This window comes from Periplaneta americana, chromosome 11, assembly GCF_040183065.1.
Source record: "Periplaneta americana isolate PAMFEO1 chromosome 11, P.americana_PAMFEO1_priV1, whole genome shotgun sequence".
In the NCBI taxonomy this organism is placed as follows: Eukaryota; Metazoa; Arthropoda; class Insecta; order Blattodea; family Blattidae; genus Periplaneta; species Periplaneta americana.
In genome coordinates this window covers 172,532,844-172,604,932 of record NC_091127.1, presented here as the reverse complement: position 1 = coordinate 172,604,932, position 72,089 = coordinate 172,532,844, and positions in this window count along the sequence as shown.

The following is a 72,089-nucleotide window of genomic DNA, read 5'->3' as shown; positions in this document are numbered from 1 at the left end:
GACATATGAGCTGAACGTAGATAATAGTATAAAAATGTAATATGATTCCAACAAGCCACTGATGTATAGGATTAGCGAGTGGGATTCGTACTCCTATGTGACAAGACATATGAGCTGAACGTAGATAATAGTATATAAATGTAATATGATTCCAACAAGCCACTGATGTATAGGATTAGCGAGTGGGATTCGTACTCCTATGTGACAAGACATATGAGCTGAACGTAGATAATAGTATATAAATGTAATATGATTCCAACAAGCCACTCATGTATAGGATTAGAGAGTGGGATTCGTACTCCTATGTGACAAGACATATGAGCTGAACGTAGATAATAGTATAAAAATGTAATATGATTCCAACAAGCCACTGATGTATAGGATTAGCGAGTGGGATTCGTACTCCTATGTGACAAGACATATGAGCTGAACGTAGATAATAGTATATAAATGTAATATGATTCCAACAAGCCACTGATGTATAGGATTAGCGAGTGGGATTCGTACTCCTATGTGACAAGACATATGAGCTGACCGTAGATAATAGTATATAAATGTAATATGATTCCAACAAACCACTGATGTGTAGGATTAGCGAGTGGGATTCGTGCTCCTATGTGACAAGACATATGAGCTGAACGTAGATAATAGTATATAAATGTAATATGATTCCAACAAGCCACTGATGTATAGGATTAGCGAGTGGGATTCGTGCTCGTATGACATATAATGAGTCAGAGATGCCAGATATTACGAATTAATCGTAATACGAATTAACAATTACAATTTTTCGTTTATCTTAAAGTATTTGATTTTTTACAGACCAAGAACAATATAACTAAGTTTTTTAATTCACATATTCGTTGAGGTATGGATTGAATTGATTTCTCTTTGGGCTGATTAATACCGACAACCAATCAATATTTGTGCATGCAGTTCTCGACGAATCACAGGCTTCGGAAGTGATAGGTAATGTAACTTTGTGCGAGATCGTGCGTATTTGCTTGTTTTCCGCACAGAACCAATACGCGGTAAGTGTGAAATACCACATTCAGTATTCCCAACGTAACACACATAACAATTTCCCTCTTCTTACCGCTTAAGCGCGACATTCATTTTACTGCTTTAGGCTTTTAACATATTATTTTTAGAGACGTTTAACATAGTAATAATTATAAATTGGAAACTTACCACTGCAATTTCACCTAAATTGCAGTGTTAATTATTGTTTTTAAATATTTGCAAAAATTAAGTAAAGTCTACTACTCCACGAAACTTACTTCATTCCTGATACAAGTAACATTAAGGAAGCCGTGAAAAAATCAACAAGATTCCAGATGCGGATGTTATTACTGCAATATGTTATATAAATAATATTGTTAAAATATTAAAATGAAAAATAAATCATTACATAACCTTACCGTTTGTTTTAAGTTCGCATTTGTAGACTGGGGGAAAAAAAAAGACAGACGTATATCACGGCCTGCTGGAGTATAGTAAACACAGAAAACATTTTATAGCAACAATGTTGAAGAAAGATATTTTGGTTTTCCGAAGTTGCCGTCATTAAACAGAAACCAACATGGAGATTTCATTGCAACTAATTAGAAATTCGTCTTTCAGGTATGTAATAAACGATCTTCGCACAAAATAATGTACGATACACGAGCGGTATGTTTGTTTTCATGTTCTCGGAAATTAAAAAAGCTCAACTACGTTTCGCTTTTTCAATCTTTTCCTCGAACGTGAAAACGTCAACATACCGCTCTTGTAACGTATATTACTATTTCGTCCTGAAAGGGGATCATAAAATATTACATTTGTTCGGATCAAATTTGTGCATATTTAAAGAACAAAACTGAAATGCTTTGAGTCATTTATTATCATCTCTTAAATTGACTGAGCATATTGGGAATTAAATCAATCGTTTTCCCAAAACACGATATGAAATGTTTGATATAAAACAATTTTTATCTTGAAAAGGAAGTAAAAATGAGGGAAGTTGTTTTAAACTTTTTTGATTGAAATACCTCAAAGAATAACCCTTTTGATATTAATTACGGTTCACTCTGTAGGCATATAGATCGTGTTCTGTGTGCACCCCCTTCCTCCTCCTCTTTCTTCCCATTACTGTTTACCGTTCTCCAAAGTTGGTATTTCTGACAGCATGTATGTATGTGAGCTGAATGTACAGTGCACGGGAAATAAGGTTGTAATTAACGTTACCTGCCGCTTGTCACTCTTCTTCTTTCTCACTGTCGGTCTCCAATTGTGCAATATCTAAATCATCTTCATCACTATCGCAGTTCTCACGCCTTCGGATAACCACCGGATAACACATAAAACTTCACTGGCGTATTACGTTGCTGAACTGAGAACAAAACAAAGCGCTATGCATTGCACAAGGAACTGGACTTGGTCTCAGGCATAGATCTACGATCCGATAAGAACTGTGACAACTCTGGTTCCTATGAGCGTATTCCGAATCTCACCGGTGAGCAATCCGATGGCATCACGGTGTTCCGAATTCCACCGATGACGTCATTGATGCTCCACCGGTGTCGCACCGGTGCCATCAACTTGCAGAGGCGGTGGCAGTCTCTATCAGCCGCCATCAGTGAATCTGATTGGTTCTTGTATAGGGCGGGAATTAGCAGACGAATGACATCGTGCACTGTTGTATCATGGCGGTGTGTTCTGCTTTAGTTCTGCTGTATTATTTGTAATGAGCACAACGTAAAAACAATATGTTAATGGCTTATGAGCGAACATGTCAACGGACCAGTTATTACTACCGGTTCAAGAAATAAGTTGTTTATGATCTCTTTTATTTGAATGAGATGGCAGTACGGAAATTTCGCAAAATTTTGCTAGCGTAGCACAGATAACCACTTACACAGTCGCCATGACAGCATCGATTCTTCCAGCAGTTTTGTTCCTTATTTTCGTTGCAACGTGACGTCATTGATGCCACCGGACCGGTGAGATTCGGAATACGCTGTATGGTCTGTCCAAAACAACTTCCGACCTGACAAATGGCGCCTTTAGCATGTTACCATGGCAACCATTCAAATCAACCAATCACAAGAGACGCGTAACCATGGTAACGGGACGGTGTTGCCTTGTCTATGTTTACAAGTTGCACGTGAATACCAGGGCTTAGTGGTGAATACAGTGGCCGGAATGACTGAGTTGGCTGGTTAATGCGTGCTTTCTGCGAATTAAAAATATTATTTAGTTGTATTATTGTTTTAGTGTATCGATAATTATTGTGTTTAAATTATATTACACTATTATCTTCGTTGTCATTGGTGGAGTGTGTGTTTTCTAGTTTCTGCTAGAGTTTTTAAATAGATGACTTGTGCAATGTCGGCAGGAAGGAAGGAAAGGCAGGCGGAGAATAAAGAATATTGAACAAGGTGCCCCGTTAAAGAGTCAAGTGCGAGAGATGGTGTGTTATGTAAGAGAGTATTTTGACAGGAGGAAAGATAATGGCGGGCCTCTTTTACCTTTGGCGCAAGTCGTAATGAGAACTGTTGCTTGTGTTAAAATTAATAAGAGCACTGTTACCAATATTTGAAAAGAAAAAGGCCGTGCAGATTTTTAATTATAAATATTTTTACAGTTTACAATTTTTTCAACGCATTTCTAACAATATTACATTGAAGAATACCAACACTCATAAAAGTAGAGGCTTTGTATTAAATTAAAACTGTTTTTACAGTTTACAGTCCTTTCGACGCTTTTCTAACGGTATTTACATTGAAGAATACCTGTACTACTACTACAACTACTACTAATTATTGTTATTATTATTATTATTCCATTATTATAGGCTAATAAAAATAATAATGTACACAAATTTTAATGCCTAGTGTTCAACAAATTAGTTAGAAATGTATGCGTTCATGTCAGCCGTTCATTACTGCACTCTATCGGCAGCGCGCTCGCTTACACGAAAGATGGGCAACATGACAACATTGCTCCCCCTTCTCTATAAGCCATCCGCGGCGAAAATGCGACTCACGAGCACATTGTGGCTCGCAGTGCTTTTCTCTCGCTTCCTACCTACAACCCCCACCCTCTTACTCACTGGAGTCAAACTCCGTTCTATTTGTATTTGTCTCGGACCTGTGAGTGGCGTATCGTCGCAATATCTCTCTCGAAACCATGTACCTCTACAAAAACGAAAGTTTCAAGTACGATGGGAGGACGCATTCTTTTGCTTACAATAGGATGAAAATATTAAATGTATGATTTGTTCACAAATATTACTAGGAAAAACGGTTGTATAACATAAATATTATTATCATTATCATCTCTGTACGTCGATTCTTTTACAGCAGATGTACGAATAATGCGGTTAGATTTTCAATTTAAACTCGCAGATTTACAATGTGACGTAAATGAAAGCTAGATGTAAGGACTTGACAGATATTGAACTTTTAAAATCTTTGGAAAAAAATAAATATTTGAAGCTTCGTTCTTTCGCTTGCTCTGTTGAAGCCATGTTCGCTGTAACTTACGTTTGTGAAAAATTATTTTCAACAATGAAAATAGTAAAAATCAAATTTAGATCACGACTGACAGACAAATACCTTCGTGATCAACTACGATTGGCAGTAAGTGACATAATTCCTGATTTTGAAACTCTGTCGCAGAGACATTCTGAAGACAGTTAATTTTAGGTTGTGATAATGTGTCCTATGTTTTCTTGTTCATTTCTTTCTTCGTTACACGTCCTAAACATTAACTTCCCCTTCGGTTGTCCGCCTCCCTCCATTGGTGCTATGCACGTTGCAGCTTACACAGTGGCTCGGCGCACCATGGCCTTTTCGCCACGGCTGTCAAGTCGGAAGTAGTTTTGGTCAAGGTATAGATCCCTTACTTCACCTCTTCTTGGTCGTGGATTGTGATTGGGCAAAGTGACGCCAAGCCTTCATACGTGCACGTTCGCCCACGCAGTGTCAATTGCAACTTTATTTCTCGTGCACTAGGACTAGAGGTAAGTGTAGTTGTGTCTATTGCAATAGATCACTTCGGAGTAGCTGTCGGACATGGGATCGAAAATTCCATATGAACTTCTTCTGAGGATTTTCTTCAAATGGAAGGCGAATTTCAAACCCGTGGCGAGTTCTCGGTTTCTTCTCGCCAAAATGCCATTTCCATCCACGTTAAATAATCGTGCAGTGCCACCTATTCAATTAAAATATCCATAATTTGAAAATGTGCTTATGATTTCAGATATGAATTACTTTTTTCGATTTATTTCTAGATTCCGAACTTTACTGTAGATCAGTGATGTCAAAGCAAGCGCATTTTTCTGACCTTGACGTCGTGCGCGGGCAGCAAGCGCTAAGTATGGAAAGAGGAAGGGTTGTGTATATGAATAAGCAACCTGTTGGATTAAGAAAACATTGGTGCACAAACTTCAAACGGAACGTGAAATTTTATGTCGTTATTTTTATATGGCTTCTTTCTGTTTAATATTATCTATATTGTCTGTAAAACAAAAGTACTAACACTGATTTCTTAATATTGCACTTGTGTTTTAAATGTTAATAACATAATAGAGAGTTAAGAAGGAATATTCACTTAAATTCCATAGTAGTATAATATTATACTGTATTAAGTGGATGAAACACATCATTCATAAAGAAAGTGATATTCCAAAGAAATAGATTATGACATGATAAGTTGGAATTTATATTGATGGTATCTTTAGCCTTACAAAAGTAATCAATAAACTAATCAAAACAATATTACAGTACAAAGCGAAGTTACCTAGGTACTGTATCTGTTTTAAGTGTAACTAATATTACATAACAAAACTCTTATCGCATTATGCTTTTAAGGTGAAATTTGTGAGCAACTTCCTACCATCAGAATATTAAATTATTTTCTCGAAATGTGCTGAAGCTATAGAGCTGACATTTTTACAAAACATGGGCACGTATCTTTTGCTTATAATGTAAAATAGTTGCTTTGTTAATTAATTTCCTTAGAAACAATTTCCATGCGAATATTTTCAAAAATTTCAATACACTGTCTTCAGTAATACGTATATACGGTATATTAGATATACGAAAACATTCTGTAAGGCTACTAAATAAATAGGCCTATACCTGAAAATTTCACTTTTCTATACGAAAAGTTGAGAAAATATTTCTTTTGAATAAAAAAATCAAACTTGTGAAAAATGAGCATTAAAATTAAAACTTACATTCTTATAATGCACTTATACTTCTCAGGGAAATCTAAAAATTACCATGGATACAGTTTTAATAAGTTCTCTTCCCTTTATCTATTGAATCAGTGCTGGCCATTCCTGAATATAGCTCGACCAAGCGGCATATACCACCTCTTTCGTCTGTCTCTTTCCTTTCCGCTGTAAAGCGCTCAGGCTCTCCTGGGCTCCAAAGCGCGCGCTTGCTCCTGTGGGCATCAATTGACATGCCTGCTGTAGATATGCGAAGAAACGAAATGAATACCTTCCCGAGTCAAGAAAAGAGAAAGTGTAATAATCTGCGTAGAAGAGAACTGCATTAAACATGATATTACTGTGGTGGAGGAGGAAAGCTATTACTTAAGGACATAACAAGACTCAAAACCGGTTGTGTTAGGTGGAGAACCACTGAATGAGTAGGCTGGAATTGCGGTAAATGACACCATTCATATCAATTCGATTTCATTCGTTTATGCATTTCGCGTCATGGAATAAAAGACCTAAGCACTGAAGAATGTTTTATTACAAGATGACGTCACTGTGACGTTTCCCGCAAACACTTCAGCAACGTCCTTGTGGCGTCCGGTTTATCTTGTTATTCAAATTGTTGTGCATTGCGGTATGCAGTGTCATACCGAGGAGTGTCTCACGGAAATGCTTATTACCTGGCGTTGCTTCCGAAAAGGAAGTCTGCCCTAATGAAGCTGAATCATTCACTATCAAGGATACGAGGCCAGGCTCTATTTGAGTGGGCAATTAAAATAAATTAGCAATTGTGTTGTCATGCTTGAATTGGTTTGGGGATTCTAAGCCGATCTCGGACGATGGCGCATAAATATTCCTGATCCTTATATTATTGTACTAGAAGACGGACGATGAAATAAGCGAAGTGAGAAATGTGCTTCTGAAGCAGGGTTGCCAGATTCTCTCTTCAGGAATCCAGGACAGGTAATGATACTCGTACCTTGACTACAGATTTGAGTTAATTCAATTTGCAATAGAGATGATTATATTATTTTTTATTTCGCTAATTATATAGGGCCTGCCTAAACTTTTAATTTTGTTGCATTTTTGCTATATTATGAAATTTCTTTTGAATTATTGATAAAGTCTGGAAAAATAATGTCATATTGCAGCCTTACCTATACAGAAAAATTCATGATAAATCCACAAACGATTAGGGAAAATATGGGAATTTTACTTGAAGCAAGTAAAGATATAGGCTTGGAAGTAAATCCCAAAAAGACAAAGTATATGATTATGTCTCGTGACGGGAATATTGTACGAAATGGAAATATAAAAATTGGAAATTTGAAGAGGTGGAAAAATTCAAATACCTGGGAGCAACAGTAACAAATGTAAATGATACTCGGGAGGAAATTAAACAAAGAATAAATATGGGAAATGCCTGTTATTTTTAGGTTGAGAAGCTTTTTATCATCCAGTTAGCTGTCAAAAAATCTGAAAGTTAGAATTTATAAAACAGTTATATTACCGGTTGTTCTTTATGGTTGTGAAACTTGGACTCCCACTTTGAGAGAGGAACATAGGTTAAGGGTGTTTGAGAATAAGGTGCTTAGAAAAATATTTGGGGTTAAGAGGGATGAAGTTACAGGAGAATGGAGAAAGTTGCACAACACAGAACTGCACGCATTGTATTCCTCACCTGACATAATTAGGAACATTAAATCCAGATGTTTGAGATGGGCAGGGCATGTAGCACGTATGGGCGAATCCAGAAATGCATATAGTGTGTTAGTTGGGAGGCCGGAGGGAAAAAGACCTTTGGAGAGGCCGAGACGTAGATGAGAAGATAATATTAAAATGGATTTGAGGGAGGTGGGATATGATTATAGAGACTGGATTAATCTTGCTCAGGATAGGGACCATTGTCGGGCTTATGTGAGGGCGGCAATGAACCTCCGGGTTCCTTAAAAGCCAGTAAGTAAGTAAATAACAGTGTTTAAATTCTATCATTAATAAATTAACTTCTAAAGGGAATAAATAATAAAAATTCATTGAATCATTCATTCATAGAGTTTTGCCCAAGGGCAGGTCTTTCACTGCAAACCCAGCATTCTCCGATCTTCCTTTTTTCCGCCTTCCTCTTTGTCTCCTCATATGATCCATATATCTTAATGTCGTCTATCATCTGATATCTTTTTCTGCCCCGAACTCTTCTCCCGTTCACCATTCCTTCCAGTGCATCCTTCAGTATTCATTCTTAACCAGAGTCCCAGCCAATTCCTTTTTTCTCTTACTGATCAGTTTCAGCATTATTCTTTCTCCAGTCACTCTTTCTAGCACAGCTCCATTTCTTATTCTGTTTGCCCATTTCGTACGCTCCAATCTTCTCCATATCCACATAGAATTAAGGCACTGCATTATAACAAATACACTGTAGTATTATCGTTTTATTGCAATAGAAACTGATAGTAGGCTCCAGATGGCGTTGACGACGATGATGAACATAGGTTTGACATGAAAAAATGAATGAGGAATTTTAGAAATTTCAATTTTTGACGTGCCAGGAAAAATATAACTGAATCCAGGATACAGGACACAGAATTAAAATCCAGAACAGTCCTGGCAACCGTGTTCTGAAGGGAAATACGAGTATAAAATCTTAGCACGAAATGGAACACTACATATAAACTGATTAAACAAAAAAACGTTCAAGGTAGAAGAGTCCGAGTTACTCCAGCTGCGCTACCTTAACACTCATCTTGAAGACGATGAGCTCGTAACATGGCTGTAATATACGAGTATAATGTAAATGGAAATCCTCTTAGAAAAACTGTCCATTCACCACAAATGTCACAGTTTCTGTCGGAACTTTTTTTAACTTCCTGTGTGCGTAGCAATGAATCATTCTGTATCTGCATGATGGATAGTGTATTGTGTGATTGAAGTGTATCTAAGGTAAACAAGCCTCGAATACGTAACTTAGTCAGGGACCGAGTGGGGGGTGATGTTACTAATAATATACAGGGTGTCTCAAGAGGAATGTAATGTAGTTTGGGTTAACGTACATCGATTTAACCTGACATAGCGTACCTATGTCCAGAGGGTAACGGTTGGAAAGTTATTGATGGGCGGAATTTTAAATGGAGAAAGACATTTTAAACATATTTCTACCACAGTCTACTATATACAGTCGCGAAGCTCAATATGTAGTAAAAATGCAAACATGGGTAGTTGCCCACCACTAGGATCGCTACTATCGCCTCAGCATCGCAGATCTCTCTCCTAGTAGACGAAAAATATGTTACACTTTCGTTGTCGTGTTCTTTGGGAAAAATTAACACCTTCCTTCCATTATTGAAATATTAAATGCATGAAGTTAATTTATTATTTTAATGAAATATATTAAATTCCACCATAAACTCGAAGATACCTGCAAGAAATTTTATATATAATTTTTGATTGTGCAAAACGAATTGAAATTTACTATAATAGCTTCAGTCATTCAAGATTATAGCGATAATTAACTATGAAACCAATAAATATTAATTTCCATTTCCCTTTACAACAATAATAATGGAAATATGAATTAATGGAGTAACTTACGTGTACCGGTACTTGTAGTGTAGGCTTACGTAGTTAACAAAGTGGGATGAGGTTAAGCAATAATAATCACACCAGAATTGGAAATAAAACGTGACCAATAAATTTTATTGTAACAGACTTTTTCTACGCCTCTAGTAGAGCAACAAATAAAAATAACAACAAAATTAACAGCTGTAATTAAAAACATATCCTTTGAAAAAAAAATGCCTAAGCAGTAATAATCCCACCAGAATTGAAAATAAAACGTGATCAATAAATGTCATTAAAACAAACTTAATTTTTCTACGTCTTTAGTAAAATAACACATAAAAATGATAACAAAATTAATAGCTACAATTAAAAATATATCCTCTGAAAAAAAAAAGTAGACCTAACCTTTATTTCTCTGGAAATTTAGCAGCCTAAGTGACAGAACTTTAACCGGTATCTAATGTCCTTTCGGTTAGACTGAAACATTTCATTGTGAAATTTAAGGATATAATGTATTCTAACACGATTCTAACAGTCACAAAGAACTTCAAAATTAAGAGTTTTGTTTTTGCACAGCATTCTTGTGGAAACCCAGGAACCTTTCTGAATCTTTCGGAAATCGGAAAAAAGATAACTCTGGCCTCTTTCTCTTACTGTTGCTACAATTTATAGCACTACAAACGTCTCCTCCTTGTCCCATATTATTATTCCAATTATTATATTTTAGCCATTAACATTTTCATTACAACGAATAACGAACATTTCACAAGCATCAATGTGAAATACGCAACGAGCTAGCACTCGATAGAAATACGACACAGTCGAAAGTCGACCGTGGACAGTCTATTGTTTCTAGTTGCTAACCGCTTGGAGCGCTTTATCACGAGATTTGCAAAAAAACACCTCAACCTTCGCGACTGTATGTAGTAGACTGTGATAGTATTATCGTTTTATTGCAATAGAAACTGATAGGAGGCTCCAGGTGGCGTTGACGACGATGATGAACATAGGTTTGACATGAAAAAATGAATGAGGAATTTTAAAAATTTTAATTTTTGACATGCCAGGAAAAATATAACAGAATCCAGGATACAGGACACACAATTAAAATCCAGAACAGTCCTGGCAACCGTGTTCTGAAGGGAAATACGAGTATAAAATCATAGCACGAAATGGAACACTACATATAAACTGATTAAACAAAGAAACGTTCAAGGTAGAAGAGTCCGAGTTACTCCAGCTGCGCTACCTTAACACTCATCTTGAAGACGATGAGCTCGTAACATGGCTGTAATATACGAGTATAATGTAAATGGAAATCCTCTTAAAAAACTGTCCATTCACCACAAATGTCACAGTTTCTGTCGGAATTTTTTTTAACTTCCTGTGTGCGTAGCAATGAATCATTCTGTATCTGCATGATGGATAGTGTATTGTGTGATTGAAGTGTATCTAAGGTAAACAAGCCTCGAATACGCAACTTAGTCAGGGACCGAGTGGGGGGGGGGGTGATGTTACTAATAATTAGGGAAAGGGATTTGGAGTATTATAAAGAATGGTGAAACGTAGTGTAGATATTCGTAGATCAGTGACTGTCAAGCAAGCTGCGTCACAGAGCATGGACGAGTACAGTTCACTTCATACAAACTTACACGCAACGTGCTGTAAACGTATTTCAGAATAAACATATGGAATAGTTTAATGACACATAGTGGCCTACATACATAATCTGCATTTCACTTTGAACTACATGTGTTTTTCTTGGAAACGCACAAGACACCAATAAACAACATTACAAATATACATAATTAAATATCAATCTCTGCGTCTTCGCGTGTCAGGGGAAATATTGATGGCTGATAGTTGTCTTCTGTATGGAACTCGACTCTGAATATGTGTGTTTTTCTGTCAGGAGCGTGCTAAATTAAAACTTTTATTTACAATATCATGAAATATGATAATATGTACACAACGTACACTACAGTATTTAGAATAAATATATGTAATACTACAATATTTACAACATAGCCTAATAGAGTATCATTAAATGTTGAACAAAATGTAGAGCCAAACGAAACTGTATTTTCAATTAATGCTATGTTTTGGTGATGAAACAATTATTCCTGCTGTGCCTTGTTATAATAAATTGTAAATATCATTTTCAAATTTTCACTTTGAACTACATGTGTTTTTCTTGGAAACGCACAAGACACCAGTAAACAACATTACAAATATACATAATTAAATATCAATCTCTGCGTCTTCGCGTGTCAGGGGAAATATTGATGGCTGATAGTTGTCTTCTGTATGGAACTCGACTCTGAATATGTGTGTTTTTCTGTCAGGAGCGTGCTAAATTAAAACTTTTATTTACAATATCATGAAATATGATAATATGTACACAACGTACACTACAGTATTTAGAATAAATATATGTAATACTACAATATTTACAACATAGCCTAATAGAGTAGCATTAAATGTTGAACAAAATGTAGAGCCAAACGAAACTGTATTTTCAATTAATGCTATGTTTTGGTGATGAAACAATTATTCCTGCTGTGCCTTGTTATAATAAATTGTAAATATCATTTTCAAATTTTCTAAACACAAATTTGCTCTTTTGCAAGGAAGGACATTTTTTTAACATGGAAAAACTCCGCTCTACATCTGCAGAGACAATTGGAGAGTACTTGAAACAAAATACGTCAATTAAATTCACATGCTGAATGACGTCATTAGGACACGTGTTTGTTAGTGCATCTGAAATCCGACTGAGAATACTGTACCTATCATTTTTAATCAAAACTCTGTTCATTTTTTCACCAACACGTTTTCCTACTTCACCTTCTACTGCACTCAGTTTATTTACAATAGTGCTCATAATATTTATTTGCTCAACTAGTTCTACTCCTGACTGTACTAATCGAATAATGGCATCCGGTAAATATAAAAAATTTGACTTAATATCCATGATTTTTTTTTTTTTATTATTTTATCATTTAGCAGTTCCTGGCATATTTGAATCGCAGTCGAAAGACTGCACCACTTTCTTCACAGATTGGAGGTGATGTGCGTAATAATAATTATTGCAAGATTCTAACCATGAGCCCCATCTCTTAAGAACTGGACATGGGGGAAGCGATAATTTAGGGAATTGTTTCCTAAATTTTGATACTCGATCTTAGCTTTTACAAATATAGTCTTTCAATTTTGTATTGTTAGTTGGTTTCACTTTCGGCATTGTACATGCACTTCACTACGCTGAACTGCAAACCTGCATGTTGAAGTTCTTATGCGACAACTCTCCCGTTCACCTGTTGTTGACGTGCAGAGAGCTGCGAGTATGTCATGGAGGGGAGGACTTGGTGTGAAGGATTGTAAACAAATGACTGTGTAGATGCCAATACTAGCTTTTACTACTCCAAATTCCGTTCCCTACTAATAATATACAGGGTGTCTGAAGAGGAATGTAATGTAGTTTGCGTTAACCTACATCGATTTAACCTGACATAGCGTACCTATGTCCAGAGGGTAACGGTTGGAAAGTTATTGATGGGCGAAATTTTAAACGGAGAAAGACATTTTAAACACATTTCTAAGTTTTAGATCATTTTGACATTATACATTATTGAAAATACTGCAGCTTGTGCTGTTTCAATAAATTTATTTCATATTAAGTACAAACTCAGTAAGAAAATAAAATTACATTAAGGTCGCACTTCTTATGGATTTCATGAATTGTACCTTAGTTGGAGGGTTCGGACTCAACCATTGCCACGTAAATTAATGCTAAGACACAAGAAGCCCCAATGTGTTGCTAGGCTTTAGGCTCCTCCATATAGGGAAGGAAGACGCTGGGAGGTGTAGTGTGTTCGGAAATGGATAGCGAACGGGTCCTCGAGCTGCAAAAACAGTTTGTCCTATGGTGTTTGTTAAGAAAGAGTGATTAAACAATGTCAATTTTTTATTTTCCACCTTTGCTTATCTTAATGTATTTGGATTTATATTAACGTTTTCGATACTCAGTGTGTATCATCTTCAGATATGTATGTCAATACGTGTTGTGAAGACCTAGCCTCTTATTGTGTAGTGGGTTATTCACGTGCGTGTGACCCATCATGATTTCTTAATTTAGCTAAAATTACTATAAATGTACTTGATGCAGTGTGTGGTTGCTTGTTCTGATTCTGTTAAAATTCTGTCTCAGCCATGCACCACACAGGAACACTCCGACATCAGCTATAATTACACGCACGGCTGAGCTAGATATACGGACTCAACAAAAATATCTTGTATCATACACGCCTAAGTACTTACATACAGTTACAGCATCAATGATTTTCACAGTAGTCAACATGAACAACAAAATTTAAAAAACAATAAGCCTACAAAAAACTCCAACAACATACAATACCATACTGCAGATAATCAGTGAAAGTGCGTCAGAAAGACAGTGTTTTAACCAAGAACAGTAATAACAACCCAATTTTACGACATAACAGGCTAACACAGCCAATCATAAATATGATAAAAGTGCTATAGTGTTTACAGTGTTTTATAGTGTTTTTATAGTGTGTATTTTACTTGCTTATATTTATGTGTCATAATATTGGTTTTAACATAATTTCCTATTTACCTATGTGTGCTTTCAAAAGAAAGAATTTTAACAGAATCATAACAAGCAACCACACACTGTATCAAGTACATTTATAGTAATTTTAGCTAAATTAAGAAATCATGATGGGTCACACGCACGTGAATAACCCACTACACAATAAGAGGCTAGGTCTTCACAACACATATTGACATACATATCTGAAGATGATACACACTGAGTATCGAAAACGTTAATATAAATCCAAATACATTAAGATAAGCAAAGGTGGAAAATAAAAAATTGACATTGTAAAACATTAAGCTTATCGGCATTTCCAAAATGAAACTAAGAGTGATTAAAGTTATTGATATCGTTTGTTTTGACAGTTCAAGTCTCTCCGTGCTATCAGTCTTTGCTGTCCTTTTTTTTTTTACGATCATATATTTACAGACAAATTCCAGAAGCTAAGCTTAAAGGTTGAGACCCTGGAAAAATGTGTATTACCTGTACTACTGTATATGGATTCCAAACCTGGTCCCTAACATCAAAACAGAGGCGTATGCTTCAAACCTGCCAACGAAGTATGGAAAGAAAAATCCTGCAACTTTCTCTGAGGAACAAAGTCAGGAACGAGGAGCTACGCAACCGTACCGGCATGAAAAACGTCCTAATCATCGCAGAAATGGGGAGGGCACGCGGTAAGGATGGACCACAGACGATGGACGCACAGAGTCACATTGTGGGATCCCAGGATCGGCAGAAGAAGAGTGGGACGCCAGGCAACTAGATGGGCCGATTTCTTCAAGAAGAAGGCAGGACCACATTGGACGAGCAGTACAAGACACAGACAGCTGTGGAGAAATCTAGAAGCCACCGTCCTCAGTGTGTAGTGTGGTGCGAATCTTACAAGTGCAAGTGTTTGTGTACATAGAAAACTCCTTAGGATCGGCTCACCTAACGAGTGAAGTCTACTGAGCCAAGCCCTGTCAATCAGGAGGCCCTTGCCCTTACGGGATCTAGTAGGCTAAATTTATTTATTATTTATTATAGCCTATAGCTCAAATGCGATTTTTACAGAGTATAATATATTGGTAATATGTATATTTACACCCTTTGACACGGAAATTAGTCGCTGTTTAGAAACAATCTCACCTCGGAATAGCTCGGGTATCATAATGTGTGCTGTGTTTGCACGCGTACGTTTTACATAGAGAGATTCTAAGCTCGGTTTTTGTAACGAGAAGAAAGAACTCTCTCGCTAAGCCATAAAGGCTTCGTAGGGAATATATCATTTCGTGACATACAGATACGTCGCTGTTACTGTTTAATTTCATTCTCAGACCTTGATGCTTAATATTTGCCCGTGAATCTCGCGTTAACTCGAATGACAGACAAATTCACGCTACAGGAGAGCGACCATTTTCCGTGTCGAAGGGTGTAGATGCAAATGTTAAAATAATCAAAGTCTTTTCAACACATTAAAATGAAGTTAAAATTATTAGACCTACATATTAAAAACATTCTTGTATTGAGCAGTTGTTTAATTACGTAGCTACAGGCCTACATCTTTCGAGGCTTGCTGCCTATATATATAATATCTTCCTCAAATTGTTGAGGTTGCCGAAGACAAGGAATGTTAAACAGTAACAATTAAGATGATATTAAAAATGTCTTACAAGAAATTTGTTTATAGTAAATTAAAATTTACAGTAGATGCAAATCAAGATTTCAGGTATAACTCCCTGTAAAGTTGATTTGAATAATTTCGAGGGAAAAATTCTTCCGGGGCCGGGTATCGAACCCGGGACTTTTGGTTTAACGTACCAACGCTCTACCAACTGAGCTACCCGGGAACTCTACCCGACACCGATCCCATATTTCCCTCTATATCCACAGACCTCAAAGTGGGCTGAAAACCGTCAAGCAACCAACTTCGAGTGCATACTAACTCCATGTGACTTAAATTGTGGTTTTCTGTTAACGAACAGTGACGTGTATTATGCAAATCAAGATTTCAGGCATAACTCCCTGTAAAGTTGATTTGAATAATTTCGAGGGAAAAATTCTTCGGGGGCCGGGTATCGAACCCGGGACCTTTGGTTTAACGTACCAACGCTCTACCAACTGAGCTACCCGGGAACTCTACCAGACACCGATCCAATTTTTCCCTCTATATCCACAGACCTCAAAGTGGGCTGACAACCGTCAAGCAACCAACTTCGAGTGCACACAAACTCCGTGTGACTTAAATTGTGGTTTTCTGTTAACGAACAGTGACGTGTATTATGCAAATCAAGATTTCAGGTATAACTCCCTGTAAAGTTGATTTGAATAATTTCGAGGGAAAAATTCTTCCGGGGCCGGGTATCGAACCCGGGACCTTTGGTTTAACGTACCAACGCTCTACCAACTGAGCTATCCGGGAACTCTACCGACACCGATCCAATTTTTCCCTCTATATCCACAGACCTCAAAGTGGGCTGACAACCGTCAAGGAACCAACTTCGAGTGCACACTAACTCCGTGTGACTTAAATTGTGGTTTTCTGTTAACGAACAGTGACGTGTAAAGTTGATTACAGTAGATGATATTTCACATAATGAAAATTTTCAGTAAAGTAAAAAATACAGATAAAAATAGAATGAGAAAATTCAATTTAAATTGAAATACAAGTGTCGCCGTAAAATCTACAGAGAACCCTTCAAAACTATCATAGAAATTTCCTTAATTGTTGTTGTTGGGACTCCAAATTTATGACAGAATGACACGAATTATTTTGTTATGGTCCCTCTAGCGCCCACCATTAATCCGATGGCTTCTGTATCCCTGAGTTTTGTAATAAGGGATAGTTGTCCTTTTCTCTAGATTAACCTCTTCGGGTTGATTCTGATGCGTTTCGAATCTGAAGGTCGGTTCCAGAATATAACCTTTTGTCTCTCCAGGTTTAAATGTTATAATATCAATACGCCGATGACTTCCGGTATCCGCTATCCCATGGACTTCTTCATAGGTAAATAAGTATATAAGTTATACATATTATCAATTTGCTGTAAGCTTACTCATTGTTCGACCCACAGTAAGGCGCATGTCAGGTAATCACATGGCGAGTCCTCGACCTCATCTTGCAAAAGAGTCACCGGCCTAACTCAGGCGGTAGTGCGTTTGTCTGTCGCTCCAGAGTTGCATTGGGGCGTGCTTCGATTCCCACTTGGACTGATTATCTGGTTGGGTTTCTTCAGAGGTTTTCCCCAATTGTAAGGCGAATGTTAGGTAATCTATGACGAATCCTCAGCCGTATCTCGCCAAATACCATCTCGCTATCACCAACTCAATCGACGCTAAATAACTCAGTAGTTGATACAGCGTCTTTAAACAGCCAAGAACAAGTTGCTAAAGGCCTACTAGCCGACTGCCTCAGCAGAGATGAACGATTATCCAACCAGTATGGTGGTAACATATGGTCAGCACGATGATCCTCCCAGGCGTTATATCTGGCTTGGGAAATGGGATTTCGCTACTCATTGTAGCTCCCCGTATTCACGCACGTTGCCGTATATTGAGAAATTTGCTTCTCCTCATGAAGACTGGATCTAGCGCTCATGGTGCCTTGCACCACGCAGCTACGGCGTCCTTTTTATTTTAGGAACTGCGTGCTGGTGATAAAGAAACATTCGTAGGCACATCTCATTGACTGCGAGCGACATGAATCAGAGTTTGTTGGCTTCTCTTCCGTTAATAACATCACGAATTTATCCCTCGCACCCATATGATTTTAAATAGTTTGTGTGGGAAGGTTCGTAGGTTGAATGGTCTGTCTGTAGTATCAACATTGTTTCACCGATTTTCATTCATGAGAAGTCTGAGTGACGTTCCCCACCCCGCATGCTCTTCGCGCCACTTTTCGGGGCGTGATGGCGTGACCGCAGTTGTTTCAGCGCCGTGGCATCGACCTCTGCTCTAGTAGGGGGGCTATAAATGAAGTAACGCCAAATATTGAGCAAATGTACAGGGACATCATTTTATTTTTGCTTCAATTTTTATTGTACCTGAGTTTTTGAATGTACTTCACTCCCACCCGTTCTACTAAGGAAGTTCCAACTCCACACACAACCAAGACCGCAGATAGTAAGCAGTACTGAGTTACTGAGTATAGTACGTTCCAGAAATATGTTCGCGTTTTCCAGTGACGAAAGAGCTTTCAATATTGAATCATATTTTCGCACAGGTACTGTCCGTTTGCCTACGTCGCATCCCGATTTCCCCCACCTGCTTCTACTCGCCCCTCTGTAAAAGCTGGGCTGTCTTAGCTCTTTTCTGAAAACATTAATTTCTCTTGGGAATTGGACGTTTACGTAATATTATACAGCTGTTTAATTTAACTTAAATAAAAGGGCCTCGTTAAGTAATTAACTGTCACGTGATTTCCTCCCTTTCTACAATCCTGCGGCATAACCACTTGGACGGACAGTAGCCTAGATAGCATGTCTGAGTAATTTTATATTTTCGGGTCGGGCAGAAGTGAAGATTGAATTCACAGTACGTAGAGTAGGTACAGAATTATTTCAACATGAGTTACTAGTACGAAGGACGAAACTGGCAATTGGAATTAGATGCAATAGTCTATAGTGCGATAATATGCACAAAATAACTGAAGCCTGTATCGAAATGAACGACCACCATTTTCAAAATTGTGTTTAAATATTCATATTATGATTATTTTTCAATTTAACTTCTTTCTCTATATTGTACGCTAATGTGCTGTAGACAGTATACACTGCATAATGAATACGTTCGCATGGATAACTCACTTCGTGAGTAAAAACACTTATTCTTAATACAGTACTGTACTTTGATTAAAGAAAAACCTAATGAAAATTATCAAACTCAAAATCGCGATATTTCCTAGTTTACGTAAATGGATGAACTACTTTTCTTCCATCCTATACCTAGTAGAGTGATTTGTGTTTCACGCCAGTATCATCGAACTCCAGTCTTGGAGGGGGGAGCAAGCGGTGTTTCCGGTTCTCTAAAGGTATAGACAGGTTAATATTAAAAATGTTAGTAAAATTAAAATGATGTCCCTGTATAAATGAACACCAAGTTTCAGTTTCCTGTTATTATTTTATCTCTGCACGCGTGAATTATTGCATTCGCGCCGACTTCCGTAGAGTAGAAGTTATTTATTTATTTATTTATTGTTGACTTTTGCTTAAAGCTTCTAATTGTGATTACTTTTATTATAATTTAGCATTATTCATTCTTATTTATTCTTAAAAAGCGCATGCATTTAAATTGAGGCGGTATATGGAAAAGAGGCATACGGAAATACTGCCTGTTCAGTTCAAAGTGTGTCATGGCTCGCTGTATGCCGTCATGTGGCTAGTCGATGAGCATAGAGAATTCAATCTTCCTACTTTTCCGCAGAGGTGTATTACCTATGTGCCAGAGAAGTTGCCTAGAAAGTACAGCGTTCATTCTGAAGAGTATTTACCGATACGTACGGTAACGCCGGTAGTGGCAGGAATGTGAACTGTTTCGAAACATGTACTGAGGTGAGTTTTTTTCTCACAGTCGAGATATGGGGAGAGGGTTAAGACGATTACTTACGTATTTGTTGACATTAACTTGGACGGTCAACATGGACACGGAACATTTGATTTGTGTTGTGGAATGTTGCTGTACGCAACGATGATAACAAATACCCTGCGTACGACTTGCCCGCGCAAAACACAGTTCGAAAGAGGTTATGGTAGCACACAGACCGTCATCTGTTGCTACGACGTTCAAGTTATACCGTACACGTTCTCAAGTTCAGATTGAACGCCTTGAATATAGGTAACTTCCCTGACATAAAAGCTAAAACTCGCTTCAAATCGCTGACTCATCAACAGTGACGTCATGACACACTTTGAAATGAACACCCAGTATGTGTCAGTTTTCCGCAAATTGTTTAATTAAAACCGTCATTTTCCAGAGATTATAGTCTGCTAATTTCATGAAGAAATGTTTAATATTGGGGTTGGTATGACCTGTTTCATAATATGGAAGGGCTTAATTCCACAAGAAATCAGAAGTCTTCATATTTCAACATTGCTGTACCCTGAACTTAATGCATCCAAAGTGAATGATGATAGATAAAGCCCGGATTTCTAAGCACAATCAAACCATAAAATAAGCAAGCAAATAAGTACGAAACATGGGGAAAATAAGCAAAAGCGAATACACGGAAATATGATGATAAATTATTTGTTTCGTAGAATTCTTACCTTATTGAAGGCTGTTGCAGTATAAAAATTGCAAGTTTATCCTTTGAAGATGTGGAAAAATTCAAATACCTGGGAGCAACAGTAACAAATATAAATGATATTCGGGAGGAAATTAAACACAGAATAAACATGGGAAATGCCTGTTATTATTCGGTTGAGAAGCTTTTATCATCCAGTCTTCTGTGAAAAAATCTGAAAGTTAGAATTTATAAAACAATTATATTACCGGTTGTTCTTTATGGTTGAGAAACTTGGAGTCTCACTTTGAGAGAGGAACATAGGTTAAGGGTGTTTGAGAATAAGGTGCTTAGGAAAATATTTGGGGTTAAGAGGGATGAAGTTACAGAATGGAGAAAGTTACACAATGCAGAACTACACGCATTGTATTCTTCACCTTACATAATAAGGAACATTAATCCAGACGTTTGAGATGGGCAGGGCATGTAGCACGTATGGGCGAATCCAGAAATGCATATAGAGTGTTAGTTGGGAGGTCGGAGGGAAAAAGACCTTAGGGGAGGCCGAGACGTAGATGTTATGTTTTATTTAACGACGCTCGCAACTGCAGAGGTTATATCAGCGTCGCCGGATGTGCCGGAATTTTGTCCCGCAGGAGTTCTTTTACATGCCAGTAAATCTACTGACATGAGCCTGTCGCATTTAAGCACACTTAAATGCCATCGACTTGGCCCGGGATCGAACCCGCAACCTTGGGCATAGAAGGCCAGCGCTATACCAACTCGCCAACCAGGTCGACCCGAGACGTAGATTGGAGGATAATATTAAAATGGATTTGAGGGAGGTGGGATATGATGATAGAGACTGGATTAATCTTGCTCAGTATAGGGACCAATGGCGGGCTTATGTGAGGGCGGCAATGAACCTCCGGGTTCCTTAAAAACCAGTAAGTATAAATTATTTCGAAACTTCCAGTATTACTATATTGGATTAATTAGGTGTATTGGGGTTTTAAGGTATGGCTTTGGAATACTCTCTCATGAATCATATTCTTACATAATTTCGTTATATTCAACCCATTAGTTCAAATTAAGTGTGGGAAACGCTAAGACACGCACCTGAAGTTGGCCTCGGAAAGCTACGTATCTTTTCTTCTTTATATAAACATAAAGTGGCCTGCGATTAAACATGGTAGGAAAACGGTAATCAACTTTAAACTATTATTATCAGTGGCAACAGCAGCTGTATCAGGGTTTAGACCAAATTGGTCTCTTCCGCCTGCAGACGAAATTGGTCGTGACAATGCCTTTAGGGCATCCTGATCTTCTTATTCTTTTGGTCGGTAGAGCCTATTATTGATAGTAGTGTCGAATGTGACAAATGGTCATTTCAATTATTCCTGTATTTCTGTTGGTAAGGATTATGATTTTAGTGTGTTAATTCTTGTATGTAACTTAATTTATTAATATTATTTTGTCCGTTAGTTGTTACTTTGCTATGTAGCTAATTAAAGCGTTTTAATTTTATCCTTTTATGAAACTTAGTTTTCGCAACCATAAAAACAGTCGGATGTTAGCACTTAACGTGTTTCTCTAAAAAAAAGTCACTTATTTTTAAACTATAGTCATAGGAAGGAAAATAAAGAAAATAAACTTGCGAATTCTAAATAAAGTAGTAGAGTAAGTGGACAGATTCAAATACTTGGAGTGTATTATAACTTATAAGGAGTAACCTGAGCTGCTGCCAGGAAGTCAGAAGGAGAATAGCAATGGCAAAGGAAGGTTTTAATAGAAAATGGAGCATCTTCTGCGGACCTCTGGAAAAAGAACTAAGGAAGTGCTTTGTCTGGAATGTAGCATTGAATGGGACAGAAACATGGATATTACAACGAAGTTAAGAGAAGTGAATAGAAACAATTGAAATGTGATATGGAGAAGAATGGAGCGTTCTAAATGGACAGACAGAATAAGAAACGAAACTGTGTTGGAAAGAGTGGGTGAAGGAAGAATGATGCTGAAAATGATCAGAAAGAGATAAAGGAATTGGCTGCGTCACTGGCTGAGAAGAAACTGCCTACTAAAGGATGCACTGAAAGGAATGGTGAATGGGAGAAGAGTTTGGTTCAGAAGAAGATATCAGATGTTATGTATTATTTAACGACGCTCGCAACTGCAGAGGTTATATCAGCATCGCCGGATGTGCCGGAATTTTGTCCCGCATTAGCTCTTTTACATGCCTGTAAATCTACTGACATGAGCCTGTCGCATTTAAGCACACTTAAATGCCATCGACCTGGCCCGGGATCGAACCCGCAACCTTGGGCATAGAAGACCAGCGCTATATCAACTCGCCAACCAGGTCGACAAGATATCAGATGATAGATGATATCAAGATAATGGATCATATGAGGAGACTAAGAGAAAGGCAGAAAATAGGAAAGATTGGAGAAAGCTGTTTTTATTTTTTATTCTAATTGGTTATTTAACGACGCTGTATCAACTACTAGGTTATTTAGCGTCGATGAGATTGGTGATAGCGAGATGGTATTTGGCGAGATGAGGCCGAGGATTCGCCATAGATTACCTTGCATTCACATTACGGTTGGGGAAAACTCGGAATAAAACCAACCAGGTAATCAGCCCAAGCGGGGATCGAACTCGTGCCCGAACACAACTTCAGACCGGCAGGCAAGCTTTAACCGACTGAGCCACGCCGGTGGCCTTGGAGAAAGCTGAGTTTGCAGTGAAAGACCTGCCCTTGGGCAGAACACTATTAATGAATGAATGAATGAATGAACCAACCAACCATAAAGAAACTCCCTCGTCAATATTTGAGGTAATGGAAGGATTTACTAATGGAGAATTAATCGATAATTTACGGATCAGCAAACGAGATGAGCTCTAGCGCCAAAAATGTCCAAATACATTTATCCATACCGGTATGGACGAATGTTCGTTACTGTCCACCAAATACTCCGGGATACAAGATCTCTTCGTCCTGGAAATACGAACCTAAAAACATGGTATTTTTGTGATGACTAAAAATAGCTTCGAAGATTGACTTTTTTTACATAATGTGGTTCAGCATATTATACCCGATCATCTCTAAACATATTTGCACCTATACTCCTTACTTACATCCTATTTGTGTGCAGTATGTCCTTCTCAGTCCTGAGACAATTGTTGTTTCAGTTTTAAAGTTCAGTATAATTCTACACTTCAAAAAAATCACTCACATGAGGTCTTAATCATGTAAAAGTATGGTATAGTGTACTATACTCTCAGGAGGATTAAATAGTGAAGCCTTGATTCCTCATCTCTGACTTCGGTTTTTTTCTTATTCCTGTGGTCTTGTGTATTTGTGTGTCCGGGTACATGTTGCAGTTTGAATTTTCAGACCACAAATATTGCTAATTTGTCAATTTTTTTGGGTGTGTATATGTGTCATAGAGAGCAATTTGCAAAGTGACGAGATGTTCCCCCAATTTTATTTATAATTATATTGAAATTATTGTTTTGTATAATTCCATTGCGTTTTACTAATTGCATCGTTGCATGATAATAACTACAAACGAATTTCACTCGTGTTTTACGCATTTGATAACATATTGTCTAATTCAAGACACCTTTCTTCTACTCAGTTCTTTCTCTCTGCATACAGTTCAACTCAACGTATAGGCTATGTAGAACGTGATGTTAACACTGAACTCTTGTTACAAGGCACTTGACTCCATTTGAACGTTGGCTCTCCTTTGGGCATAGTTCATAGTGGTTTAAAGTACGTGATTAACCTTCCCATTTGTTCACACGCGCACTCCAATTAAAGTTTCATGTCTCTTTGCTGTGTGGTTTGATTAACATCGGGCCTTTTGTTTAAAATCCATTTTATACTTTTTGTCATGCCTTCTGCTCTCCGTGTGAAAAATAAATTGAAGTCCAACTCACGTGTGGTTGTGTATGTAGCGACTATTGTATGTGTACCGGAAGTTGGATACTTTTATAAATTGCAGAGTTGAGATTATTTTCGCGTCTTAACAGTGACTATAAGATATAATATGTTAAAATATAATTAAATGCTTGCGTTTGGAAACTAATATGCCCAAATACAATGCATATCGTGTTCGTTTAGTACTTCTATTTAACTATTTAAGTAGGCCTAAAATAAATTTTGTGATATGTTCATATTTCTTTGGACACTCGCCGATCCTGCCTGTGTTTTGAAAAGGATTAGGCGCTAAGAATCAAATTTCTTGCCATTAGAACAGATTAGGACATCGAAGTTGCAATTTTATTTAGGGCGCATATAAGATTCTACAACACTGCCATATCATTCGCCTCCTTTTTCGCATTTCAGCAATAGATTCCCCACAGCCTATATTACAGAAAATATACGGGATAACATTCATTGTTACACAAATTAATCCAGTAGTATTTGGTAGATCAGTATTGTCTGGAGGAAGCGCAAAAATTACAATTCTTAAGAAAAGACCAAATGGTATTACTTACTGTTAAAATAAGAGCCTACAAGATTTTGTAGTCTCTTGATCATATCAGTAAGATCTCTTAGTGGGAAAAAGTGATTCTGCCCTCTACATTTCAGGGTAGTTCACGAAACATGCAGCAGCTATACCAAGATGCTAAGTCTTTTGTTCAAAGATGACAAACCTTACATTTTCTTAACTCTCACCTACAATCCGCAATGACCTGAAATAGCTACTTCATTACTCCCACATGAAAAACTCGCTAATCGTCCTGACATTGTTACTTGCGATTTCGCATTGAAACTCAAGTGAAGACGGATAGGTTCAAGGAAAGTATTTTGCATTAAAAAACATTCAGAGGGAGTATGTTTCACTATTATGGAAGGAAATAACTTTCGAAATGTCAAGTATTCTTCGCTGAAAATAAATCTGAAACATTTTTATTTGAACGTCTAATGAACTTACTTTGCAGCAGCATTTGCTGCACAAGCCACTAGTTATAATCAAAGCTCGGAACTTGGGGACTTGTGTCGTGAGCATGAGTAAGGTTACAGGTACCACGTACACACAGCTCAAGCTGCAAGTGCTCAGGGACAGTCGTGTGTACTAAGAAAGTGGTCACATCGAATGACAGGAAGACGGACGAAGAAACTGTTATGTCGAAGCCAATGACATTCAGAGAATTAAAGGTAAACGGTCTGTTTGAGGAAATAGAAAATACGTGTTATTTCGAATGGGTATAATAGAAGTTTGAAAATACATTTTGTTTTAAATTTAAGATACAGAATTTCGTGGATAATTCGGAGGAGATACATTATTTTTTTCTAATGGAGAGTTTATATCTTGTAAGTTGTGCCACACACAAACTAGAGGCTGGGAACGAAATTCATTAAAAGGCATTGCAGTCCCTCAAATTGTAGAAAAATCTGTCCATAGCCATGGATCGAAACGTAGAGGGGCTTGCCCTAGTAGTGATACACTAATTGAAAACTATTTTCGAGAAAAATTTAGGATATACTTATCTTTCTCAGATACGAGATCAGCTAGCAACTGCTGAAAATCGAACAGAAAACAGTAACAGTGAAAACATTCAGTATTTTAAGTCTGCTACCGAAAAATCTTCGAATGTAGATAATCATACACTGTAATAAAATGTACACAGCAGAACAGTAAATTTGATATATTTCTCATGTTTATTTTTATTATATATATATATATATATATATATATATATATATATATATATGCTATGATATTACGTGTTTCAACCTACCATAATATTATCAATATGTTGTTGCAGCCAGAAACCACTTTTGTAGCAGACCTGACAGTACCTCCGTGCTGGAAGCGGGATTTTGTTGACATTGAAGTCCGGTCGCTTAGTCACGTGCAAAGACACATGTCCCCAAGTTCCGAGCTTTGGTTATAATATATTTTCAAGCTACAGTGGAAGAACAAATTTCAATGCGCATCATATACAGACCTCCACATGCTTTGTATGCGAGATTTGGCAACATTGACTTCCATTAGGAATGAATGTGCCTCTCCCGGCCCCACTTTAGCTCATCATGATACTTAGTTGGGTGTTATTATGTTGGCGACCGAACAGTGTGAAATTCGTCAATAAAAAGCAGCGAGCAGGGCTTCCCCTGTGCTCAGTGGGTTGTGACTCAGTCACGAGACGGCGAGGAGACGAGCAATCAGCGGCAACCGGAACTAGGCCAGCGGCTCCAAGTTCCGGATCATTCACCAAGCAACGTGCAGACCGGATTTTTTCAACACGTATTTATTCAGAAGTCTCCGCACAAATGGAACATTGTCTTACATTAAGTTTACTTTAAACCAAACAAGGTTTATCGACTTAATATGGAAGGTTTCAGCTTTGATCGCCGTACAACTTTACTGATGAAAGACTTTGCAGTTTATTGCGAAATTTTTGTTTAGTCTCAAACACTAATTTTTTTTACCAGCAAATATTTCTTAAAACATCATACAATATTGTTCATAAAATGTAGGCAAATACTCCATCTTTCGTGTGATACCGATAGCTGTAGGCAATACAGGAACTCATATTATTACCTTTAGCATTTCATTTTTCCCCTAATAGGAATGATATATAAAGTGTTCCAAGAATATACCATTTTTAAGGGCGTGTTTTGGTAAAGAAAAGAAAATTCCGAATGAATCAATATTCTAGATCAGGCCTGCACAAGGTTTGCGCTCTCCGAGCCGGCTCACAGCTCATGAGCGGAATGCAGATATTAGCTGCGCTCTGTATAAGGGTGGACTGGAAGAAGGGATGATCTCGTACAAAATATACACAAAAGGGAAGTACTATTACGAGTGCTTATGAAATGAATTCCCGTTCAGTGTTTGCAAAACTATCTTGGACTACTGTATTATTAATTAATAAAGAAACATTTATTTTACAGAAGTAATAGAAATTCTATAGCTACTTAAATGTACAATATCATTTTGTTATATTCTTATTTATCAGTACATGAAAACGAGGTTTTATGCTGTTGGCAGCCTACTGATCGTAATGAAACATCAGTTAGAGATGTTCGATATCTGCCTTTATTGAAGTTGATTATAGAAAACAGTTGCTCACAAATATAAATGTTGAGCCAGACATAGCAATCATTTTCACAGCCAGCCTGTGTAGTCGTGGATATTATTGCTAATGTCTAGTCTTGTAACACTCTACCAGGCTAGTAGTATTATTCAAACGATCTTAAGCCCTTAGGTCACATTGAAGATCAATAAGTTCGAGCTATAAATCGTTAAATGTTATGTTCCGTCTTTTAGATTCCTCCATACTGTACTGTAGCAGTAGGTAAGCAACGTGAAACAGTTACTGAGAATAGGCCTACACACTGCACTCCACTAGATAGCTGAGTGATCGTTTCTCTCTCCTCTACCTATAGCAAGTCTATGTCATTCTGACGTATCTTCCTCTCCGTTTCGGCGATCGGTAAACACGGCTCTCCCGCTCCGAAGGAGCGCGCGCGCTCGTTGAGCGCTGTTTGTGCAGGTATGTTCTAGATACAGTAAACTCCGGATATAGTGAACCTCTGCGGACTTGCATATTTCGTTCACTATATCCGAAGTTCACCATATCCGAAGTGTCTCTCCCCTAACCTTAAATAACAGAAATGAATGAAATCGTGAACAAGAAAATAAAATATTTAATTTTTGTGGAATGGATTACACTGTATACTGTTATTTACAGTTGATTTACTTAAACTATGCTGTCGACCCACGTCCGCTTGCGAAAGACCACGTTCATTGTCACACTATTCACCTTATCTTCCAAAGAAAACACTTTACGCTTCGACATTTTTATACAGTGCATTCACAGTTGAAATATTAGAGCAGGTAGAAATGACAGCCGCTGTTATGGTGTGACTGCGTACTGAGCCTTGGAATTTCCCGGGTCACTTAATGGAAACTGAGAAGTTTGAAAGCCATCGATATCTTACCTTACATGTCCGTCCCCTTTTAATAAAAGAAGGCAATTTCAGTTTCCGTTGATTTGATGCAATCAGTCATAATGGAAATGTTTGTGAGAACAAAAGGCAACTCTTTGACGGTGGAGAATTAGAAGTAACAGTAGAGTAGTGTGCCTAAGAACAGAATGTCAACCCTTCGATGGTGGAGTGAGGCAAGATCGTCACACGTTCACTAATCCTAATCACTAATCCTACCTTTGTCCTTTCACTAAAGGAGTAAGAAAATTAGATTGTTTTTCTCAACACATTCTTTCAATTTTATACAAGAAGATCTGACTTCAAATAGGAATTTGTCAGGATACAAGGTTCACCATAACCGAAGCGAGGGTTCATTTCCTTACTTACTTACTGGCTTTTAAGGAACCCGGAGGTTCATTGCCGCCCTCACATAAGCCCGCCATCGGTCCCTATTCTGAGCAAGATTAATCCAGTCTCTATCATCATATCCCACCTCCCTCAAATCCATTTTAATATTATCTTCCCATCTACGTCTCGGACTCCCTAAAGGTCTTTTTCCCTCCGGCCTTCCAACCAACACTCTATATGCATTTCTGGATTCGCCCATACGTGCTACATGTCCTGCCCATCTCAAACGTCTGGATTTAATGTTCCTAATTATGTTAGGTGAAGAATACAATGCGTGCAGTTCTGCGTTGTTTAACTTTCGCCATTCTCCTGTAACTTCATCCCTCTTAGCCCCAAATATTTTCCTAAGAACCTTATTCTCAAACACCCTTAACCTATGTTCCTCTCTCAAAGTGAGAGTCCAAGTTTCACAACCATAAAGAACAACTGTTATAAATTTCGTTAGATAATGCGCTTCCATCCTCTTGTATTAATTTGATCGATACCTGGAGACTTATACTTTTTCAGATTTTCTATCGCAATTTCGACTTCAGAAAGCGTGGGTTCGGGTATAAATGGCTCAGCAGTTTGTATTGCAATTTCGTCCCGATCATTTCTATTTGGCCTATGTATATTTGGTAGTTGCCCAAAATAGTTTTTCCATCTGTTCAGGATTGAATGAGCGTCTGCAAGGCGAGGGTTCACTATAAACGGAAATATTAATGCACTTTTTAATGTATGCTGGTCGGGACCAACGATTTAGGTTCACTATAGCCGAATGTTCACTATACGAGTTGACTGTACTTTCATCTTTCTCGAGATATAAAATTGAAAAACCGCGCGGAGTTATGTCACTGAGGCATCATGGGATTTAACGTGAGTTTTGAAATAATCGACGTTTTCTAAAATTCGACTCACTAGTATTTATTGTCCGTTTCGCTGAGGTGAAAAAAAGAAGGAAAGAATGTCCGCCGTGAATGTAGAATATAAAAACCTCACTTGACGCATGATATTAGAAGAGTCTACAGACCAGCAAAACGGAGCAATATCATTAAAACTCTCAGGATCTATGAAGTGCTGTATTGGCTGGTGTAGGTGCGTGAGCTTATGGCGATGTGTTTGTGGGAGAAAAAAAAAACACTGGCGAAAGAAAACGCTTGCAAATAGCTGTGGTAGCGGGAAGCAATTTCCACCCTTGTCCTTGGAGTAATTGGATTGGAGGCCTGGAATCACCGACATGTCGCATCACATTTACAAACTTGATGCCCAGCTGGCGCCTTCATGAGCGTGAGAGGAGGTCGCCGAACAAGTGCTTATTTCGGTAATGGCGGTCGGGAGGTTACGATGTTATACACAACGTTAATAAATGTGAATTGAACCTCCACAAAAATGTATTCGGATAATGTAGTTCCTTTCCGTGATGGATTTTTAGACATTGTTACCGGTGTAATAGTTCAACAATTAATATATTATTAATATAAGAGGAATGTAGAAAATAAAATAGGACCTAAAATTAAAATTACAGCTACAATGAAATTAGATAATATAATATAATATAATATAATATAATATAATATAATATAATATAATATAATATAATATAATATAATATAATATAATATAATATAATATAATATAATATAATATAATATAATATTTACCGGTGTAATAGTTCAATAATTAATATATTATTAATATAAGAGGAATGTAGAAAATAAAATAGGACCTAAAATTAAAATTACAGCTACAATGAAATTAGATAATATAATATAATATAATATAATATAATATAATATAATATAATATTTACCGGTGTAATAGTTCAACAATTAATATATTATTAATACAAGAGGAATGTAGAAAATAAAATAGGACCTAAAATTAAAATTACAGCTACAATGAAATTAGATAATATAATATAATATAATATAATATAATATAATATAATATAATATTTACCGGTGTAATAGTTCAATAATTAATATATTATTAATATAAGAGGAATGTAGAAAATAAAATAGGACCTAAAATTAAAATTACAGCTACAATGAAATTAGATAATATAATATAATATAATATTTACCGGTGTAATAGTTCAACAATTAATATATTATTAATACAAGAGGAATGTAGAAAATAAAATAGGACCTAAAATTAAAATTACAGCTACAATGAAATTAGATAATATAATATAATATAATATAATATTTACCGGTGTAATAGTTCAACAATTAATATATTATTAATATAAGAGGAATGTATAAAATAAAATAGGACCTAAAATTAAAATTACAGCTACAATGAAATTAGATAATATAATATAATATAATATTTACCCGTGTAATAGTTCAACAATTAATATATTATTAATATAAGAGGAATGTAGAAAATAAAATAGGACCTAAATTAAAATTACAGCTACAATGCAATTAGATAATATAATATAATATAATATAATATAATATAATATAATATATAATATTTACCGGTGTAATAGTTCAACAATTAATATATTATTAATATAAGAGGAATGTAGAAAATAAAATAGGACCTAAAATTAAAATTACAGCTACAATGAAATTAGATAATATAATATAATATAATATAATATAATATAATATAATATTTACCGGTATAATAGTTCAACAATTAATATATTATTAATATAAGAGGAATGTAGAAAATAAAATAGGACCTAAAATTAAAATTACAGCTACAATGAAATTAGATAATATAATATAATATAATATAATATAATATAATATAATATAATATAATATTTACCGGTGTAATAGTTCAACAATTAATATATTATTAATATAAGAGGAATGTAGAAAATAAAATAGGACCTAAAATTAAAATTACAGCTACAATGAAATTAGATAATATAATATAATATAATATAATATAATATAATATAATATAATATTTACCGGTGTAATAGTTCAATAATTAATATATTATTAATATAAGAGGAATGTAGAAAATAAAATAGGACCTAAAATTAAAATTACAGCTACAATGAAATTAGATAATATAATATAATATAATATAATATAATATAATATAATATAATATAATATTTACCGGTGTAATAGTTCAACAATTAATATATTATTAATACAAGAGGAATGTAGAAAATAAAATAGGACCTAAAATTAAAATTACAGCTACAATGAAATTAGATAATATAATATAATATAATATAATATAATATAATATAATATAATATAATATAATATTTACCGGTGTAATAGTTCAATAATTAATATATTATTAATATAAGAGGAATGTAGAAAATAAAATAGGACCTAAAATTAAAATTACAGCTACAATGAAATTAGATAATATAATATAATATAATATTTACCGGTGTAATAGTTCAACAATTAATATATTATTAATACAAGAGGAATGTAGAAAATAAAATAGGACCTAAAATTAAAATTACAGCTACAATGAAATTAGATAATATAATATAATATAATATAATATAATATTTACCGGTGTAATAGTTCAACAATTAATATATTATTAATATAAGAGGAATGTATAAAATAAAATAGGACCTAAAATTAAAATTACAGCTACAATGAAATTAGATAATATAATATAATATAATATTTACCCGTGTAATAGTTCAACAATTAATATATTATTAATATAAGAGGAATGTAGAAAATAAAATAGGACCTAAATTAAAATTACAGCTACAATGCAATTAGATAATATAATATAATATAATATAATATAATATAATATAATATAATATAATATATAATATTTACCGGTGTAATAGTTCAACAATTAATATAAGAGGAATGTAGAAAATAAAATAGGACCTAAAATTAAAATTACAGCTACAATGAAATTAGATAATATAATATAATATAATATAATATAATATAATATAATATAATATAATATAATATTTACCGGTATAATAGTTCAACAATTAATATATTATTAATATAAGAGGAATGTAGAAAATAAAATAGGACCTAAAATTAAAATTACAGCTACAATGAAATTAGATAATATAATATAATATAATATAATATAATATAATATTTACCGGTGTAATAGTTCAACAATTAATATATTATTAATATAAGAGGAATGTAGAAAATAAAATAGGACCTAAAATTAAAATTACAGCTACAATGAAATTAGATAATATAATATAATATAATATAATATAATATAATATAATATAAGAGGAATATATAAATAAAATAAAATTGGAACTAAATAAAATTACAGCTACAATGAAATTATGTAATATAGTATTTTTTTTAACAGAAAAGGCCGCCCTAAATAAGGGTTCGAATAGATCGGCCTACTAATCAATTCATAAAGAATAATCATGAAAACCAATTGTGTGACAATTCGAAAGGAAAAAAAGAAACATTAAGATAAATGATACGGAAACATAGGAAATCATTTACAATAAAAGTTTGTTGGGTACAAATTATTACTAATTATAGCTAAGGATGATTTTAACACATGAGATCCTATGGCATCAATCGTTGCATCATAAATTTTAAATTGTTTAATTTGATTTAAAGTTTCCCGTGGGATCGTGCCACGGGCACCGAACATGAGCCCAAAAACTGTCCAATGTGTGATGTGGTATTGTGCTCCAAGATGCTGACAACAAGGCTCATATATGACTTGTTTTTCACGACACACCTCTTGTGGCTGTTGCTCGTGCATCTCGAAACGGATTGTGGCATCAAGAATGACACCCTTATCCTTCTGCCGATCAATTATGATGATATCAGCACGTCTAGAGAGCCATCAGAAGAGACGCAACCAACCTCCTCATAAACCGGAAGCATTCTGAAGCTGCGATGAGAGAACGAACCGTATTATGTCTGTTGATTCGGAGCAATTCTCCATGATGGCAGAAACCCAAGTCGTGAGGAAGCGTTTCTTGTTCTTCGCATCTTCTGCAACGGGTTGAGTCAATATTATTAATATAAGAGGAATATAGAAAATAAAATAAAATAGGAACTAAAATTAAAATTACAGCTACAATGAAATTATATAATATAATACTAACATAGAGAAGAATAATATCGTACGTGAATAAAGTAGGACAATTTATAAAAAATATATATTCCGAAATTATAGAATACAAATATAATATAGGCTGATTAATTCATATATATATATATATATATATATATATATATATATAGGCTATAAATTTATTTAATCAAATTGAAGACATTAACACATTTCTAATTTTCTTGTATGTTACTGGCTTACATGCTAGAAGTTCTGGGTGTAATTTAGCTAAATAATTATACAACCGAGGGCCAAAATTAATGCTATGCTTTAGATCAGGAGATGTGAAACATTTAGGTTCTACTAATTTGAATTATTATTTCGTCTTGTGTCATGATTATGTGATGTATGATTATTACAGGTGACAATTGATTACCGTATTTATTTGGAAAATGTATGTGATATTTATGCAACTCTTCTGTTTCAAGAATTGAATGGTTTATTTCAAAAACATACTATTTTTCTGAAAAATCGATTTAGATCCAATAACATATAAACATATTTCTTACATATGAATCCAGTGCTTAAGTTATTTTTTTTTTGCCAATTCCTGCTATTTGTCACTGAAAAAATTATACCGGTATATTTAAAAGTGTGATTTCCTTCCCAAAATCTTCAGCTTTTTGTTTTTCATGCCAAAACCTATTTTAATTTGGACATTAAAATATAAGACAATAGGTTTTGGCATGAAAAACAAAAAAACTGAAGATTTTGGGAAAGAAATAATACTTTTAAATTAATTTTTTTTCAGTGACAAATAGCAGGAATTGACAAAAAAACTTCAGTTTATCAGATCTTTTGTATTCGACAGCTATTGGAGAAAAAATGGGAGTATTAGGGCATAGTATATAAGTTATTTATAAATTTCAAAAAGGCATATGACTCGGTTAAGAAGCTGTATGTAATATTCTTATTGAATTTGGCATTCCCAAGAAGCTAGTTCAATTTATTAAAATGTGTCTCAGTGAAACGTACAGCAGAATCCATGTAGGCCAGTTTCTGTCTGACGCATTTTCCATTCACTGCGGGCGAAAGCAAGGAGATGCACTATCACCTTTACTTTTTAACTTTGCTCTAGAATATGCCATTAGGAAAGTCCAGGATAACGGAGAGGGTTTGGAATTGAACGGGTTACATCAGCTGCTTGTCTATGCGGATGACGTGAATATGTAGTTACCGAAGAGACGGTATCGTTCTACTCAATACACTGGCTGTAGTTCGAGTGAATATCCAAACGTCCACTGTGCGCTAATGGCCTGGTCATTAACGCGTAATTACATATTCCGTAACAATAGTATTGTAATTCTATAACCCAGGTTCAAAATTCAATTCTTTTCTACCACAGTCCTCTGCTATATGAAAGGGATGAAAACGTATTCCGCAAAAACTTTGTATTTCATACGGAATAACTGGATATACACTCTATGCATAAGAGGCATGAGCCAAATGAATATATCGTGTAAAATGATGAGAGCACTGAATAACACTTTGTACTTCTGCATTGTATTCGTTCTGGAACAAAAAAGCTTATTTCTGAGAAAGCATCATCGTTCATAGATATAGTAGGCTAATAATATTTTATATACAGTGTTTCTCTTAGCCTAGTCCCGCGCCGTGGCGTCGTGGTCTAAGGTATCCTGCCTAGGACTCGCGTTACGGAATGCGCACTGGTTCGAGTCCTCTTGGGGGAAGAAATTTTCTCATGAAATTTCGGCCAGTGTATGGGACCGGTGCCCACCCAGCATAGTGATGCACTTGGGGAGCTACGATACGTAGCGAAATCCGGTTACGCAAACCAGCTATAACGGCTTGGGGGCTCATCGTGCTAACCACACGATACCTCCATTCTGGTTGGATGATCGTCCACCTCTGCTTCGGCATGTGGCCGTGAGGCCAGCAGCCGGCTGGTCGGTCTTGGCCCTTCGTGGGCTGTAGCGCCACGGATTATAATAATAATAATAATAATAATAATAATAATAATAATTATTATTATTGTTATTATTATTATTATTACTACTTACAAATGGCTTTTAAGGAACCCGAAGGTTCATTGCCGCCCTCACATAAGCCCGCCATCGGTCCCTATCCTGTGCAAGATTAATCCAGTCTCTATCATCATACCCCACCTCCCTCAAATCCATTTTAATATTATCCTCCCATCTACGTCTCGGCCTCCCTAAAGGTCTTTTTCCTTCCGGTCTCCCAACTAACACTCTATATGCATTTCTGGATTCGCCCATACGTGCTACATGCCCTGCCCATCTCAAACGTCTGGATTTTAAGTTCCTAATTATGTCAGGTGAAGAATACAATGCGTGCAGTTCTGTGTTGTGTAACTTTCTCCATTCTCCTGTAATTTCATTCCTCTTAGCCCCAAATATTTTCCTAAGCACCTTATTCTCAAACACCCTTAACCTATGTTCCTCTCTCAGAGTGCGAGTCCAAGTTTCACAACCATACAGAAGATCCGGTAATATAACTGTTTTATAAATTCTAACTTTCAGATTTTTCGACAGCAGACTGGATGATAAGAGCTTCTCAACCGAATAATAACACGCATTTCCCATATTTATTCTGCGTTTAATTTCCTCCCGAGTGTCATTTATATATTATTATTATTATTATTATTATTATTATTATTATTATTATTATTATTATTATTATTATTATTATTATTTCTAATTGCCTAGTGTTTTAAACGTCGTATACATAGATTATATTATTTAAGATTAAAATGTGATCCTTCCTTCGTACTTCATGTAGTTTATGTAAGTGTTGCCGGTGCTATCATCTACTGCCCGACAAAACGTCACAGTAAAAAGACAAGAAATTATTTTTACGTTGGCACTGAAATATTAAATTTATTTGTTTTACGTAAATGTAGCGCTGCAAAAAAAAAGTTTTGAATATTCAGATTCCCATGTAAGAAAACAAAATTTAAGAACGATCTCATTTTAGACCATAACTTGTAATAAGGATTGTACGACGCGCTTCCAGAAAGTAAGTTTCTCCAGGGCCGTTTAGAGAAAGAAAACACAATTTCATGGAAATATTTATTGTAACAGATAATGCAATTATTGAACTATTTTTCAACATATTCTCCACCGGAATTGAGACATTTGTCATACCGTGGGATCGATTCTTGTATCCCTGTGTCGTAGAGGTCTGCCGCCTGGGATCGAAACCAGTGTGTGACAGCGTCTGCACCTCTCTGTCACTGTAAAAATGCTGACCGGACAGGAATTTCTTGAGATGTAAGAAAAGAATTTCATAATCTAACAAAAATGTAACAACATTAAAGGTTGGGCCTTATATAATTAGTTTAAATGCATAAAACGAATAAAATGAGTTGTATTATGAACTGAATTAATTCAAATCTATAATCATGTTAAGGTACACATTATCATCACTGTCCTGGATTCCTGACGAGGGAATCTGATAACCCAGGTAACCATTGTAATAGTAATATACGTTAGAAAAGCGGTATGTTGACGTTTTCATGATCGAGGAAAAGATTGTAAAAGCGAAACGTGGTTGAACTTTTTTAATTTCCGAGAACATGAAAACAAATATACCGCTCGTGTATCGTACATTATTTTGTGCGAAGATCGTTTATTACATACCTGAAAGATGAATTTCTAATTAGTTGCAATGAAATCTCCATGTTGGTTTCTGTTTAATGACGGCAACTCCGGAAAACCAAAATATCTTTCTTCAACATTGTTGCTATAAAATGTTTTCTGTGTTTACTATACTCCAGCAGGCCATGATATACGTCTGTCTTCCCCCCCCCCCCAGTCTATAAATGCGAACTTAAAACAAACGGTAAGGTTATGTAATGATTTATTTTTCATTTTAATATTTTAACAATATTATTTATATAAAATATTGCAGTAGTCTAATAACATCGGCATCTGGAATCTTGTTGATTATTTCACGGCTTCCTTAATGTTACTTGTATCAGGAATGCAATAAGTTTCGTGGAGTAGTAGACTTTACTTAATTTTTGCAAATATTTAAAAACAATAATTAACATTGCAATTTAGGTGAAATTGCAGTGGTAAGTTTCCAATTTATAATTATTACTATGTTAAACGTCTCTAAAAATAATATGTTAAAAGCCTAAAGCAGTAAAATGAATGTCGCGCTTAAGCGGTAAGAAGAGGGAAATTGTTATGTGTGTTACGTTGGGAATACTGAAAGTGGTATTTCACACTTACCGCGTATTAGTTCTGTGCGGAAAACAAGCAAATACGCACGTTCTCGCACAAAATCTCTTGTGTACTCAACCATTTAAAGTTTATTTACTATATCAACGACTAAACTTATTGTAATAGCAGTAGTAGTAGTAGTAGTAGTAGTAGTAGTAGTAGTAGTAGTAGTAGTAGTAGTAGTAAATAATAATAATAATAATAATAATATTAATAATAATAATAATTGACTATTAATTACGGGAGAAAAGAATCTCATATAAAATTTAACTCACACTAAAATCACCAATTCCAATATTACATTATTGTTGATCTGATGAAGCAAATTCCATAATTTTATTGGTACAGCGTTTATAAAATTGACAGATATTTGATATCAGGAAAATAAATCATCCATCTATCCATTGATAGTTCCAACAATTGGGATAATAATAAAATATTCGTCTATTAAATTACGCGAGAAAAGATTCTCATATAAAATTGAATTCACACTAAAATCACCATTCCGAATATTACATTATTCTTGATCTGATAAAGCAGATTCCATAATTTTATTGGCACAGCGTCTATAAAATTGACAGATATTTGATATCAGTAAAATAAATCATAGCCACCTATCTGTCCATTAATAATTCCAGCAATTGGGATATCTTGAGGATTATTATCCAAAAATTAATTTTAAAACCGAAGCGGTTGCTGTTTCAGAAATCTACTTGATATTTATCATATCGATGGTTTTAAGTAAAACGGCTTAAGCCTTGTTTTTTTTTTAATGTGAATTTTTTCTGTACCTATTAAAATTTAATTACAAAACGTGAAGATATACAATTATGTTTACATTCCTTCATATAAGGTAACTAATAACAGTGTGTTCAATTTAATGTTTGTTGTTTTTTTTTTCTTGGGTTATTTTACGAAGCTGTATCAACATCTAGGTTATTTAGCGTGTGAATGATATGAAGGTGATAATGCCGGTGAAATGAATCCGGAGTCCAGCACCGAAAGTTATCCAGCATTTGCTCGTATTGGGTTGAGGGGAAAACCCCGGAAAAAACCTCAACCAGGTAACTTTCCCCAACCGGGATTCGAACCCGGGCCACCTGGTTTCGCGGCCAGACGCGCTGACCGTTACTCCACAGGTGTGGACTTGTTGTTCCTAAAAATGTTTCCTTTTGTGGGATAAGCCCTTTTAGTTAATAATAATAATAATAATAATAATAATAATAATAATAATAATAATAATAATCCGTGGCACTACAGCCTATGAAGGGCCTAGATCGACCAGCCGGCTGCTGGCCTCACGCACACATGCAGAAGCAGAGGTCGACGATCATCCAACCAGAATGGCGGTATCGTGTGGTTAGCACGATGATACCCCCAGCCGTTGTAGCTGGTATTCGCAACCGGATTTCGCTACCTATCATAGCTCCCCAAGTGCATCACGATGCTGGGTGGGCACTGGTCCCATACACTGGCCGAAATTTCTTCAGAAAATTTCTTCCCCCATGAGGACTCGAACCAGCGCGCATTCCGTAACGCGAGTCCTAGGCGTTTTACTTAAACACCATCGATATACAGAGTGATTTATATAGAACTGACACATTTCTTTCATTAATTGTTTCAAAACGAATTGTGCTAGCGACAACTTATTATACCTAAAATGTAGAGGAATTTTGGGAGATTATTTACCTCTATAGTAAATGTTGAAAATGTCCTCCATCCTGCATAAGGCACAACTCAACACGTCGTTCCATGTTACTGGCCACTCGTTGGAGGACTCTGTTGTCTATAGCTTGAATCTCCTGTGTGATGTTGTGCTTCAGATCGTCCAATGTCTGGGGACGTGTGGCGTAAACCCTGTCTTTTAAGTAACCCCATAGAAAGAAGTCCGGCGTTGTCAAATACGGAGATCTCGGTGGCCACAGGTTCCTGGAAATTATTCGGTCGTCAAAGAAACTTGCAATTAGTTCCATGGATTCATTTGATGTATGGCATGTAGCGCCGTCTTGCTGAAGATATCCTTGACTCAGCTCTACATCGTCCGGTTGCTCAACAAACTCAAAGACAAACGTCTTAATGATTTTTTGGGTGACTGCTCCAGTCGTGCTCTTACTTCAACAACAACCGTGGGAAGCCTAGATGAACGATGCTTGCCCTTTTCACTCACCAGAGATCCAGTTGTTTCCAATTTATTTACCAGTCCCAGTATTGTGTTTCTTTTGGGAGGATTGCGAACACCAAATTCTCTCTGGTATGCGCTTTGAGTACCTGTAATTGAATTCGTAATCCAGTATTGCTTCACAAGGAAGAGTCGTTGATTTAATGTGTACTGCATTTTCGCGTTGACACAAAATGTCGAAAACAGCTGCCAACAATAGGAATAAAACATAAACATCTGCGCATCTAGTGCTGCCAACAATAGGAATAAAACATAAACATCTGCGCATCTAGTGACAAGGAATCGAAACATTCTGCTTAATTTGGTGCTAAAATTGGGTCATTGAATGAATTTCCAACGGAATAATTAAAGAAAGAAATGTGTCAGTTCTATATAAATCACTCCGTTTCCTAAACGAATTCCAGAACATCAGTACTTTACACAGATGTATACGCACTGTGCATTTCAAGATAATGAGAAAATCTATACTAATAATAAATCTGTAGCCGAAATTTTTCTGGTAATTTTCGATTTTCCAAAAATAATTGGTTCTAACATATATAATTAACCACCCTGAAACCGAAAATCGCTTTTTTGAAATTTTTGTTTGTATGTCTGTCTGTCTGTCTGTCTGTCTGTCTGTCTGTCTGTCTGTCTGTCTGTCTGTATTTTTGTTACCTTTTCACGCGATAATGGCTGGACGGATTTCGATGAAAATTGGAATATATATTAAGTTCGTTGTAACTTAGATTATAGGCTATATGGCATTCAAAATACATTATTTAAAAGGGGGGTTATAAGGGGGGCCTGAATTAAATAAATCGAAATATCTCGCTTATTATTGATTTTTATGAAAAATGTTACATAACAAAAATTTCTTTAAAAATCATTTCCGATGAGTTTCATTCTTTGAAACATTTTGATAGGACTGATATTTAATTAGATAAATGAGTTTTAAAATTAAAATAACTGCCATCTAAGGCCGTGTAATGAAATAAACAAATGACTTCGTCTATAAGGGGCCTTGTCAACAACAATCGAAAGCTATGAATCATAGCGTACAGAAAATGTTTCTGTGTTTGTATGAAGCAATATCGGAAGCTAAATTAACCGATTTGTATAATTAATTATTATTTCACCATTGGAAAGTGTAGTTTCTCTAGATGGACATAATACTATAATGTTATTACAGTACCTTCTGAGTGAATTGAGGACAGGTAAGATTAAAATAGCTTCTTATGCACAGAAAACTTGATGGGCAATTCTGTGTATTCGTTTCCTGTATTTCTTAAAATAATGTTTATCTTAGAGAATTAACGAACAACGAGAGTGTATTGATTTAGTAAGCAGTAATAATATGTTAGCTTAGCATTTCATTATTTTATAATCCAAATTTTAACTATTCTGAATTGAATCGAGTTAAAATACATAAAATACATATGCATTAAATGCAATGCAAAAAATTTGGATAATGAGCCAAGCAGATTATGTTGCCCTGTTGTAAAATACAAATTATTCCTCCTGAGATTCAAGAGCCCCCATAACAAATTGAAAACTTACTTATCGGGGTACATACGTTATCAACACACTTTTTATATAATGTAATATAATATAATATAATATAATGTAATATAATATAATATAATATAATATAATATAATATAATATAATATAATATAATATAATATAATTTAAGTTATTTAAGTTATTTGAAGGGTTCAAAACCATAGTGGGCCAAGCGCCATTTACTGAATACGTAGGAAACAAGAGTTAAAATTAAGTTATTACCATAATTCAATGGAAACCAAAACAAGTAAAATAAAGTATACACATTAAATCTAAATGATGTCCATGTTCATTAAACTATGGATGCATGTAATAAAAATTAAGAAACATGTTAAAGGAATTATTGCACCAAATGAGTGCTCTCTGGACCAAAATGATTCCATTTTAATTAGTTAAATATAATTTAAATTAAGTAACATATTAAACGATTTATCCTTCTATCAAACACGAATGTTCCCTGGATCAAACGTCCTATTTTAATTATGTAATTACTTTATATTTATTTCTAACGGGTGCAGCGGAGCGCACGGGTACGGCTAGTAATATCATATAATATATAATATGTAATATATATAATATAATATAATATAATATAATATAATATAATATAATATAAGTTATTTGAAGGGTTCAGAACCATAGTGGGTCAAGCGCCATTGACTGAATACTACAAAACAAGGGTTAAAATTACCATAATTCAATGGAAACCTATAACAAGTAAAATAAAATATACACATTAAATCTAAATGATGTCAATCTTCATTAAACTATGGTTGCATGTAATAAAAATTAAGAAACATGTTAAAGGAACTGTCATTGCACGAAATGAGTGTCTCTGGACCAAAATGATCGCATTTTAATTATTTGGATGCAATTTAAATTAAGTAACATATTAAACGATTTATCCTTCTATCAAACACGAATGTTCCCTGGATCAAATGTCCTATTTTAATTATGTAATTACTTTATATTTATTTCTAACGGGTGCAGCGGAGCGCACGGGTACGGCTAGTAATGTAATAATTATATAGGCCTAATTATCAAAGCTCGGATCTTGGGGACTTGTGTGTCGTGTGCTTGAGTAAGGTTACAGGCATAACGTACACACAGCTCACGCTGCAAGTGCTCAGGGACAGTCGTTTGTACTAAGAAAGTGGTCACATCGAATGGCAAGAAGACGAACGAATAAACTGTGTCACGTCGAAGCCAATGACATTAAGAGAATTACAGGTAAACGGTCTGTTTGAGGAATTAGAAAATACGTGTTATTCGAATGGGTGTTATGGAAGTTTGAAAATGCATTTCTTAAATTTTAGGTACAGAATTTCGTGGAGGAATTCTGAGGAGATACATTATTTTCTTCTAATGCAGAGTTTATATCTTGTAAGTTGTACCACACATAAACTAGAGCTGGAAACGGGCATTCATTGAAAGACATTGCAGTCCTTTAAATTGATGGAGAATTTGTCCATAGCCATGGATCAAGTCGTAGAGGGACCTTCCCTAGTAGTGATACACTAATTGAAAACTATTTGCGAGAAAAATTTAGGATATACTTATCTTTCTCAGATATACGAGCTCTGCTGAAAATCGAACAGGAAACAGTGACAGTGAAACATTCAGTATTTTATTTAGGACCAAGACTTTATAATAAAATTTCAAACCATTTTCCAAATTTAAAATTTTTTAAAATTGAAACTTTTAAAAAAGAATTTTGTAAAATTATCCATGATATATAATAGTAACAAATGTACTTTTTTTACCTTTTATTTCTATCGACTATATTCATGTTTTTATTGAATATCACTGGCTTCTGTCGGATTGTCAATTTATATTAAATGTGTATTTTTCTCTCGTCTTCCCTTTCTTCTTTATTCTTGCTCTTGTGTTGTACTTATTGGTTTGAATTAAGTTAATTACTGTATTTAGTAAACTGTCCTTGTAAATTTTATGTTATATTATTCACTAAGACCACATACCGTACACGAGCCTGACTCTTACGGTAGTGGCTAGAAACATTTTTATTTTATAAATGCAATTTGTACTCATTAGGTAGCTAGTTAAAATAAATAAAATAAAAAAAAATTAAAGTTTACTCCCGTCACTTCATGTGACGTGGAAATAAGTTTCCTTCGTTTCAAATCATGTTTAACTAACAGACGAAGAATTTATGGGTTCAAAAATCTTCGCATGCATGTAGTCATACACTGTAATGAAATGTACAGAGCAGAAGTGTAAATTTGATGTATTTTGCATGTTTATTTATATATATGCTATAAAATTAGATGTTTCAACCTATCATAATATTATCATTATGTTGTTCCAGCCAGGAACCACTTTTATAGCAGACCTGCCAGTACCTCCGTGCTGGAAGCGGGAGTTTGTTGACATTGAAGTCCGGTCGCTTAGCCACGTTCAAAGACACAAGTCCCCAACTTCCGAGCTTTGCTAATTATAATATGAATAGTACGTGATTTCTTGTAATAAGATTGTTTCCTTCCCTGATCTCATGAAAACAAAAGAGATTTTGCAGGTGTCTTGCGAGCATCGGTGCATGCTACTTAACAAAAGAACAACGCTTTAAAGTCCTGCTTTGAAGAAGCTCTGCTACAGCTCTGTGTTACAGGCAGCAGTCATTGGCCAATACTACGCCATTCACATCACAATTTAACCTCCGAGACCTTCAATTGAAGTCGCAGGTCACGGATGATTACTTGTTCATTCATTGCTTCGTTGGGGATTGATACAGTTAAGCGGCAACAGCCGGACAATTCTAAACAGATTTGTTCAGATCGTAGAGAGACTGTTTTCCATTCATAATGTTCAAGGATCAGGAGGTAGTCCGGCGACATTTTTGCGTAAATGGCAGTCGTTCTTGAAACATATAAAACTGGTACACATGTGGGGAAATTTCTAATGTTAGGTTTTAGTGCATGGGAAATCGAATTTCGTGCATAAATCTGTTACTTGAATATCTATAATGCATGTTGCGGGTTCGATCCCTGGCCAGGTCGATGGCATTTAAGTGTGCTTAAATGCGACAGGCTCAAGTCAGTAGATTTACTGGCATGTAAAACAACTTCTGCGGGACAAAATTCCGGCACATCCGACGACGCTGATATAACCTCTGCAGTTGCGAGCGTCGTTAAATAAAACATAACATTTTTTAACATTTCTATAATTCATTCATTCATTCATTTCATTTATTTATTTTATTCCATAGATCTTAATGAGCAATGCAGCTTTAAGATGTGGAACAAGTAAAAATTTTACAATATTACAATTACAATTTTTACAAATTTTTCAGTGTTACAATTTAGTAATTTTCTACAATTTTTACAATTTTGTGCAATTTTTTACAATATTTTGGCGAAATGTAGTGATGCACTAATATTTTTACTTTCTCATACTTGTAGTACGTACTACTGTAAAAGATTTTTACGGAAAATTATATTTTCAACGTCTCTCATGCCAAAAAGGTCGTCGGGGGTTCAAGCTGAATATGTTACGTAAAACGCTACGCGCACGAATTGGATGTTGGCGATCTTTTTGTGTTTCGGAATCTATAAATCTCCTCTGTCTTCTTCTTTCGTTTTCGGTAGTTTTCTGGCTTTTGTGTTGCAGTTAGCCTTGGTATCGTGAAGTTGTAACATAGCATTTTATTAAATACAGGAACGTCATTTTATTTTTACTTCAACTTTTATTGTACCTGAGTTTTTGAATGTACTTCACTCCCACCCCTTCTACTGACCAAGTTCCAACTGTTCACACACAACTAAGGTCGCAGTACTGAGTTCGTGATTATAGTACGTTTCAGAAATATGTTCGCGTTTTCCAGTGACGAAAATTTCCAATATTGAATCATATTTTCGCACAGGTACTGTCGTCCGTTTGCCTACGTCGCATCGCGATTTCCCTCACCTGCTTCTGCTCGCTCCACTGTAAAGACTAGTGCCTGGGCTTTCTTAGCTCTTTTCTGAAAACATTAATTTCTGTTAGAAATTAATTGGACGTATACGTAATATTATGCAACTGTTTAAAATAACTTAAATAAAAGGGCCTCGTTAAGTAATTAACTATCACGTGATTCCCCCCTTTCTATGATCCTGCGACATAACCATTTGGACGAACAGTAGATAGCATGTCTGAGTAATTTTATCTGTGCGGCTCGGGCAGAAGTGAAGATTGAATTTACAGTACGTAAGGTACTCTTTTATAGAGTAGGTACAGAATTATTTCAACATGAGTTACTAAGTATGAAGGACGAAACTGGTAATTGGAGTTAGATACAATAGTCTATAGTGCGATAATAGGCACAAAAGACCAGTATCGAAATGAACGGCCACCATTTTAAAAAATGTGTTTAAATATCCATATTATGATTATTTTTAATTTTAACTTCGTTCTCTATATCGTACGCTAATGTGATGTACACAGCATAATATACACTGCATAATGAATACGTTCGCATGGATAACTCAGTTCGTGAGTAAAAACACTTACTGTTAATACTTATTTTGATTAAACAAAACCTAATGAAAATTATCACACTCAAAATCGCGATATTTCCTACTTTACGTAAATGGATGAACTACTTTTCTTCCCTCCTGTATCTAGTAAAGTGATCTGTTTGTATTTTACGCCAGTATCATCGAACTCCAGTCGTGGAAGGGGGTAGCAAACGGTGTTTCCGGGTCTCAATCATTAATCCAAAGGTATAGCCAGGTTAATATTAAAAATGTTAGTAAAAATAAAACGATGTCCCTGTATATTTTGAGAATTCTATTTTTTATTTCCACCTTTTTTGTTTCTTTCCTGCGGGATGATTTTTGCACAGTCGTCATTCATACATATGACCTCTTGCTTCCCGGTATCGATCACATTTACTGGATGTTCTTATAAGGAGTGGATCAGGACAGCACGTTTGCACATCTCCTTTTTATGTTAGGTTAGCTTAGGTTAGGTTCTTTTCAAACTGAAATGACGAGTGAAGCGTACAGTTAAAATTACTCTAACCTAACCTAACCTAACCATGAGTGAAGCGTACAGTTAAAATTACTCTACCCTAACCTAACCTAACCTAACCAAACCTAACCTAACCTAACATAAAAAGGAGATGTGCAAACGTGCTGTCCTGATTCACTCCTGTTCTTATAGGCATGTAGCGTGCATGATGTTAGGCATTGTTAGAGAATTGTAAAGAATATTAATTTGTTCATTAGCGTATGTTGAATGGTTCACAAGATACCGTTTTTAAATCCACACCTGAGGAGTAACGGTCAGCGCGTCTGGCTGCGAAACCAGGGTTCGATTCCCTATCGGAGCAAGTTACCTGGTTGAGGTTTCTTCCGGGGTTTTCCCTCAACCCAATATGAGCAAATGCTGGGTAACTTTCGGTGCTGGACCCCGGACTCATTTTCACCGGCATTATCACCTTCATCTCATTCAGATGCTAAATAACCGTTTTTAATGGTCAGAGTCTATGGCCTCCATCTATAATGCGTTCGTTTAGAAAATATCATTGTGTATGCAGAATGTTTAAAAAATAGACATAATAAAATAACAATAGAAATTACATTTCGTTGTTTTGGTACAGAACACTTGCTTGTGATCTCTCTTCCACAAGTTAGAGTCCCTAGAAAACTAGGTCAAGTAGACCTGTAATTTAATGTTGCATCGTACGCATTCAGTCGTCTGGACATTGATTCCGTCCATACCGGATTCACAGTTAATAAGTAGGGACCGGATTTTTATGTAATATCAAGGTGTGAAATATGTACATATCTATGTAAGAAAAATAAGCTGAGTATGTACCACAATATGTAAAATCATGAAAATACTTAATATCAATATCTGACAGGTATAGGATAGGTAAGACTCTCCAGTTGTGATTTCATAGAGCACCCAATTTTTTACCGCACACTTGACACATTACTATTTTTCCATCTGTACTGAAAGCTTCGTCCATCGCAATCCATGATTTTATTTTTGTCGTTAGGGCTGAAGATACAGGGGCCATTTTAGTTAGTTGAAAGCAGTAGATAAACTCACTTGCACTTTATACTGTAAGTACTAAAACTAGAGAACTGAGTTAAATGTTTCGCTTTACTGGATTAGGAGAAAATAAGAGATGTGGGACAAATGCATTTTTAGCTGCTCCCTGTAAGAAACAAAGTACCTACTAAAACCTCAAACTGTTGTTTGAAAAGTGACATTTCTGCCTCATTCAGAAGTATAGGATTATTCCAGCCGAGAACCATACTTTCTAATTCCTCGGAAAACCCCATTTCCGTATAGGTATACTAAATTTAAAGTAAAGAGGTCAAGCCCATAACCTGAAAAGCTATTTATTTTAATCTTTCAACATCTTTCCACGTCCATTTTCAGCTTTTCCCCTTGCAAATTTTCTGGAGCTCCTTCAGTGGAGCAGCGTAACCCGGAGTGAGACAAGTGGCCAACAGGCTTGGAGCTCACATATTTAGTTTCTTTCAGCCCGAACACTTTGCAAGAACGCGTTTTCCGTTCTCTTCAATTCAATTCAATCTTTCCAGTTCCTTTAATTCAGCTTCTTTTCAGAAGTCGGCTACTTTATTGCGGCTCATGCCAGACCTGACACAGATTTTCCCTGGAAGGATTAGGAAGAGGGTGGGTAAGGTTGCAAATTGGATGGGAACGGCTTGTTAAGACGTGTGCAGAACAATTATAGTTCGAGACAAATCATGTCGTCCTCGTCCCACTCCACCGCATGAAGGCAACGCTGCTTTCTGAGTGATTTTTATGATACTAGGTAGTTATGAGAAAGGTTGCCTGTTGTTCACTCATATTTACAGTGGGCGGTATGGGATGAGTGCCTCTACTACTTCCTGGAACTAAGGACGTTATGTTTCGTCCCGAAATATATCTCTTCTTGGGTAGGTAAAAAGTTTTTTTTTTAATCTGTGTACCGTAAACTTCTCCAGCAGAAGTTTTTTTTTTAGTGAATAAAAATGAATAAAACCCCTAAATATGTAGATTTATGTAATACGAATCCATAATATGTAATGTGGGGTAAATATGTGAAAGTATGTAGTATCAAATTTTAATATATTAATGGTAATTACAAGATTCGCAAAGATTTGTTATTTATATACGGTTAGGTTGAAGGGAATGTAATATGTAAATACATAAAAATCCGGTCCCAATTAGTAAGGTACCAATTATTATAACTATTAAAAAAATATGCGCAATGGCTAATGTGCTCCTGTGGAAATAACGGCCCTTCGTTGAAATCCACCTAGATTAGTTTGTGATACTTATACAGTCGGTTGGCAATACTTAGCGGCTTTCATACTTGTTTATGCAAAATATAAATTTACAGAAATCATCATGAATCTTCATGTATTAGACCCCAGTGGATCTGTTACGGTCTCGTGCCAGTGTTTTAGGCCGTCCTAAATTTCTTCGTCTTCTTGGGACATTAGATAAGATAATTACAAAAATAATTGGAAAGAGTGATCACAAAACGCTTAAAGTCCATTTTTTAAAAAGACTAGTCTGGTTTGCAGGTCTGCAGAAACATATCTTCACATGAAACAGGAGAAAAGATTATGCTTGGAATTCTCTCATTCAGGAACGGAGTTCTTTCATGTGTTACGCTTTCTTGTCTCGGGAAGCCATATTGAGGATTCTGTCGCCCTTGGCCGGCTTTGGTCTCGTGAACTTCGAATACTGTTGCAAGCACACTAGGCACTAGATCCTCCAAGGATGACAGTACTGGTAACGTCGGTTTTCCATGTGTTGTAGACTCACCTGAAGAATTCACAGAAAGAGACAGGAGCATGTGAAACTGAGCTCTGGTACTAGACAATGGAGGGTTCCGGTTTATTAATGCACAAAATATGTTCAGGGTCATACGGTAGTTGTTTGAGACGCGAAAACAGGTCTTGAGTTTCATTCGTAACACGCTAACCCTGTGAAGTCTGCGGAACGGTATTCTCGGTTGATGTCGGTTTATCAAAGATGTCCGAAGTTTCCATGCAGAAATGAGAATGTGCGTAATGACTTCAGTGCATATTGTATTGTTCTGCTCACCTTCGGTTAATACCTCAAGTGTTCTCAAATAGGTACGTGCTATGTTTTCATTCCTTCCTGCTCTAATATCATTTTTTTAACAATTTATTGATCGATCAACGCATTTAGCGCTATACAGATCATTTCTAAAAATTATAAATACAATATATGACACTGAATTGAGGGCATCCTAGATTGGGCTCCTCAATGAACAAAAATAATTGTTAATAAATAATTATTTACATAGGTTAGTGTGATGATAAATTTTGATTATAATATGAGGCCCATTGGAAGTCGGCTCTTGATTCTGGTGGGAAATGTGGACTTCTTTCCGAGAGAGTAGTGGATGGCGCCTGGAACATTTTCTGGGTTGTTATAGAACTTCTTAGCTTCTGAATGAATAAACTGTTTGATTGTGTCAATACCAGTTTCTCTGTGTAGTTGGCTGTTACGGACAAACCAAGGAGAATTGAGTGAAATTCGTAGGACTTTATTTTGAAATGACTGGATGTGTTTAATTTCACTTATTGCAGCTCCTACCCAGACAGGACAGGCATAAAGCAGTAGAGGTCGTAATAGAGATGTGTAAAGTAGCATGCAATTTTGTAGCTTCAGAGATGATTTCTTGTTGAGGAGCGGATATAATTTAGCGAGTCTTGAGTAGGCCAATTGAAGTTTGTTGTTGATGTGATGTTCCCGTGATAGACGGCGATCTAAGTGCACTCTCTAATATCATAATATCTGAAAAAAATATAACAGCCTAAGTCATCAAATAGAATAAATAGTGCTTTGTATGGAGTGTGTCATATGGGGCAGAAACATGGACATTATGACGAAGTGAAGAGAAGCGAATAGAAGCATTTGAAATGTGGGTATGGAGAAGAATGGAAGTGTGAAGTGGACACACAGAATAAGAAATGAAGCTGTGTTGGAAAGAGTGAGCGAAGAAATAATGGTGCTGAAACTGATCAGGAAAAAGAAAAGGAATTGGTTGGGTCACTGGCTGAGAAGAAACTGCCTACTGACGGATGCACTGGAAGAAATGGTGAACGGGAGAAGAGTTTGGGGCAGAAGAAGATATTAGATGATAGACGACATTAAGATATATGGATCATATGAGGAGACAAAGAGGAAGGCAGAAAATAGGAAAGATTGGAGAAAGCTGAGTTTGCAGTGAAATACCAGCCCTTGAGCAGAACACTTGGCCTAAATGAACGAATGAATGACTGTTATTAACAAAGAATATTTAGTTTGAGGATGTTACTAATAATATTAAAAACCGATCGTGATGTGTAAAATAACTGAAATGCGCAAATCTAACTCGCATAGAAGTAGTGGTCATCACAACTAAGGCATGAATTAGCCTATTCTGTATTCTTGTTATCTTAGGTAGAGGTCCACTATCGCTTGATCTCTATGTGCGAAGTCCTACCAAGTGCCAGACTGGTTTCGGTTGAAATATAGGTTTAGGGAAAACATAGCAAGACGTATAAAAATCCCGATTAAGATTATTAATCTGTAAGAGGCGTAGAAGTTTTCCATTCACTCCTATCTTTGTGAATATTTATTGTCAAAATTAACCTTCAGAAATTCAGGGGGAAGTGGATAAAAAGACTGAGGTTCGACTCCGATCTGTTAGTCATAAGAAGAGGAGTCTTCTAAATGTCTTTGTTGTTTCGAATTATTAAGCTTTACAAGTCGTTAAACATTTCTGCTGTTTAAAATGCACTGGTTAACAGTCATTTTGCATCTGGTGTGTGATACATCAATTCATATCAAGCTTTGGTTGTAGAATCCGAAACGGCCTTAGGAATTGCTGTATCATGTAAGGATTTTGAAATAGATTAAATTTTATATGGATTTTAAAATGTTTTTACGTTGTGTTGTCATTTTTCGGAGATATTGTACAATAAATAAGGACTGTGATGGTTAAACTCTTCATTTGGGTGTAATTTATGATGGAAGAAGGTAGGCTATGTTTATTGAGCTACAAATCAAGAAATTGTTGAAAGATTCTACCTTTAATGCAAAGCTCACAAATCTTTAGTTAAAGCGTTGATCCTCTTTCAAAACCATTGTTTACGGATTTCTGCGTAATGGAAGAGACGATAACTATTTCCATAGATAACTACAAGAACTTAAAATTCACATTTATACTTGCACCTTGTCTTTTTTCTAGAAAACTGAGGTGCTTGTAGTGACGAACAGGGTGAACGTTTTCACCAGTTTACCCTACCATGGATGGTCGTTACTAAGGTTACAGAAACCGCTCAATGATGGGTGATTACTGTTGGTTTCTTTTTAGAGAGACGGATGAGACACCGTACAAAACGAAAGATCGTCATCCCATTTTGCAGAAAGAAATTGGTTTTAAATATTGTAAATATTAGCATCTTGGATTACTGTGAATTATTTTAGTGATTTTGTTGGTTTATAGGAACTGTTTATGTTATTAAGAACTCACTAAATTTTTCTTACTAACATAAAAAATAATTAAGATGTATGTTTGAATTTAAAATGAGCCATGTCTACCAATATCGTATTACTGTCTTTGTGTTAGTGTTGTGTATCTAAGACAGGCCTGCACAAGGTTTGCGCTCTCCGAGCCGGCTCGCAGCTCATGAGCGGAATGCAGATATTAGCTGCGCTCTGTATAAGGGTGGACTGGAAGAAGGGGTGATCTCGTACAAAATATACACAGAAGGAAGTACTATTACGAGTGTTTATGAAATGAATTCCTGTTCAGTGTTTGAAAAACTATCGTGGACTATTATTAATGAATAAAGAAATGTTTATTTTACAGAAATAATAGAAATTCTATAGCTACTTAAATGTACACTATCATTTGTTACATTTTTATTTATCAGTACATCAAAACGAGGTTTTATGCTGTTGGCAGCTGAAAGGAATAGTAGCCTGTTGATGGTAATGAACCATCAGTTACAAATGTTCGATGTCTGCATTTATTAAAGTTGATTATAGAAAACAGTTGCTCACAAATATAAATGTTGAGCCAAACATAGCAATCATTTTCACAGCCAGCCTGTGTAGTCGTGGATATTATTGCTAATGTCTAGTCTTGTAAACCTCAACCAGGCTAGTAGTATTATTCAAACGATCTTTAGCCTTTAGGTCACATTGAAGATCAATAAGTTCGAGCTGTAAATCGTTAAATGTTATGTTCCGTCTTTTAGATTCCTCCATACTGTACTGTAGCAGTAGGTAGGCAACGTGAAACAGTTACTGAGAATAGGCCTACACATTGCACTCCACTAGACAGCTGAAAGGTCGTTTCCCTCTCCTCTACCTATAGCAAGTCTATGTCATTCTGACGTATCTTCGGCGAGCGGTAAACTCGGCTCTCCTGCTCCGAAGTAGCGCGCGCGCTCGTTGAGCGCTGTTTGTGCAGGTATGATCTAGAAAATGTGACGTGATGGAAAGAAGCTGATTTTTACACTGAATTCAGTACCCCTAAATGAGGTAAATCCACCTATTTACACACCAGATACACGAAAAAAAGGTTCAATTGTTCACTTATGATTAGACTTCGTGGAATTGCCACGAGAATCGCAAGGTTTACTGCGCACGCGGTATAGACTGTATGAGAAAGGAGCGTGCAACGGATGGAGTATGCCTCTAATGTAAACACTGAGCAGTATACTGCGGTTACAATAAAACCTGTATCCTGCATTCAAGAAATATAATGAATGATCATTGAAGTAGGAAATGTCTAAACATGTAAATACACAATTATTTTATAGTAAGATATATTAACTCTTAAAATTTAATGTAAGGTACATCATTCTTGAAGTGAAGAGTTACGTACATTTTGAGCGACTGCAAAGTAACTTCCTGCGATGGTCACTTAAACAGTTTTTATTTTGGGAAAATGTACGTTCAACATCACACGATGTAATACGTAAATATTTGAAGAACGGAAAGTCACTACTTTTTAGTACACCAACTTCAGATGTCTTGTCGTGACCTGATGATACATAATTTATAATACGAATTTGTGAATAGGCAGAATTTTTAGCAATAATGTTTCTCAACTTACATTTAACTTTTTCTGAAATTAGTGAATTGTTATTTTTTATAAGAGTTTGTGATACTTTATCCACTATATTAAGAGCTTCTGAGAGTTGAAGTTTAGACGATTCTAACAGGATGAAGGTTGTGGACACGATTTTAAAGTTAGAATCAATGGACAGAATATCTTCCAATAGCTGTACAGAAGGCAATGATTTTTACAGCTGCAACAGCGGAACTGTCTGTGCTATCCAATGCATCAATTACCTCCATTATTTTCCCGTAATGTTCTGCATAATAATTTACAGCAGCCAACCACGTTCCCCAACGGGTCAAGACTGGCTGCGGGGGTAAGGGTATTCCAGGGGCAATTATTTGGAACAGCAACACTCTCATTGTAGTATGTTTGATTGAATTCTTGTCTGCACTGAACAAATGTTAAGCTTTGACTATTCCAAACACAGTAATTCAAAAACAAGTGCTTACATAGGTATACATTAGCTGTAGCTGCTCTGTCTATTTGGACCGGCCACAACTCTTAACATGAACTGCTTATACTACGAGACCGGGCGGTCGCTCACCTCTATACTACCGTACATCGGCAACCTGATTGCATGCTGCGTGTGGCAATTCAACGAAGTCTACTTATGATTATTAATCAACATTATAGTTAAATACGCAAATAGCGGGATCTTCTCATCGTATATGATTAGCATGACGAAAGAATATCAGCACATTGATACAAAAGGAACTGAAGACAATGTTTCACACACACAGACATACATATTGTCTAGCAGAAAAAACTAAATCTCAAATTCCCTGCCGAAAGTAGAGATCAGATTTGGATGTTTGTGCACTGGAGTAAGATTGATAACCTCGCATATATTCTCTCTGATAAAAGATTACTTACAGTACCTTATATGTCTAGATTATGTCTCATAGCATAAGAAGACAAAGAAAATTCGAATTTTCTGAAATGGAAAGTTGTAGCCTATATGTTTGAAATTGGTAGCGAGGAAAGGAGAAACAAAAGAATGCCCACGTGTCCGCAATCAAATTTGCTTCGTGTGAGCAAAGTCATTGACGTTCTTGCTGCTTTCTTTCGTGCGTCGTTGGTAGGTGGAAAGACTGCCTACAAGTGACTCACGTTGCTCAGGTGTCCTGGTGTTTCCAGTGATGGAGCGTAAATAACAGATATCTAAAGTCGTATTCATGTATAACATTCTTACTTATTATGTTTATGTTTTGTAATCACTATAAGCAAAATGCACCAAATGTACGACACAATATGATAAGTAACGTCAGAGATTTGCCAATATAGGAAAAAAGATACTGTATAAAGTAATAAACACTTCACCCACTTACTTACTGGCTTTTAAGGAACCCGGAGGTTCATTGCCGCCCTCACATAAGCCCGCCATTGGTACCTATCCTGAGCAAGATTAATCCATTCTCTATCATCATATCCCATCTCCCTCAAATCCATTTTAATATTATCCTCCCATCTACGTCTCGGCCTTCCCTCCGGTCTCCCAACTAACACTCTATATGCATTTCTGGATTCGCCCATACGTGCTACATGCCCTGCCCATCTCAAACGTCTGGATTTAATGTTCCTAATTATGTCAGGTGAAGAATACAATGCGTACAGTTCTGTGTTGTGTAACTTTCTCCATTCTGCTGTAACTTCATCCCTCTTAGCCCCAAATATTTTCCTAAGCACCTTATTCTCAAACACCCTTAACCTATGTTCCTCTCTCAAAGTGAGAGTCCAAGTTTCACAACCATAAAGTACAACCGGTAATATAACTGTTTTATAAATTCCAACTTTCAGATTTTTTGACAGCAGACTAGATGATAAAAGCTTCTGAACCGAATAATAACAGGCATTTCCCATATTTATTCTGTGTTTAATTTCCTCCCGAATATCATTTATATTTGTTACTGTTGCTCCAAGATATTTGAACTTCACCCACAGAATCGTTATTTCACCAATCAGTCCTATCACGAACTACAGCGACATGTTGCTCGTAAAATTGCAACTATGGAAGGACGAAACGGAATAAAAACATGTGAATAATATTAGAGATTTGCATTGTTTCTCTGAAGTAATTCAATGAGTTTTGAATGCAGCATTATAAACTACAATTCAAATACAAGTGGAGAATAGAATATATACGTAGTGTAACCCTGTTTTTATAGAGTTATTGACTACATCGAAACATTTTCCACGGTTTTGGTGACAATATTTTTTGCACAATTAATTCGAAATTGGCTTAACTGGACACTATTTACACTTACAAATGGCTTTTAGAGAATTCTGAGGTTCATTACCGCCCTCACATAAGTCCGCCATTGGTCCCTATCCTGAGCAAGAATAATCCAGTCCCTAGGTTCATATTTCACGTCCCTCAAATCCATTTTAATATTATCCTCGCATCTACTTCTCGGCCTCACCAAAGGTTTCTTCCCCTCAGGTCTTCCAACTAACACACTATACAGAGTGTTTCCGAGGTGGTGTTACAAACTTTCAGGGATGATAGCGAAGAGCATATGTATCAATTTGAGATAGGAACCATGGTCCGGAAATGACCGAGTCGAAAGTTATAAGCAAAACTAATTGTATGGAAATGAAATTGTAATTTGGCACCACGTGCCTTTTTTCTTTAACCTTTGGAACAGTAGTGGAAAGATGGTATGGGTCGGATGTCTCCTACGTGGGTACTTGTCCCGATACAACCTGTGAGCTTGTCTACTGTTCCCATTGGCTCATCCGTATTCGAAAGTCAGGTCTGCTTATTCCGCTCTCGTGTACTCCTCCATTTCACTAGGACTGATCGACTGGACACTGCAACTTGTACACATACACTGCTGTCTACAGACGTGCATATCAGGACCGACCATGTCCGTTGCACATTACGCTATCTGCATTGCTTTAGTGTAGTTTCCTGTCCCCACCCCTCAGACAGCGCACTGGACGGAATACTGTAAGTAGACAACGTAAACAACGTCAGATGGATACAGTATGTATAAGATGTACAGATAAATACACATAAATAAGGTGTACAGAGGAATAAAATTATTTCATTTCCATACAACTATTTTTGCTTGTAACTTTCGACTCAGTCTTTTCCAGACCAGGGTTCCTTATCTCAAATTGATACATGAGCCCTTCGCCATCATCCCTGATAGTTTGTAACATCACCTCGGAAACACCCTGTATATGCATTCAGGATTCACAAATACTACTACATAGGCCTACCTTGTCTATCTCAAACATCCCTAAATATGTCAGGTGAAGAATACAATATGTGCAGTTTTGCGTTGTGTAACTTTCTTTATTCTCCTGTGATTTCATGCCTCTTAGCCCCAAATATTTTCCTAAGCAACTTATTCTCGAACAATGTTAATCTCTGTTCCTCTCTCAAAGTGAGAGTCTAAGTTTCACAACCATACGGAACAACCGGTGATACAACTGTTTTATAAATTGTAACTTTTTTAGAATTGATATATACCTATAGCATTAATAACAGAATACAAGGCAACAAACACAATTGGTTATCGGTGCATGTGTAGGAATAGTGAAGGTTGAAGTGGTTGAATAAAAAGCTATAGGTAGACGAGGCATTGAGAAGATTCAGGGAAAGTAGCATATGTGAAGACTAGACGAGCTGCAAGTCTATTCTGCAGTGGATACTTATTACCTTTGCTGTTGCATATTCTGACCATAAAATACCAAAATTAGTTTTCAGTAATTAAACGACATAAAGACAAACTTGAAAACTTTGGATTAGCTATAAGAATGATATACGAAGTAAGCCTACGTATACAAACTTTACATGTAGAAACTTTATTTTGTGTGAGATCGTGCGTATTTGCTTGCTTTCCACACAAAACCAATACGCGGTAAGTGTGAAATACCACATTCAGTATTCCCAATGTAACACACATAACAATTTCCCTCTTCTTACCGCTTAAGCGCCATATTCATTTTACTGCTTTAGGCTTTTAACATATTATTTTTAGAGACGTTTAACATAGTAATAATTATAAATTGGAAACTTACCACTGCAATTTCACATAAATTGCACTGTTAATTATTGTTTTTAAATATTCGCAAAAATTAAGTAAACTCTACAACACCACAAAAGTTACTGCAATTGTAATGGAAGTAACATTAAGGAAGCCGTGAAAAAATCAACAAGATTCCAGATGCCGATGTTGTTACTGCAATATGTTATATAAATAATATTGTTAAAATATTAAAATGAAAAATAAATCATTACGTAACCTTACCGTTTGTTTTAAGTTCGGATTTATAGACTAGGGGGGGGGGGAAGACAGACGTATATCACGGCCTGCTGGAATATAGTAAACACAGCAAACATTTTATAGCAACAATTTGAAGATAGATATTTTAGTTTTTAAAAGTTGCCGTCATTGAACAGAATCCAAGATGGAGATTTCATTGCAACTAATTAGAAATTCGTTTTTCAGGTATGTGATAAACGATCTTCGCACAAAATAATGTACGATACACGAGCGGTATGATTGTTTTCATGTTCTCGGAAATTAAAAAAGCTCAACTACGTTTCGCTTTTTCAATCTTTTCCTCGAACATGAAAACATCAACATACCGCTCTTGTAACGCATATTACTTTTACCTTACAGAAGATACTCTAATAATAATAATAATAATAATAATAATAATAATAATAATAATAATAATAATAATAATAATTTGTGGTGCTATTCCTATTTAAGAACCAGACCGACCATCAGGCTGCTGGCCTCACGTCCACATGCCAAAGCAGAGGTGGACGATCATCCAACCAGAATTAAAGTATCGTGTGGTTAGAACGATGATCCACCAGCTGTTATAGCTTGCTTTCGTAACCGGATTTTGCTTCCTATTGTAGCTCTCCAAATAGATCACGATACTGGGTGGACACCGGTCCCATACACTGGCCGAAATTTCATGAGAAAATCTCTTCCCCTGTGAGGACTCGAACCAGCGCGCGTGAATCCTAGACAGGATGCCTGAGACCACGAAGTGACGGCGCGGGACTTCCTCATTAAATGTGACAGTACACTTGAAAATAAATGCTGATATTGTTTTCGTGTTCTTCAGTTGTTTGTGCAAGTTGCTTGTAGACATCCACTGTATTTTTTATATTCTACTTCATTTTAATTTGCCTTTTACAGGCGCCGTAAAATATGTAGAAAAGGAAGTATACAGCTTATTGTGGGAGCTATATAAATTATGGACTAGGAAGTAGACATTACAGTCTCTTAAGTGATATTTGACAGCAAGACATTTAAGTGTTTGTTCTGTCTTTAATTTCTTCCTTCTTTTTGAATTGAGGCGGCAGATCTTTTGTGTTGCGATATTCCTTCCATCTCTTTAAGTTTGCTTTTATGTTTTTCTTTTCTGTTGGAACACCTTTGGAGTACATTTCCTTGTTAATATTGCTTTTTTCCTTCCCATTTCTTTCATTTTCATTTTACCCCTGAAATTGCTGTGACATTTACACCATCGACTTTGACGCGTTCCCTGTGAAATAGTCCTTTAAAAGAAGCTAGTAAAAATTTAGTATTCGACTACGTTACTATTATTAAGCTGTTTAGTTACAGTTAAATTACAAAATGTAGGTAATTCTTTCAATTTAATATCTAGACAAGAATTAGCTGGGTGATTATGTCGGAGTTTGCGTTCCATAATGCAATACCGTTCCCTTTTTGCCTTAAACGATAGTGTTTCGAAATAGAAACCAGAGTCCTCTGCAGTATCTACGTAGTCTGGGTTCGAATCCCGGCCACGCCTGAGATTTTTTTATGGAAAAATACGTAGTGACTCTTGTTGTGAAGAAGGTTACAGCAGCGAATAGGGATTATGAAGAATGGACACTGATCGAATTTTCCTTGTTTTGTTTCTCTGTGCGCCGGCGTTTAGTTCCACTTTCAAGCGCTAGAGGTTAGTGTAATCGAGCATACGCTAAGATAATAATTGAGTATAGAGTTGAGACACAGGATCCAAACATCGCCTATTTATTTTATTGAGTTATTTTACGACGCTGTATCAACATCTAGGTTATTTAGCGTCTGAATGAAATGAAGGTGATAATGCCGGTGAAATGAGTCCGGAGTCCAGCACCGAAAGTTACCCAGCATTTGCTCGTATTGGGTTGAGGGAAAACCCCGGGAAAACCTCAACCAGGTAACTTGCCCCGACCGGAATTCGAACCCGGGCCACCTGGTTTCGCGGCCAGACGCGCTGACCGATACTCCACAGGTGTGGACAACATCGCCTACCTTATTGCATAATCCAGTAACGCTTTGGTTCAAATAAATTCAAGTTAACAGCTTTTCCTTATTTCTCAGTGACGAACTAGTTGTAATAATATTTTTTTATATTTCAGATAATATAATACATTATATTATAAAATAATATAATACATTATAAAATTAAGTATCGAATTCGTTTAATATTTGTATACAATATAATATAGGTATATGGTTTTACTTCTCATAAGATTTTGTTTTTCCATTTTCAGTGGTATCAAATGAAGGACTCGATGCAATAAGGTGTTAACCCACACGTAGTTACTTCTGAGATATGAGCATTTTAAAGTTTAGAAAAAGACATAATTCCAAATATTGAAATTTAAATCCTGAAACTGCTTTCAATGTGAAGCTGTGACTCTTAAGTTACATTTATGTAATTTTGAAACATTTTACCGAATTTGGAAGACCTATATTACAGACATATTTGATAACCGGGGATGTCTATGTTGGTTAGCACCTTATTGCACCAGATGGCTGGACACTACTTTGAGAGGGATTACGAATGAATTACAAACATAATTTTATTCTGAACACTTATACAACCTAACTAAATTAGAATTATAATGAATAATATCTTAATTTGTCCTCTACACTTGGACATTCTAATTTAACGTTGTATTATACTGTGTTTTCAACAAGATTTGCTTATAATAATAATAATAATAATAATAATAATAATAATAATAATAATAATAATAATAATCCGAGGCACGACAGTCCATGAAGGACCATGATCGTCCAGCCGGATGCTGACCTCACGTCCTCATGCCGAAGCAGAGGTGGACGATCATCCAACCAGAATGCAGGTATCGTGTCGTTAGCACTGTGATCCCCCCAGCCGTTATAGCGGCTTTCGTAATCAGATTTCTCTACCTATCGCAGCTTCCTTTGTGCATCACGATGCTGGGTGGGCACTGTTCCCATACACTGGCCGAAATTTAAATGGCATTACAGCAATTCAATTTTACCACGCACTATATATCATCAAGTATATCCACATTTTCAGGTTAATGTTCTTCACCTGCAGTACCGTGAGTAACGAGATTCCTATAGAAAACATGATGTACTGGTGGGATCTATTCCAGAAGTAACATTGCATCTGATAATTTTCGACTCTCTATATGAAGTTGTGTTGAATATTTAGGTTGTAAATCACAAATTGAAATTGTTGAACTATGACGACCTCATTTTTTGAGTGTGTACTGAATGTAATGACAGTTCATGCTAGTAAGTGTAACTAACCTCTAAAATGACTGGTAAAGCTGAGTCAATCTTAAACAAAGAGGCGTTTGAAAATTGGAGAGGTTTCTTTGAATCTGAAACTATTTTCTTTCTTCAGTATTGAATAAGTCAATGGACGAAAATTTTTAAAGTCCAATTGGTGCATCTTCGTTACTGTAAACTTCTTTTTTTTTTTTTTTTTTTTTTTTTTTTGTATTAGCATTTAAGATTATACAGGGTGTATCAAAAGGTCAGGTCAAGCCTTAAGAACGTGATTCAAGACCCTATTTGCAACAAAAGTCCTAATACATTTTTTCAATATTCATCCCGGTGTCCACACCTGTGGAGTAACGGTTAGCGCGTCTGGCCGCTAATCCACGTGGCCCGGGTTCGATTCCCGGGCAAGTTACCTGGTTGAGGTTTTTTCCTGGGTTTTCCCTCAATCCTATATAAGCAAATGCTGGGTAACTTTCGGTGTTGAACCCCGGCATTATCACCTTCATCTCATTCAGACGCTAAATAACCTAAGATGTTGATAAAGCATCGTAAAATAATCCTCACCTCTTCCGATGTGCCTTCATTTCCAGTCAGATATAATATAATCTGGGTCGTCGATGCTATCATCAGTGTAGTTAATCACGTCATCGTTTCAATTAACTTTTTTTTTTTTTTTTTTTTTTTTTCAGAATATGTTCATTTGGCTACTTTCTCCTTCCAACTTGGTATAGGTTGGCGTCTTATTGCTCAAAACAAATGACTCTTAACATTGAATAGAAAAAGGATATGTATTTACTGCTACGAAATTTATACTCATACCAGAGCCATCTTTTGACAGAAAGTGCACAATATTATTCCACGTATGTTTGTGTATAAATCTCAATTTTCACAAAAGTAAGGGTTAGCACCTTATTGCACCGAGCCCTTCAAATCATTACATATTTTAATTGTTGTTGGGGTCCACGTCTCAACTCTCATTATAAAGGAACACTAGAGTCTAGAACTCTAGACATTACAGTTAATGACGGATTTATTATTTTATGAATCCAATTTATTTTGAGTACGTAATGTACCTAGATGTATTAATTATATGTGTTATATTTCCGCTGTGTCGACTGCTAGCTGGTGTGATGTCAGCGCCAGCTCTAGGGAGAAAGCAGAATCTCACGCTCAAACTGGCTTGAAGGTCATTGAAATCAGTCCGGCTACATCAAAGATACCGACGCGAAGTGTCCGTACTTAATAACCTATACGCTGGTTGCAGTATGGAATTTTCGTAGGGTTTCCCCGATATTTGTGGGTGAGAATGCTCGTGTCTTTGGAGCAAGCCCCATTATTTGCGTGTGTTTAATATCGGTTCATACTTCTCACAGTCGGTCTGGATAGCGTAGTCGATATAGCGCTGGCCTTCTGTGCTCGAGGTTGCGGGTTCGATCCAGGCGCAGTGTGTTTAAATGCGAGAGGCTCATGTTAGTAGATTTACTGGCATGTAACAGAACTCCTGTGAGACAAAATTCCGGCACACCGGCGATGCTGATATAACCTCTGCAGTTCCGGGTGTCGTTAAATAAACCATAACTTAATTTTTTTCTATCATCTCTACGTATGTATTATGCTTCACACCGTGAATCAAGGTACGGGCATTATCACACAGCGGCCGACTGCGCTAAGATCCGCTGTGTATCCAGAGTTCCATGCGGATCTGAACATTGCCAACCGATGATCAGAGAAATTTTTATTTTAGTAGGTTATTTTATGACGCTTTATCAACAGCTTTGGTTATTTAGCGTCTGAATGAGATGAAGGTGATAATGCCGGTGAAATGAGTCCGGGGTCCAACACCGTAAGTTACCCAGCATTTGCTCATATTAGGTTGAGGGAAAACCCCGTAAAAACCTCAACCAGGTAACTTGTCCCGACCGGGAATCGAACCGGGCCACCTGGTTTCGCGGCTAGACGTGCTAACCGTTACTCCACAGGCGTGGACTGATCAGAGAAATGTTAATGGAAAGGATAAATATTAATCGAATTTTATTGGTGCCTATATTACGGAAATGGGAAAACCGCGAAAAATCCCATCCGCGATCTTGTCGGCCACAAGCGTTGAAATTGATTTTTAAAGAAAAATTGTAGGTTTGACCGAGACTGGAACCCAGATCGATTGCGTGACGGACTGGCTGTAGGTAATTAATATTTTGGACCTGTCCGTTAATTCCCAATGGAATACCTTAATTATGTGTGTGCGTACGTGCGTGTGTGTGTGAAAATTTAATTACATTTTAATTGTTTTAATTATGAAACTTGATCGCCTTTGGAGGCTGAAACATTTGTGTAAATTCTTATTAAATAAAACAATAAAATTATTGCAGGCGCACCATATCCCTATTTTATTTTTTACATTTTTATTTATTTATTTATTTATTTTTTTTTGTTCTGCAATCGATTATGTAGGCCAGTCTTGCGATGGTGACTAATATTTACGGGCGAGAGCTATTTTATGCCCGCTGCGCGCGCGCGGATCTCTTTTACCTGTAAACATTGCTAAAGGATGTACAGATCTTAGAACACAGCGCATCATGACGGAACGGAAGCGCTTAAAGCTTTCAAGGAAGAGTGGAAGATACAATATTTATGCTTCGAACATGGTGATGAATTCCAGTGTTTGTTGTGTAAAAAAAATATCATTTGCAAAAAAAGCAACATAAAACGGCATTATGAGACGCAACATGAAAAAAATATAGGCATTATTCAGGAGAAGAGAGAAATAAATTCATTTCGGAATTGACATCGAAGGTAAATTAAATTACAGTTGGGTCAGCAGATAGTATCTAGATTGCTTTTATTTCTTTATTTTAAATGTATTGTTGTTGTTTTATTTGTTGCTTGTTTCTGGATATTTACTTTTATTAGACTACGTGTTTCTTTAATTCAGAAATAATATTTTATCTTTGATTGCACTTTAACTTATACTATTACTAAACTCAAAATGCTAATTCATTTTTATTCCAATAACTATTTTCAGGATTTTTATCAAATATGAACTGAAAACTTTGATGCAAGGAGCTTTTTTAGTAACGTCAATATAAAATATAGGCCTACTTAAAAATATAATTTCAAAACTATTAGACCTGATTGCACAAAATTTTGTACAGATGATATTATTATAGATCTGTTTATATAGTTTAAATTTCACAAATTTTGGACGAAATTGTGGAAGTTTTAAAAGTCATACATATCCCCTTAAATGATTGACCCCAAAAATTACGATGGCTCTCAATATCTTAATTTAATTAATTTGTTTTTTTTTTTTTCGTGTTACGTGCATCTCACAAATCACTCTAAGAAAATTCATTACATAATCACGATTGGAGAGTAAGGACTACATTTTCACAATCACACAATCAATATACTCTATTTCAATCATATTGCCATTATTATTTTTTCAACAAATACTCATAAGTACTTAGAGATCACACACGTCGAGCAGGTAGACCCTATTAGTTTCTCCTAACCAATGAAGTGAAGTATTTACATAATAAATAATTGCTTTTAACAATAAAATGGTTTACATACAATTAACTTTTCCTATTTCTCTTTTTGTTCCTAAAACCCTTCCCTTTGAGATTTGTTTATATATGTACGTGTGTATTAAATAACTGAGTAATTATCCCTATTACATAGCCAGAAATTCAGTAACGCAAGTTATTGTAATAATTGCTGCCTTTATTCGCTGCATGTGCATGTACACTTAGCGGCAAAAAGAATCGGCCGACTCTTGGTCGATAGAAATGCTAAGTTCTATCGCGCGGTTCACTCGTGTAAACGTAACGCACTGCAAGGCATTGCTGTGGTGTCTCTTCATTGAAAATCGTCCGTCTATAATGTAGTAAACCTTATGAGCAGTGTGTGGCCCAGCGGTAAGAAGTCTGACATCCGTGCCAGAGGTTGTGAGTTCGCCTCCTGGTACGGTAAAATTATTATTATTTTTTTTTATTTTGACTTTTACTTAATTTATTAGTTTAAATGTGAAATGGCATTTGTTAACAAACTTCGTTATGCCTGCCTTGTAAAAATATTATTGGCCATCACCTGTGGGCTATTAGTAGGCGAGACCTGGTCTGTATAAACAAAAATACTTGTTTCACATCCTAAAAAAACGGACGCATATCAAACACAAATAAATAATTAAATTAACAAAAACAAACAATTTGTTAATATATTAACAAAACAAGGCTGTGGTGGGGACTAGTATCTCGTCCACAAACCACCTGCGTCAACAACTGCCCTCATTCTGCGCGGCATGGAGTCCACAAAATTATGGAACAGCTCTAAATTCTTGGCCATCTTCTCCCTTGCATCTAGAACTCTGTCCCACAATTCCTCAGGTGTCCGAACGGGTGGTTGTTCTGCTCAATTAGAGCGTAGGATCCTTTTGACTGCAGCCCAAAAATTTTGAAACGGATTCATATCTGGTGAATTTGGAGGCCAGTCGACTGGGTCGACATCACGCCTCCTCGTAAACCATCTTTGAATCCGGTTGGCGGTGTGTATCGGATGATTATCCTGCTGGAAGAAAAGTGTTCCTTCTGGATATCGTTTTCGGGCGGAAGGGATCATTACATTTGCCAAAATGTGTTCGTAGACTTCTGCCGTAAACAGACCGTGGATGCGTTCCAGAAGTCCTGCCCCATCGTATGACATCCACCCCTAACACGCGACCCTCACGCGAAGCGTATCGGTGGTCATTCATACAATAAACTAGGGCAGTACTATCATTGCTATTGGAGACAATTACCTGGTCGGAGAAAATGACATTTCTCCAATCGAAGTCCTGTCGGAGAGTATCATACGCAGAATAACGTATGCGAAACAGGGCAATGAGTTATTGTTTCTGTGTCATCTTCAAGCGTAATGACGAGACAGAACGTTATATTAACAGATATCAGTATTGCTTGAAAGAGAGAGGGAGGTTTATTATTTATTAGAGTTTAGGCATATTCTAAGAGATATCGCCACATAATTATAGCTTTGCGAGACACATATGATGGCAAATTTGTAATTAAAAAAAAGAAGATTGGGGGAGATTCGAACCTTGAGCTACTACTATCAATTTGTTCAATAGACCAATGCCGTAACGACTTACGCTACTGTGACTGTTACTTTCAATTTGTCATAATACATGGTTTTCCTTTCATATTCGCTCCGGTTGATTTTGTATTTATCAATTTTATTATTATTTCACTCTTCAAGGGCCTTGATGTATCTAGAATCAACCCGCCATTCAATTTTATTACATATTTTAGCCTCTTAAACAAAATAAAGGAAATTTAAATGGTTTAATTATGTGTTACCTAGTGAACTACGGCGTTGACGAGACGAGCATGCGCAATGTATGTCTCTGGAACTTAGAAATTGTCGGCCGGCCCATTCTTTTTGCCGCTAAGTGTACATCCCTGTTGTTTACGTTGCAGTGAATGCGCTATGCGCTCGTGATCAAGGTCGAGCTCTTCTACCATGATTGGGAGCTAATATCGGCTCATCCCTGATGTAGGCCTACTTAAATGTTAACTTCGAATTCGAACTATTTCTGTCGATTAAAGTGAGGTTTCTTTGTTTCTGACATATTCTATAACATGTTTTTTTCTGTTAGGATTTGACAACTACAATATTGCAGGAAGGCTATTATTCAGTTAAAGACACTTGTCAATTACTGGTACGATTGTAGGGCAACTCCTGTAATAGGCCGAGCATTCCTAGTTCATCCCGCGAGGACATCGAGCAGCAAAATCAATTCCATGCTTAACAACCCGAACGCTCCAATGGCTTTTCACCACTCCACTTCAACACACGAGTTAAAGATACTTAGACCCCTACAGCGTCATATTATGTGGGTGTGTGTGCGTGCAGATCAATTCCTATTCATTTTCTTATCGATTTCCATGCGTATCAAGTCCACACTCTAAATTGTTTTGGAAAGTGTCTCATAGAATTAAAGTAAGGTTGTAATCAGTGAAATATCTTATACAGGGACATCATTTTATTTTTACTAACATTTTTAATATTAACCTGGCTATACCTTTGGATTAACGATTGAGACCCCCTTCCACGACTGGAGTTCGATGATACTGGCGTAAAATACAAACAAATCACTTTACTAGGTACAGGAGGGAAGAAAAGTAGTTCATCCATTTACGTAAACTAGGAAATATCGCGCTTTTGAGTTTGATCATTTCCATTAGGTTTTTGTTTAATCAAAATACAGTACAGTATTAACAGTGAGTGTTTTTACTCACGAATTAAGCTGTCCATGTGGACGTATTCATTATGCAGTGTATATTATACGATTTACAGCACATTAGCGTACACTATAGAGAATGAAGTTAAATTGAAAAATAATCAGAATATGGATATTTAAACACATTTTTGAAAACGGTGGCCGTGCATTTCGATACCGGCTTCAGTTCTTTTGTGCATATTATCGCACTATAGACTATTGTACCTAATTCCAATTGCCAGTTTCGTCCTTCGTACTAGTAACTCATGTTGAAATAATTCTGTACCTACTCTATAAAATTGAGTACCGGGTCTTTCCCGGGGGTAAAAGGCGGTCAGAGCGTGGTGCCGACCACACCACCTCATTCTAGTGCCGAGGTCATGGAAAGCATGGGGCTCTACCTCCATGCCCCCCAAGTGTCTTCATGGCATGTTACGGGGATACCTTTACCTGTTTTACTCTATAAAAGAGTAGGCCTACCTAACGTACTGTAACTTCAGTCTTCACTTCTGCCCCGACTTGCACGGATATAATTACTCAGACATGCTATCTACTGTCTGTCCAAGTGGTTATGCCGCAGGTTCGTAGAAATGGGGCGAATCACGTGATAGTTAATTACTTAACGAGGCCCTTTTATTTAAGTTATTTTAAACAGTTGCATAATATTACATAGACGTCCAATTAATTCCTAACAGAAATTAATGTTTTCAGAAAAGAGCTAAGAAGGCCCAGCCACTAGTCTGAAGCGGTCGGTCGTCGTTGGGGTTGCCATATCTGCGGCGGTAGCACCACGTTGGGGCGCCAGAATATGAAGCGGTTGCACCACGTTGGTCGTTGGGGCGCCAAAATCTGCGACGGTCGTCGGTCGTCGTCGTTGTTGCCCACGACGCCTTTCCTTGCCCTCGGCTGCCAGCTCCGTCGAATATGGAAAGTATCTCAGGAGGCACGTTGATGTCAATAATTAAAGATGTACACTAATTAATTTTGGGCGCCAGCCTCCTCGAAATTACTCCGGTAGAGTATGAGAATTTCCCAGGTCAGCTGCAAAAACGGTCGGGACATGGGGTTTGGGAGACGTGCTCGTAGATTGAAATGATGTAGACGCACACCAGAAGTTGTTGGTAAGAACTATGAGAACGTTTATTATTATTAAGGGTTTGTTTCAGATTAGCAGAAATGCGCGTCCAAGTGTATAATTTACTGCTCTCACTTCCTACAAGTTGGTAGACTAATTTCTGAGTTCACGTAATTATATATTTTGTACTATAAAACACCAGTAATATAACGGACAGTTGATAACGTGATGAGAGAAAAGAATTCAGACTTATAATAATAATGCAACACACGACTTCTTACTACACCCACTAAAAAAATTCTAAGTCCGTAAATTGTTATACTTCCGAGTTAGGTTTGCCGAGAATATGTGGAGTGCGACCTCTCCGTACGCTTTGTATATGCCTTCTGTCTATCTGCCAAAACTACCCTCTACTTTCAACCACCAAACATACAATTTCGCCCTCCTATCTATTAATCACGTGACTCTATTAAGAATCCTGATTGGCCATGATTACTTTTACGTCACTTAAGACGCGTTCTTCAAAAATTGTTCGTTAACTAGAACCTCCCATTACTTCCGGCGTTCTGACAATTCTCTGACATATACCAGATCATCTCTTTGTCGAACCTGGCTTGGCGTCATCTTGCTGACCACCCGCAGGCAAAGTCCATACATTCCCTCATCAGTCAACTCCACGCCTGGACACATGTTTCCTGTCCGCCTAGCTTGGCTTCGGCCTTCCTGCCCACCTGTTACTTCCGCCTCACATTCTGAAACTTTCTTACACGCCCCACACTTACTATCCATATGAGAATATTAACACGAAATACTAATCTAATGACAACCTGCTTATCCTATACGAGGAACCGTCTCAAGTCTTTACAGTGGAGCGAGCAGAAGCAGGTGGGGGAAATCGGGGTGCGACGTAGGCAAACGGACGACATTACCTGTGCGAAAATATGATTCAATATTGGAAGTTTTCGTCACTGGTAAACGCGAACATATTTCTGAAACGTACTATAATCACTAACTCAGTACTGCGGTCTTGGTTCTGTGTGGAGGACAGTTGGAACTTCGTTAGTATAAGGGATGGGAGTGAAGTACATTAAAAAACTCAGGTACAATAAAAGTTGAAGTAAAAGTAAAATGATGTCCCTGTAGTATATTAATAAAATATTAAAGCAGAGCGAAACGTGGCTCAGTCGGTCTGGTGACTTCTAATCGAAGTTACCGGCATTCGATCCCCGGCAGTGCGGTAAAATTTTTGGTGGGCGTAACGGCTCTGGGACAGGTTTCTGCCGCCAATTTTTTCCACCATTGCTCAATCACCATTCATATATCACATGTCTCGAGGGGAATGCGACAGTATAGTATTATGTAGGGTAAAGTTGCCTAATTCCGTGATACGTTTTTTTTTTTTTTTTCACTGAATATCACAGGGTTGGGTATCTTGCTAGGAAGTTCGCCGATGTCTCAGAAGTGGGCGAAAGATGCACTCTTTCGAGAAAGATGACTTGCGCTGTGGTTGAACGGCAAAGCTTTGACTCACATTGAATTAAAAAAAAAGTATCACGTGATTAGGAGTATCAGGAAAATAGGCAGTTTTACCCTATATATTTAACCTGGTATAGATAAGGCCATCAGGACTTTTCTTCTCCTCCAACAGGGGATTACAACTACAATATTAAGAATACAGTTACAATTATAATTATAGTTTCACCAGCCTGCACAATTTTATTATTTTCGTTGGTCACTAGAAGTGGCTTCATACCGTATGGCAGGTATGCTCATTCTCTGACTCCCGATTACGTTCTGTAATCACAACCTTCGAATGTAGAGCGTGCTGTTCCTCGTTCGAAGCTCGACGGATGACTGCAGAAGGCAGTTCAAGTACTTAGTAAACGTACGAACAGTGCGGGACAGTGACACAGTCAAAACCTCCTGTAAGCAAACGATCATTCCGTACAGTGTGGGGGGAAGACTAGTTTTGTTGTGAAAACGTAAAGTGTTTACTATGTTGTAAGGCACTGTCAGGAATACGACTGAGCAACATAAAACGCCATTATAGGGTCTGTTATCCAGAACATGACGAAGTAACAGGGAAGCTGTTTTGTGTAATATGTATTCATATACCAACGTTATTATTATTATTATTATTATTATTATTATTATTATTATTATTATTATTATTATTATTATTATTTGATTTTATTTCAAAGAAATACATGTTATGATAAAATAATTTTTTTCAGGGGTGCAACGTGCATTACAGTTTCAAGAATTGAAAGCACTTCATGAAAGGTCAATTAGTCGAAAAATTAATGCCTGAATAAAATATAGTTAATTATATCTCCGTACTGGAAGAGCTCAAATGTGAATTTACAAAACATAGATTTAGTAGTTTTAGATGTATGGAGAGTGATATTAATCTTTTTGTCAATCCCTTAATAGTAAATGTACAATCCGTGAGAGTGACTTGACAAGAATAGAAGTGTTTAAAAAACGAACAAAACGAAATATCCCAAGATGAGTGTATTCGTTGCCGCTGTGTTAGCTACCTTCGCCTCGACATAGTGTACGTGTGTGAACAATTATTTTCGAGAATGAAGGTTGCTAAATGGAAACATAGATCCCGATTACCAGATGAGCATCTTTTAAGCTAGCAGCGCATTGCAATAAATTCGTTGAAATTGATTTCCGATTATTTGCAGAAAAGAAAGAACATGTTGAATAGACCGCAGTGTATAGTGGAATATGAAAATAACACTACATATGATATAATAATATTATAACTATATTAAACACAATAAATAATGTAATAACTGAATATTACAGTGTATACTCTGTCCTTTTTCAAATTCAGTTCATTATGCGTATTTGTTAGAGTATGAGAGCCATGACACGGGCGGTGCTGCAAAGTAGTTGCGGAGCCCAGTCCGTATACTGTGTGTGTTATGCAGTGCAGCATCATCCGTGTAATCGGTGCTTTTACAATTTTGAGCATACCTGCCCTATGGTTTCCGAAATTTTGTGTGAAGATTATTAGATCAATTATTATGAAACCATATTTGAACATTTCGCGGGTAAAGGGATTTTTTTTTTTCGTTGTTGGTAACTCTATAGCATCTATTAGATGCTTTATGGTTGTGTTAACAGATGGAGTTACTTGTCAACAATGTGAC